General features: G+C 39.4%; 1 pseudogene; it reads right to left on the bottom strand.

The window, feature by feature from the left end:
• Positions 1-45,427: 45,427 nt before the first annotated feature.
• Positions 45,428-45,814, bottom strand: LOC100772534 (annotated as a pseudogene).
• Positions 45,815-72,089: the final 26,275 nt, after the last annotated feature.

Genomic DNA, 72,089 nt, shown 5'->3' with positions numbered 1-72,089 from the left:
TAGGCCAATGAGCCCCTGGGATCTGACAGTGTCTGTCTTTTCAGTGTTGGGAACACAAGTGGGTTTCGCCGTTCTCCCCCTCCTCTTTTAACATGGATCCTGGAGACTTGAACTCAGGTCCTCACGCTTGTAAGACAAGCAATTCCCTGACTCAGCTATCAACCTAGCTCCCACAGTGAATTTCCCCATGGTACAGGACCTTCTTCCTACTCTTGTGTGCATATAAAAGATGGACTGATTTACTGTTGTTTAGCTTTCACTAGGGTTTCTTTTGTTTTTATATTGAAGTGTAAACTTATTCATTAATACATACATGAATCATGAGCATGTAGCTCCATGTTGTTTTCCAAACAAACTCACTTGTAAAACCCTGACTCAGTTCCAGCTATTTCAGGATTTTCCCATTTGCATCCCAGACACAGTTTCTTCAGCCAAAGAAACCATTACATCAATTTCTAATCTGCATGATTAGCTTTAAAACTTTATATAAAATATTTTCTAAAGATCTGTTTATTTTTATTTATGTGTATACATATGGGCCTATATGAGTTTTTGTGCACCAAGTATGTACAGGTGACATAAGAGGCAAGAGGAGAGTGTTAGATCCCCTGGAACTAGAGTAATAAGTAGTTGGGAGCCTCCTGATGTGAGTGCTGGGAACCAAACATGAGCAGTGAACAATCTTAACTCCTGGACCTTCCCCCAGCTACTTAAGTATTTTTTATGAACCACTTAGGAGCAAGTTGTCGGTACGGTATCCTATCACATCCAACACTTCAGTATGTGATTCACGCAAAACAAACAAATGAGGAAAAAAACCCTCTTTAAAACAATGAACACCAAGACCAGAAGATTAATATTGATACATGACTATTATGTAATCCATTTCAATTTCATCAAATGTCTCAAACCTGTCTGCCACAGGCAGTTGTCATGCTCCTGAGTCCCCTTTGGTATCTGGGACATTTCCTCATTCTTTCTATTATTCCCATCTTTTTCTTTTGATTCTAAAATGAACTTAAAAAAAGTCAATAGGCACATGATAGTAAAAAACACACAAAGGAATCCAGTCGTGAGCATTTCCTCCAATTGCACAACTGTACCAGGTACAACTGTATGTCAGAACACTCCTCACTTGGGTTTATAAAATGTCTTCTAATGATTAGACTCAGGTTACAAATTTTTGGCAGAAATATCACAGAATTGATTCTGTATTCTTACTGCATTTTATGAAGAGAGACACAATTTTGATTTGTCCCATTATTTGATGATTTGACTACAGCAATTTCATCAATTTTGCTCCATTTAAAGCTATTCTTTTCTTTGCAAGTAGAAAATATGTTGTTAGGAGATACTTCAAGACTGTTGAACTTCACTCACTAGATTTAGCATCCATCAATGATTCTTGGCTGTATTAATTATGACTATGATAGTTTCTCAAATGGTGATTTTCTAATTCTACCATTCCTTCTACTCTATTGATGATATTTTACTGTAAAAGAAAAGCTGTCTCTCCTGCTAATTTATTCTTCCATTTACTTATATCAGGAAAAACTGATAGATTATTTTTGGCTTCATTCTATTCTGTAGTACTTTCATTTGAATGATTGTGTGTATCAATTTCTTGTTAAAAATTTTGGGGTTAAGATAGATGTCTGCTGGTGTCTGAAAGTATTCTTATCCTCGGACTTGCAAGCAGGTATTCCTGAGGATGGTACTCTCTTTTCTGTGTAAGCACACATTCTTTGGGGGGATCACCAACAACCTCAATAGGTCATATGTGCCTCGATGAGAAGACATGATCCTCTATTCTGGCTTTTCCTCCTTTGGATGAGTTTGGCATCAAAACAGAATATATCCCAGAGTGGAGAGTTTCTGGTGTTAGCATAAAGGCTCATGCACTTTCTAGGACTTACATTGCCCAAACAAGTAGTTTTGTTCTATCAGGACCCCCTACCCAGGTAATACCTCTGACCCAAGAATTTTTGCTTCCCAGAGAATGTCTTGTCTTGTGATTAATTCTTCCATAGACTGAGACAAAGGAAAGAGGGAGAAGAGAACACTCAGTGGCTGGCGAGACTACATGCTCTTTGCAATCAGCACTCACTCTAGTTAGCAACAGCTGAAGGGTCATATTGGTACTGATGTCCTCATCAAGCCACTGTGATGTGTGGTAATAATCTTCTCAGAACAACATGAGGGAGCCAGGAAGGGTCCCAGGTAGAATGTAGTTTCCCAGCCTGTCCTTCTTGCTGCTCTGTGTACCTTCCCTCCATCAGGGCTCTCTCTGTTTTCTGAAACTGCCTTCAGACTTCCCAGCAGGCCTTTCTGAGGATGGCATCTGAAAGCTCCTGTTTTAAGTACTTTCCCTCTTGTGTACAGAGCTCCAACATCTCTTTCACTGTTGTAACTTTTCTAGAACTTGGTTCAAGGGAGGCACCCATAAACTCCTGTTAGTTTCTCATATTCTACAAAACTGGCAAACTCTTAAGGAAGAAACTTAAAAGGGAAGCCACAAGATCCGTTTGAAGGAAAAGATGGAAAGTTGTGAGGGCCACAGGAGAAATACACTGGAGGGACATGTCATACCTCTGAAAGGAGACTTCATATTGTAAAACCCCAATCTTTCCAAGGATGTCAGCTATCAGTAAATTAATATATAAATTTGATATAATTAGAATAAAATGTCCAGCTTATCTTAATAAAAATATGAAGTTAGTTACAAAGAATAAATTTGTGAAAAATAGTAAGAAGAATTTATTTTTAGTAGAACTTAACATATCCAAAACCATTTAAATCAAATGGACGTAGCATCTGGCTAGGTATTAACAACAGACTGCCAGCAAAACACACATATACCAAAAGAAATCAGAGCCATATTCAAGTATTTTTGGAATGGGGAAATTCATTTTGATGAATGAAGTGAAGATTCAGCTAATAACTCATACTGAGAATGTTGTTGTCGATTTGAAATAAAAAAAAACCCATTTTGCAAAGAATACCAAGCTAAAATTTGAGAGGTATTGAGGAAGGCTTTAGGCTATAGCCCAGACCACAGACATCTACATGGCTTTTGGTTGTTACACATATCAACACATACCCCCATGTGCAGTAGGGCAAGGACCCAAACATGGCCCTTGGTGGCAGCACTGGCAGGAAATCACCATGGCCTCAGGCAGTAGCATAGGCCTAATTCTCATCACCTTGTGTCTCCAGTTCTGCTTCTCTTCATAGGGCACAAAGTGCTACACTTCTCTTTCTCTCTCTTCTCTCCATCACACACTTGCTCATTGTTGTGACCCCACCCACCTGTGCAGTGAGGTCAACAAGGGGTTCTTAAGTAAGACTAAGCCATGCCACAATCATACTATGTAATATTGTGCAGCTATTCAAAATAACAGGTTAGATCTACAAGTACCATTCAAGAAAGAAAGACAGCATAAAAGGAAGTCACAGAGCAGTACAGGAGGGATGTTTTGCAATGAAAGAACATGTTTCTCTCTGTGTGCAGACAGCCAGTAGGCAGAAAAGCAGACAAATATTTAAAATGTAGATTTGTGTACCAGTAAAATCACTTGGGGGAAGATTCTATGTTGAAATAAATAGCTAGAGGTGGGGACTGTATTATTATTTAACTGTAAATTTTAAAATTGACTGGGACATGCCAGTTATTATTACATATAGAAGTGATAGATTGGCTAAAATATTTAGAGGAAAAGTTTAGTGGGTGAGCTGAAAAAGGAGGCTCTTGGAGGGCCGTTGGTCCCTAGAATAACTGAGAAGTAACATTCTAGGGATGACTTCCTCCTCCCTCCTTTTCCTTCTACATGTATCTACAGGTTGTATGTGTGTGTGTGTGTGTGTGTGTGTGTGTGTGTGTGTGTGTGTGTGTGTGTGTTTATGTTTGTTTTGCAAGTGTATGGCTTTACATGCGTAGGAGCATCGCATGTTTGTACATACACATTCTTCATCTGTTCTGTCATAAAGTAACTTAAAGGCAAAAACATTTAGTTTGTCGCATAGCTCAAGGTATAGTAACCATGGTGGGGAAGTCAAGGTAGACTTAGGCAGTTGGCTACACTGAATCCACAGTCAAGAGACAGAGTAATGGATGCTTGTTTTCAGCTTGCTTTCTCCACACAGTTCAGAATTCCAGCCCAGGGAAATGATGCTACCCATGGTTGGTGGGTAGGTCTTCCCATCTCAATTAGTCCAGTCAAGACAATCCTGCGTAGGCATGCCCAGACTTCCACCTTACAGGTGATCCTAGATTCTTTCAAGGTTGATAACTTGAGAAGTAGCAATTGCCTTCCTCAATACCTCTCCACTTTATTTTTTGAGACTGGGCTTTTGTTGATCTTGGAACTGACTGATTCTGGCTAGTTTAGTTAGCTAGTGTGCCCCTGGGATGCCCTGTTTCTGTCTTCTAAGTGCTGGGATTGAAGGACACCACCAAGCTTTCCTGGACTTTTACAAGCTTCCAGAAATCAGCAAATGCTTTATCCATGAACTATGTTAGCAGCCATTTGCAATCTTTTTGAGACCATGCACAGGGCTCCAAAGTGCAAGAATACAATTCCATAACCAGCATACCAGGCGGGGTTAGATTCTATGGGCAATGGCATCTGTTTCTCAACCCCTAGGGTACTGGATCATGGGCACTGGATCATTGTAGCAGGGAAATTTTTTTTGTCCCTAAGATCTTGTTAGTCAATCCAAACTACCTTACAAATGGGAGGAAAGGGTCTCTGCTTGAGTCTGAGTTTCATGGAAATATACCAAACTCCCAGAACTCCATTTAGACCTGCAGCTCCTTTGAGCTGCAAAGGAGCCTGGGAAATGCATCATTCTAACAGAGATGGTAGGATGCAGAGGAAGGGGAGCCACCCATAGTGGCTTCATAGTGGTTAATGTTTTTCCATGAATTTATAACTATGTCATATTTTAGTGGAAATAGATATTAATATGCACATTTCCCAACTTCAAAATAGGGAACACACACATGTGTGAGGGCTTAGGATTAGTTAAAATATTTAAAGAGGTTTTTTTTTTTTTTGGAGAGAGGAAGGAATTACAGATAGTTTTCTATAATAAATATAACTTGATCTAAGAAATTATTTTAAAACAGTTTTAAGTTCACAGCAAAACAGAAAGCATAGAGAGTTCTCCTACTGTCATATGTTATTCTTGCTACTGTCATATATAATTTTTTCCCATTGTGAACGTCTGCCACCAGAGTGGTACATTCACTGTACTTCATGAATGCATCATTATGCTAAGGTTCACTCTTGGTCTTGTACATCCCAGGTGTTTGCATGATGACATATATCCACTACTTAGGGTATCAGAGTAGTTTCTTTAACCTAAAAAAACCCGGTATTCTTCTCATTCAGATCCTCACCTTCCATTTGGGCAACCATTGATCTTTTTACAATCTCCATAGTGATATCTTTTTTGAAAATTTCCAGAGTACTGTATGGTTGGAATTATACAGCACACAGCCTTGTCAAATTGGCTTCTGTAGCTTATGATTTGCATTTAAATTATATCTGGTTGCGATGCTTCATCTTTCCTGTCAACTTGACAAGATTTAGAATCACCTAGGAGACTTACCTCTGGGTGTGCCTGTGAGGGTGCTTCAGGAGTTTAGCTGAGGAGGGAAGACCTGTAGCATTTCATTGAGGTTGGTACCAGGTTCTCCAGGGTGGAAATCCCAGAAAGAATGAGAGGGAGGAGAGGAGAAAACCTGATGAGTACCAGCGTTCATTTATTTCTGTTTCCTGACTGAGGATGCAATGTGGCCTGTCGTTTCATGTCCCCACCACCATGCTTTCCCTATGACGATGAACTATTAAACCCTTCCTTCCTTAAATTGATTTTGTCACAGCAATAAGTAACAAACATTCAAAAAGATACAGAGTAAGTCAAGTGTGGTGTCACATGGCTGCAGTCCCAGTGACTTTGGGGGCTGAGGTTAGAGAACCATTTGAGCTCCGGAGTTCAAGACTAGGCAGCAGGGGGAAGGCCTTTTCAGAGATGAAATGGTATGGGCTAATGACAATTTTGGACCAAGTGGCCTAAGAGTCAGAGATGCACAAGAGGTTTTGTGGATGGTGCTGTGAAAACAATTGTTACCTGGATTCAGACTGATGCCTTGAAGAATGAAAATATGAGAATGAGCAAGGAAACCCTGTATAAGCGTTGGCCCTTGCTCGCTGTTTGCTATGTTCAGCCAAATGGTCTAGGGGTGGTACTTCAAGCAGGGCAGTGAAGAAATAGCCAAGATTCTGACTCCCATCATCTGCCCTGTCTCTAATTCCAAAGGGAGGTCTCTATTGACTGGTCAGGATTGAAAATTGATAGTTTCTGGTGTCACCTCCTGCCTTCTCTCCCATCACTGGAGTGTAGGACAGTCAGAATCTTGTGTTCTTTCTGTTCTGTCTCATGGCTTCTCTCTCTCTTTCTCTATCCATCTCTCTTCTCTTTATTTCACGTTCTCTTCCATCACTCTCATATGCTAGCACAGTGGTTCACAACCTTCCTGATGTCGAGACCTTTAATACAGTTCTTGAAGTTGTGATTGCCAACCATAAAATCATTTTCATTGCTGCTTCATAACTGTAATTTTGCTATTGTTATGGATCACAATGTAACTATCTGGTATGCAGGATATGTGGTATTCGAACCCTGTGAAAGGGTCATTCGATCCCCAAAGGGGGGTTTGAACCACTAGTTGAAAAACAGTCACAGTAGGCCCATGTAGCCAAAAATGCTGCATCAGGGGATTTGAAGCAGAGTTTAAAGTCCTTATCATTTTTTATTTTGTCTTAGAGTTTATTAATTAAGCAAAGTAATGTGTTTTGTCATGGCATTTACATATATAAAATACTTTGATAGAATATACTCCTTTAATTATCTACACTTAACACTATTCCATAATACCCCCCCTTCTGCTTTATGCTACCTTTTAAAGATTTGAAATATGAGAGAAAAACGTGTGAAATTGCACTTGTTATTCACTATGAATTTTAGATGTACCTTATCAGTATTTAAATAAACATTGGTAAATTACATATAAGTCCTAAAGCACATTTTACATAGAATAGTTACAGAAATAAAAAAGACGAAATTAAAAGATAAGAATGAATACCAGAGAGTTCCAGTATTATCTTGCTGACTTTGTGGGTGTGCCAGGCATAGCTATAGAAGGTAACCATTTATGGTTTAATGCTCTGATACTGCCGATTTTAAATGTCTGGCACAAGCAGCTCTGGGTTTTCACTGTGTACTGGGTCTTATTAATTGTGTAGCTCTTTCTGCTTGAACTTATCACCTTGTCCTTCTGTAAGTTATGCTTACTCCTTTTGGAAGATCTCCAACTAGATCGGTCAGCTCAACTGCCCTAGTGTGTCCTTCAAAGCCTTTTCTGTGAGTTTGTATCTGAACACAGTTTCTCAGTTCTCCCCACTTCCCTCTTCTATTTTAAACCTCAGAAACACAGGGTGACTTTCTAATCCCAAATGTGAGGTCCACCTCATGACTTTACCATTGCCTTAGTACTTCTTATAGTCTAAAGCAAGTCATTTCACAATTGGAAAATCCCTACAGTCTTGAAAGCCAGTTTATACCTCCATGTTGTCCGAATGCTTCCTAGATTACAAATGCTCTGAGAGCAGAGAGCTCCAAAGCTAATTACATTAATCAGTATTTTTTTTTAACTGTAGAACTCAGTTACATTATATGTGTCCCACAAATGTTTGCTGAATTAGAGACAGAGAACTTTAGAGCTCTTTTGTGCTGTGTTGTTTTGTTGGGAAGAAACTCAACTAAATCAGCACATGACAAAAGCTGGGTCTCCACTGGCTCTCAGATGTAGATGACCAAAAGGAAGGAGGGATAGCAACAGCACTATGATGCCCAGAACCTTGTGGGGATACAACCATCTTTGCTTTGTTCTGTTTCTCTCTTCGTTCTCTCAGTCCTGGTTCTTCTGTGTGCTTGGGGACTGGTAACTCACAGTTTCACAGCTCACATTTTTCTTCTAGGAAATTCAAATGACCTAGCCATCTGGTTCAGATAGGGCTGGCTGCCCATCTGGGCCCAACCACTGAGCCTAGTTTCTCACCTTCCCTGGGCTAGGTGTGTGAAGAAGCAGGGAGAGGATATAGAATTTTACAGATGTAGGCATCTACAGCTAGATTCCCGAACATTTTTTGATTTCTTTTCCCCTTGACTTTTCTCTCATATTCAATTTTTACAATTTACTTTGAATTCCTGCCAAAATTACATCCACTAAAATATTTACCACAACAATGTTTATTTTTGCCTAGTTTGAATAGCACAAAATTACATTTTTGAATTTTGCAATTTTTACTGTCATTATTGATTTCTTTTTAAAAATTTGAACATTTAAAACCTAAAGCACTGTGGATGTAGTTTGGGGTAGAGTACTTGCTTAGCACTAATGAGGCCCTGTGTTCAATCCCTAGCCCTGCAAGGAAACAAGTAAAAACTGCATTTCCAAGTGAGAATGGATCTTGCTTAATGAAGACAGCTTGCAGTGCAAGCCTCAAATCACCCAAAACAAGCAGGATCGCCCGGAAAATACAGAAAAGCAGCCTTTAGTGTACAGCAGAGTGAGCATTAATATTGTCCCTGTTGAATTAGAGAGAAGACGACGAAACTACCCCTTGTCATTTGTAATTGGCAGTAAACAGCAACATCCAAATTAAAAGGTTTAGGATGTTTTGAGAAGCCTATCTAAATATAGGATTTATTATGTTTAAATGTGAATGGGTGTAAAATGTGTTTCTCTTGCTTAAAGAAAGCCACACATTTAACTACACTCTCGCTATTGGAAGCTCCATCCAAAATCTTATGAAAATATTCGCATGGGAATTTTTTTCCTGCCAAAATTTTAAACAGTTCTTAGAAATTTTTTAAAAAAACTTCCTTTACTCAAGTAACTTATTTAATTTAGACTAGCATGGCTGTAATATTTTACATAACCACTTTTTCCTTTTTAAATTTAAATTAGAAACAAGAATCACTTACATGTCAATCCCAGTTCCTTCACACTCCCCTCCTTCCCTGCCCCCCCCCAATCCTCATGCTATCCCTTTTCTGCTCCCTAGGGAGGGTGAGGCCTTCCACGGGATAATCTTCAAAGTCTGTCATATCAATTGGAGCAGGGACTAGACCCTCCCTCCTGTGTCTAGACTGAGAGTATCCCTCTATGTGGAATGGGTTCCCAAATCCATTCATGTACTAGGGATAAATACTGATCCACTATAAGAGGCCCCATAGATTAACCAGACCTCCAAACTCACATCCTCGTTTAGCGGGTCTGGAACAGTCCTATCCTGGTTTCTCAGCTATCAGTCTGGGGTCCATGAGCTCCCCCTTGTTCAGGTCAGCTGTTTCTGTAGGTTTCTCCAGCCTGGTCTTGACCCCTTTGCTCATCACTCCTCCCTCTTTGGAAATGGGTTCCAGGGTTCAGCTCAGTGTTTAGCTGTAGGTGTCTGCTTCCATCAGCTACTGGATGAAGGCTCTAGGATGGTATATAAGGTAGTCCTCAATCTCATTATCAGAGAAGGGCTTTTTTATTATGACTTATATTTTACTTTTGAAGATTCATATTTTTCTTTCTTTTTAAAAATTAGTTCAAATGAGGAACAAGCTTGCTTCACATGTCAATCCCTTCTCCCTCCCCTCCCCCAACCCCACATCCTCCCATCCCATCCCCCCTCTGGAGGGCCCTACCCTCCCTGGGGGCTCCCCAAAGTCCATCACATCATCCTAGGTCTGGCAGAGAAGGGCTTTAAAGTTAGCCTCTCGACTATTGCTTAGATTGTTAGTTGGGGTCAACCTTGTAGATCTTTGGACATTTCCCTAGTGCCAGATTTCTCTTTAAACCTATAAGACTCCCTCTATGATGGCATCTCTTTTCTTGCTCTCCTCTATTCCTCCCCTGACTTGATCTTCCTGCTCTCTTTTGTCCTCTTCTTCCCTACTCTTCTCCCTTTCTTTTTCTTCTAACTCCATCTCCCCTCCCTCCATGCTTCCAATTAGCTTAGGAGATCTTGTCCCTTTCCCCTTTTCTGGGGGATCGTTACATAACCACTTTTAACAACATTCATTTTATTTTATTTCTTTATTACACGCATGGGTGTTCTGTTAGCTTCTATGTCCGTGGCCTGTAGAGACCAGAAGAGGGAGACAGATTCTTTGAAACGGGAGTCATAGAAGCCAGTACCTATTCTATGGGTGCTGGGAATTGAACCTGGATTCTTTTGGAGAGCAGCCAGTGCTCCCAGCCACCAGTCTATCTTTCTAGCCCACATAATCACTTTTTATACTTGGGAAATTTTCAAAAAAGTAAAGCTTTCTCCCAAAGTAATTAAACCAACTTAAAAATGTTTTCAGTTTTTAAACAAGTTATTTCCTAAGAGAAACTTATTTTGAACAGTGAAGTGGTTTTGAAAATTGTTTTTTTCCCCTACCATCAAATACATTTATACTCAATTGGGTGGAGGTGTTAGTCAAAGTTTACAAATTAAAGATTGATTTATTCTTTAACTGATGAGGAAAAAAGTCTTCACAAAACATCAATATCCACATGAGATGAATTGATTAAATTCTTATCTTAATAATTGAGGACACACACACACACACACACACACACACACACACACACACACACACACACACATTTGGCTTACTTAGGAACCTGTAAGAGCCTGAATATTCTCAATAAATAGCTGTAAGGCAAAGCTATTAAAGTTTTCATGGTTCACAACAAACATACTAGAATGAAGATGGTGTTTCAGAATTGATTAAAGAAAGTTGATTGCAGAGACCATGAGCCATTTGAAATTCTTTAATCATGCGGATGTGATGAAAATGATAACTTTGGTGTCGTGGAGAACAACATCATGGCTCTCTTTGCTGAAAATTCTAACAGTGGTATTTTCCCCAAATTGACCAGTGGATCATTAACATTTTAGCCCAAAAATGACAGAAGTGTTTTTAGTTTTCAATAAGAAAATGTGTTAATCATATTTCCATGAGGCAGTCATTAAACACTCACTGTCAGTCATTGGCAGGTAAGCTGCTCATTTAGGTGATGGCTTTGATGTGAAAATAAAATGTAAAATTAAGCAAGTAAGCAAATAGTCTCTGTGTCCAAAACACAAGACTATTAACCCCTGAATTCTACTTCTATTTACACGAGTAAGTCTAGACTCTTGGGATATTATGATACCAAGAGAGATAAGAGCAACTGAATATGGCATCTGATTTATCAAATGCTAACTGAGTCCAGTTCAGTCCAGGTTTGCTAAGTGACCGCCCTCAGGGACTTGCCTGCAGGTGTTGAGAAATGTGGGAAATGTTTGGGTTATCTAAAAATGATTTTGAGTAATTTCAAACCTAAATTATTTAATATATACTTAAATATATTAAAAATTGATGTATGATATGCATTCCTTTTATAATAAAACATAAAACTTTTAAGACTTTTTATGTTTAGGACAAGTTTGCCACATTGTGTAATTCATGCTCTATGGAAGGAGATATGCCCGCTAATTTATTTTCAAGTGTGTGTGTGTGTGTGTGTGTGTGTGTGTGTGTGTGTGTGTACGATCTGAGTTGGGTGTTCCAAAGTCAAAGCTGAAAGCATGTATGAGGCAAGTTGACAGTCTAGGGTAAAGTACCCAATGGGAACTCAGATTCATGGGAAATCATATACCTAAAGTTTCTGGGAAGGAGAAGTGGGGCACAGTAGTTTCAACACCCATACAACTGTAGGTTGATCTCTGGTTCTGAGGTTGAGTTATTATATTTTAAGTTTTGATACACAAACAAATAATTGAGTATGGCTTCATGCAAAGGTAGGACTTTGATTTTCACACAAAAGATGAAGATAATTCCAAAGCTTCTGGGAAGAAGATGGTTTGATAGGTGTGTATGGGGGATTGAGCAGGATAAAGGGGTGGGGCTCATCCCTATCTTAGTCCTTTCTTATAGGAGCCTGGTTATTGAGGATCTAACATGATGGACATCTTAGAAGAAGGATAGACCGGGCTTTCTTGAGGAGGATAAGCCAGATCCTGTGAACTTCAAGAGTATGCTTAACTATGAGCCAGTTCTCATTCCCTCTCTGGATTGTTTTCTCTTTATTGTTAGTAATGTTTTTTTCTACATTTAATAGTATGAAGAAATATGGAGACTTGAGAGAAAAGTTTATATCCACTTTGGGTGCTCAGTCATTAAGAAGAGAAAGGAATCTCCAAGACCACCAGGTAGAGCAGATAGAATGTCAGCCTTAGGGAACCAGGGCTAGGGATAACAAATTCACTTTTCCGTTCTTGTGCAGAGATGTTCTAGGGAACCCCTCACTTGGATGGGTTTGAAGAGATGAGAAGCAATATGTCTGACAGAACCCTGTGTGCTCCATGGAAGAAGCCCTAGGAAGAAGTAGATGAAGAATGAAAGCTTGCTGTTTTAGGGGAAGGTATCAGGGTAATTACTTATTTCTTAATTCTTTTTATTCTCCTCTGCTTAGACAAAACCCAGTAATTTAAAGTCTCTTGAGACAGAGCTGATAAATGGGGCTTAGGATAGTGTCTGGCACATAGTGAAATGAAGATGCCTATTGAATAAATGAATTAATGAATCAATGAAGATTGTACAACCTCAGTTCTTGTAGCTCACAGGTTGGGGAAAACATGTACAAACACATTCCAGTGAGATACATGTCATTATATATAGGCTAACCAATATCGAACCACTACTCCCTAATAACGTTATTTTACCTTTGAAATGAGGGAAGACTTAACAAATTATTCAGAGGTGTTGAGTTTATGAATGTAATAGGAGAATGCATTTTTTCTGGTTGGGGAATATTTGAGAAAATTATGATTAGCTGGACATGACTTCTTAAATGACTCACTGTTGTGTGATGAATTTATGTTGAGAATCTTGGCTTCTGAGATGTAATGTTTAGCTCATTCCACAGGGTTCAATTATGCACGGAGGACGACACAGTTGAAACCCTCAGGTAATCAGCTATAGCGCCAGAACTTTCTGTAGGAAGGACAGAGGAGAGAAAGTCACAGATATTCTGCAAATCCTATCTTAAGTTCTGTGTAAATCTCAAGGGATTCTAGCTGTCAGGAGGACATCTTACTTTTTTGTCTGTGGTTTAGAAACAGGCAGAGATAGATTGGTGGGGTCAGGGAAATTAAAAACAAGCATTCTACTACAAAATAAGTTCAATCACAGCTTTGTGTGCTCAGTAGACACCACAGAATGCAACTAAGACAGATGACAAAACAGAGCCAGGACCATATGGGGTTTGCCTTGGGACTTTTTGCCCTAAAGACAAGAGATGACAGTTGTTTGGGCTGTTTGGAAAAAGCTGGAGATAGGACGACAGCTAAGTGTGTATCTTAGATTGGCTTTTTCCATTTGTAGCTCAACATTTAGGGGGTTGGGGCTCCACAGAAGCCAAATAAGCTGTCCCTTTGAAAGGACTGAGCCATCTAGGAGAGAAAATTCAGATTCTTTTTTTTCCCATTGGATAGGGAGGAGATTGGTTTTCCCTCTTGGGGAAGGATAGTACAAGTCCTCTTCACTGTCTTGATTGAGAGACAGTACCTACTTTGGCTCTCATAGGTGAGGGCAGCTTTGAAAGTTTCAGGAATAACACTGGGGGTGGTGTGTGAACTTCTCTCAGAGACCAGTGTGACAGAATGACTCAAACATTATGTATGATTGGAATGTGTTCCTCAACGTTCATATCGTGACAACTTAACTCCCACTGGAGCAGTGTTGAGAGGTGAGGTCTTCCAGATATTCAGTCATGAGGGTCTTCCCTCCTGAATGGATGAATGCTGTCATCTTGAGAGTGCGTTTGTTTCCTTGTTAGATTCAGGCCTCTTGACCTATGGCTTTCTAACCTCCAGAAACGTGAAGAACTTTTTTAAAAAATAAATTACCCACTTTGTGGTATCTGTCATAGCTGAGCTTAAGTAGGGTTTAGACAGACTGAGGACTCTAAAGCTTTGCTTTGAGTGATGCACAAGCATGTACTAAGGCTTTATCATCAAGTCATCAAGGTAGCATTGATTAAATTGTGTCAGATCGTGAAATATTGGGGGCCCAGAAAGTAGCATCTAGAGCAGAAGAGACACTGGTCCATTTATTTTGCATGCATGGGAAATTCTTCCTCCACAAGTCGGGAACACAAGAGGCAAATCATCACATGTAGCCTCTACATGTAGAGGCCAAGTAATTATGGCTGCACCATATAGTAAACACATTCTTCTCATCATAGAATGTGCGTATTTTTATTCTCAATGGATCCATTTGCTATTTTTCTGAACATTTTTTTTTACAAAGATCTTTGAGACATTTTTGTATTGAGAGACCCTGACAGAATGGACCCAGAGTTTTAGGTTAAAATGAGAATGTCCAGAGAGAATAAATGCAGGTAATAAGCACTATTTATGGGGCTTTGTCATTGTGAGGCTTATTTCTCTCTGGGTATGTCACTGTTAGTTTGAATGACTGCTTATTATTTCATCCATCACATGGATATAGCATAAATCACTAAGCCATCCATTTATGTAGTGAATATAAATCTTATTCAATAAACTCAGGTGAGCAAGAAATGTCACATCTCTATTTGCTTTAAATCAAATTAAATAACTCTCTGGGCTTTTGTCCTACAGGGTTGCTGAAAATTCTAATTTAGTCACCACTGGGGTTTCCCACCCATTGTCCTCCTCATGGAAAAGTTCTGGAGTCTTACACTGATACTCAAATGGCAGGGAGGTCCCTATGTGACCACTGTCTAAGCCTATATGGAACTTTGAAATCTGTATTTGTGTTACTTCTGCCAAATGGGTCACAGGTGTCTTGGTCCAGGTTTCGAGCCTTAAGGTGTATGGGTACATACACTGCAGAGCCATTTCCTCAGGGACCCTGCTTGTACCTCACAGGTTTGGCAGAGAGCAGAACCAGGATTCCCAATACCTCCTAGTTCTGCCAGCTTGGTCTTCTCTTCATTCTTCCTGAATGCCTCTGTGTTTCTGTTTTTTCAGTTTCCGGCACAACTTCTGCCAGAACTCAGAAGTTTGAAGGACAGATATTAAATAGAGGATTATCCCTAAAGCTTTGGTGTCTGCCATTGCACGCTCAAGATGAGGAAACTGAGCCTGTGTGCCTGGAATATGGTGTTCTTCAATATATTGTAGAGGAACAGAACTGTATCTGCTAACTTAGCTGGTCACCATCACATGTTTACATAGGAGTTACAGTTACTCAACAGGCAGTGTTACTACTTACTATGGGGACAGAATTTAGACCAGACACTGAAAACAAGACAGCAAACACGGTAGGGGCTGATCACCACCCTTTTTCATAGTGGACATACTTACGTAGCAGCTGGAACATGGCCACGTTCTGTGGCTTGAGCCCCCCTCCCTCCCCCGTTCTTCCACCACAGAGTAAGAGCATAACATCTTTCTTTTTCCCCTGATCTCTTGCCTCTGTTTTTTATTAGGATTCTTGTTATTACACTAAATTTATCTGAACATTCCCAGAAAGTCTTGTTATCTCTAGATCCCAATTATGCCTGGAAAATCCCTTTTCATATAAGGTGGAATAGACACAGGTTGCAGGTGTTAGCATAGAGACCACTATTTAGTTGATGAATCTGTTTTACAAGAAGATGAGTTGAGACCTTAAAGAAAAAAAAAAACTTCTGAAAACTTGGAGGGTTAGCATGGGGTGTGACTCGTCTATACCCCGTTGATACAGGAGTAGAGAGATTAACCCTCTGTCAGAGTTCATGGAAGTGGGGTGTTAGTAACCCTGCCATTCTCATAACTCAACTTCTTCTCCAGGCACCCTAGCCTCATTCTTGCTTGCTACCCTTTCATAGCTAACTCTATGAAAGAAGCTGGCTCAGGAAATTTAGGATTCTCACTGATGACACCCCTAATATAACCAGATTATGCTACCTGTAGACTCTGCCCCAAGGATTCTCTCCGTTCACCTCATGTGTCATAATTTCCTTCCTATTATTCTATCTATAATGCTTCCTGTCCCACCTTGTCATTGACCATAAACATCTTCACCTCAGTCATAGCTCCTCTATTTTATGTCTTGAAAGTTTGCATTTTGCTCTATAGCAGGAAGAGTTTCAGCCACATTTAAAAGGGCAAGACATTTTGCCTCTGCATTTTATAAATCCTCTGTGGCAGCGTTACCTTTCTATGCCACCATTACAGAGTGACTTTCATCAGCCCAGATCGGAATGGGGTTCCTCCTAGCTAGTCCTGAGCAGGGGATTTCAGGTGAAGGTGCAAGCGTTTGTTCTGTATCTGGTTACCGCTATGCACAGGTGGGTACCACTCCTTAGCAATTGCACTGGCTTCATTTTAGTAAAAATGTCAGAAGCCACAGTTAGTAACTGCTATATCAGACAGCACAGTCCTAGACACTTCTCTGGACTTCACAGGAGCTGAGAGTAGGCCACAGGAGAGGGTCTTCTCAACAGCACCGTATAATAAGGAGAGCAAAGCGAGGGAAGGCCATCATTGGAATAAGAGAAGAACAAATCTGGGAAGGTCTAAAAATTCCACCAAGCTGTCTGGCCCAGTTTCCCTTTTTCTACCAGATGGCAAATGAGTTGTTAACAAATTGTTTAAGGTATTCTGGAGATCTGTGGATTATGTTTTTATTCGTTTGACTGGGCAATATTTCTTGTTACTATTTTAAGTCAGCTTATAGAGTAATGTGTTTCATTATGGCATCTTCATACTATGTTGGAGTCTCACTGACCTCTTCTGACCCCCATTCCCCTCTTGCTGATCCTGTTCACCTCACTAATAGATTCCTTCTACATTTATGCCACATGTATTCCCCACCCACCCTCTTTCTCCTCTCTCATGGTCACCTTTCTTACTCTGTCTCCTTATCCTCTCTCTCTCTCTCTCACACACACACAGAGAGAGAGAGAGAGAGAGAGAGAGAGAGAGAGAGAGAGAGAGAGAGGGAGGGAGAGGGAGGGAAGAGAGGGAGGGAGGGAGGGAGAGAAATTTAAAATTCTGGCTCCACATACAAGGTGTTTGTCTAAGTCTGGATTATTTTAATAACATAATGAATTTCAGTTACATCCATTTCCCTGAAAATGTCATTTCATTTTCCCCTTATGGCTGAATAAAACTCCATTGTGTATTTGTACCACATATTCTTTATCCAATCATCTGTTGATGGGCATCTCGGCCAGCTCCATTTCTTGCTGTCACAGATAGAACAACAACAAGCATGGATGTGGAGGTACCTCTGTGGCATGTTGACTTAGAGTTCTTTGAGTTTATATGCAGGAGTGGTATAGCTGTGCCAAACTAAAAATAGTATTTTATCTCATTTTCCCTCTGTATTGTTCACTCTTTCTCTTGAATAACAGTGAGCTCATCCATACTTGCTGTCTAGCTAAAAAACAACCCAGCAAGCCCAGCATGTGCTTTTTGCTCATGTTGCATGCAGGAAATAGAAGTGTACAGCAGGGCCCTTTCTGTCTAGATTGTGAGGCCCGGGTCCTGAAGGCAGTCAGAAGCACCATGTTGGCTGTGGCATTTGATGTATTGCCAATTCAAAATTATGCCCAGGACAGTTTTATTTTAAGGATCTGAGATAGAGAATTTATGCCTGATCCAAGAGAAAACCCCACATCGGGAGGACGCTTTGTATTCAATGCAAGTCTAAGGTGCAGTATCCATAAGAAGTACATGGTTTCTCTCGCAGATTGCTGAACATGGCCTTCACTCAGAAGGGAGGGGTGTGTGGTGACCAAGACTGGGAGATGTCTTGAGAGTATAGGTAAGGTCAAACTCATGGGAGGGTTCTGAGGTTAACAGGAGGCATCCAGGTTGAAAGCAGCAAAAGGAATTCCTGCAGGAGATGGGAGAGTAGTGGGAGTGTCCCCTCTTTCTATGCTTTTATAGCTGTGGGTGAGGAATTGTTTGCACCTGGTGCAAGCAGAATAGGGAAGCCTGTGAAAAAAACCATTACACAAACTAGGGTCTGTATGTAGGAAGTAACAGGAGAGTGAGAGAAGAGACAGAGAAAGAACACAAGAAAAAGGAAGCCAAAGTGATGAGGACAAATACCACTGCGGATGATGCTTAGTGCCCTTTATGCTCCATCTATTATTAAAGGCACAGAGACACTCAAAGGAGGACAAAAGAAGAAAGGACAGTCCCTGACAAGTCCCCAACAAGACTTGAGCGGATACCAACAATGGATGGCTTTCTCTAACACTTGTAGTGCAGGGGAGATAAGCAGCTGCCTTAAAGAGATTACGGTGGTGAGAGTCCCTATTGCAATGTGTCCTGAGACCTAGTTCTGTAGTCCTACAGCTTGTACAAAATGCCCTTTGCAAGTTATAGATAATAAAGGATATATGTGTCTGTGAGGAAATATGAAGAGTCAGAGCAATGAAAGCTAGGTGCTTTTGTTTCTAAGAAATCTTTTAAATTCTTAACATCTAGTTCCCCACTGAGCAGATGTGTACTATTTCAAAGCATTTTTCTTGGTCTAACCCCATAAGAAAGACATGACTGAGATAGACCTTGTCTCAAGGGAGTTCTCAGACTAGGAGAGGAACCTTACAGAGGTATAGTTATGTTCCCATGATGTAAGTGTGTTATACATGTGTGAGCAGACAATGGAAAGGGCCACTTATTCTTTCTGGAAACTAGGGAGGACAGCAAGAGATGAACTGTCAAGGAAGTCTTCACAGGAGTAGTGGCATTTTAGACTGTAAAAGTGAAGTACAGTTTTTCCCGGCAAAGAACGTTTAGAATTAACTTTTATGCAGAAGTTCTGAAACCAGATACGGCATGGGTTGGATGCTTAATAACAGCTTCTTAGTGTTATGCTTCAATGGCCATAGTGACTGAGGATATTTATCTCACTTGGCATAGCTAATGTTGAGAACCTAGGCTATTTCTGTCCCGTCTATCTGACCTCTGTACAGAATAGAAGAAAGCCCCTGATATTCAGGCCATTGGAGTACTTCCTGAACGTTAGGAGTGTACCCTAATCTTTATGACAATCAAAAGTACCCCCCAAACATTCAGCAGGGACTGTGGGAGGGTGGTGTCACTGCCCAAGAGATAGTGGGCAGTGTATCTTATCTGCTGATAGGGCAACCTGCTCTCTTTCCATGAATATTCACTGAGTTTCAGGGAGGAAGACTTCTTTTCTAAAGTCACAGGGTGAGTTGGATTCAGATGTGAGACATTGACTCAGGTCTCTTCATCTCCCAAACAGAGTGATTTATGGTTTTTCTTCCATCTTTTTCTTAAAATGCACATCTCTCTATCTGTCTGTCCATCTGTCTATTCGTCTGCCTGTCCATCCATCCATCCATTTTTATTTATGTATTGATTGTGTGTGCACATGCATCTGAGTTTCATAGCAAGCATGTAGAGGACTGGGTACACGTGTGGGAGTCACTTGTTTCCTTGCATCATACGGGCTCAGTGATTGAACTCAGGTCATTAAGTTTGACTTCAGGCACCCTTACGCACTGAGTCATCTTGCTAGTCCTCTTTCTTAACTCACTAACATTTTGGGATTTGAGGGAATGGCTTTATTTTAAGTTGCTAGGAAATTTCATATAGCTTTAAAATTGTTCATTATTTCTGCAGAAATAATGAAAGAAAATTTCTAAAGAAAATGGATATTTAAGTTTATATAATCTCATAGGGTACATCTTTTCTTTTTGGCACTGGAGATTGAACTGAGGGCAGGTTGACAAGATCTTATAAGATATTTATTGGCCCTGTTCACATTTCTCACAATTACTTGCAACTTGGATGGTTCACACTGTAAAATATGTGTAATAACACTTCTTTAACATTTTATGCACGTATTCATATTTTACCCAACTCATGGATGCCCATAATAAAAAGATGGGGGTTGGGGAGGAAGCTCAGTGGTAGATTGTCTGTTTGGTATGACAATATTGTATGTTCAAGGTCCTGGCTTTGTTTGGTTCTCTGTGCCACAAACAGAGAACTACAATGGAAAAAGAATCCACAAATCAAAAAAATAAACACCCCCAAGATGAAGATTAATAAAAAAACTGTTTTCTAGAAAAGTGATGATCTCTTGCCTCATTAATACCCCCAGTTCTACTCCACTTTGACCTTTTAAAATGCATATGTCTATGGAGGTAGCCACTGCTTTTCAAAAGCAGCGTTTTAAAACAGCATCTACAGACCTTTATCAGGGCAGATAATGTGATGCTTCTTGACCGATTCTCTGATTGACCACATCTGTCATCTCCTTATATTGCAGCAGTTGCTTTGTAATCTTAGTTGAATTCCAGACGGCAGGCAGAGGCACATCCCAAAATGTCTGTCTTCTCATCTTACATTTATAGGATGGAAGACTAATGTAATACTTTCTGTGATTTCTCTCCTCCCCTTTGCCCTTCTCTCCTCATACAGCTTATATTTTCAGATCACCTGTGGAGTTACACTCTATTCTTAACAGAGTAAAAATTATGTGCTTTGTTGTCTGCAGATGGATTTTAAAACCTGAAGCTTTTGAGTGTTTATGTGATTATGATTTTGTGAATATTGTCCACTGTGGAGCCAAGTGATATAATTATCTCTTTCTTCTCTTTGTTTTGCTGTTCCTTAGAGTTCCCCATCCTTTTTTCCCCTTTTATTTCCTGTCGTTGCAGCAGTAAGAATATGTCCAAATCAAAGGCATTAGTTTCTTCTGCCATCTCCCTACTTATCAATGCCTTATTTTTGGACTAAGCTCTTTCTTCCAACCTGGGCTGATTGTTACTTAGGTTGGCCTAAGAGATGTCATTTTGAGTCTTCTTTTCATTACTCTCTATGCTGTGGTTCCTGTTTCTTTGATCTCTTTTTGGCTCACCTCTTAGTTTTTCTGGAAGTCATCTTAAAGTAATTTTCCATGGAAGGGTAGGGAAGTTCTTACACACCTGACAATGCCTTTGTTCTGCTCTCTCAGATTAATGTCAAAAAGGCCATCAAAATACCCCTCCCCGTGTGTGTGTGTGTGTGTGTGTGTGTGTGTGTGTGTGTGTGTGTGTGTGTGTGTGTGTATGTAGTATGTGCTTCTGTTTAAGTGTAGAGGCCACAGGAGGACATTGGACATCCTGTTCTATCACAATTTGCTTAATCCTTTTGAGACAGTGTCTTTGGCTAAGCCTGGAACTAGGCTGGTGGCCAGCAAGCTCCAGCCATCCTGCCAGCTCCACTGTCAACAGCACTGACATTAAGGCACAAATGAGGTTCCTCCCAGGCGTTGACATGGTTGTTTTGGATTTGTACTCAGGTCTCAATGTTTGTTCAGCAAGTGCTGCTACCTGCTGAGCTATCATTCCAGTCCCCCAAACCCTTTTCTCCCCTTGCTTATGACTGTGAAGAATCTTCTCCATTAAAATTTACATTTATTTTCCAAATTTGATACCATCATGTTTCTCGTAATTTAATAAATTCCTTTTCTGCTGAAGACACTTTTAGGATTTTTTCTATATTCTTTTTTTTATCATTTATTTTTATTTATGTATGTGTAGGTGTGAGCAGGTATCTGCAGAGGCTAAAAGAGAGTGTCAGATTCCCTGGAGCTGGAGCTACAGGTAGTTGTGAGCCCCTAATGTAGGTGCTGGGAACTGAATCTTGGTATCCTGAAAGTACACCAAGTGCTCTTAACTTTGAGTCATCTTTCCAGCCTTTCCATAATCCGAAATTTTTAGAACTTGGGACCAAGTGCAAATATTTTCATTGTTTTAGATACTTGGTAGACAATCTTAGTTTGGAAATTGGTTGTCAAGTTTGGAGCATTCTATTTCTTTTATATTATCTAATTGAAACTTTCTCTTTCTGGAATTTATGTTACTTGGGTATTAGAATTTCTAGGTTCAATTTTTGGAGGGATTTTTTCATAATTTTATATTTTAATTTTTTGTTCATAATATTTAATTTATTAATTACATATTTTTGCTTCCAAGAGCCTAATATTTTGTTATTTCATTGATTTTTTTTTAAAAAAAGATTTATTTATTTATTATATGTAGTGTTTGGCCTGCATTAATGTCTGCAGGCCAGAAGAGGGCACCAAATCTCATTACAGATGGTCTTGAGCCACCATGTGGTTGCTGGGAATTGAACTCAGGACCTTTGGAAGAGCAGGCAGTACTCTTAAACACTGAGCCATCTCTCCAGTCCTATGTCATTGATTTTTAAAATAATAATTTCTTCCCTATTAATGGGAGCATGTATGTGAAGTTATTTCCTGTGAATTTTTAGATTCTCCCCACTCATCTTCCATGGTACTGTTCTATGTAACTCCAGCTTGGTACTCAAAATTCTCTCACCTTATCTTCTTGGGTGCTGGGATTGCGAGTTTGTGCCATTCATCACATCTGACATAGAGTTTTATTTCAAAATTTTCTCCTGTCCCCCGAGTAGCCCGCACCACCTCCAGAGTTAATTTTCTCCAGCCTTATCTCAGTATTTTCCTTCTAAGTTGCATTCATCTCAAGTACACGCACATAATGGACTTTGGTCATCCATCATGTTTAAGACTAAGAAAAAAATCCAATGCTCATATGTTTTTCGGATGACTGTGTAGTGAGGCTGCCTTCAGGTTGAACATTCTTTAATTATGCAATTTAAAGGACTCCCTAAACCTTTGAAAGCCCCCAAATATCACTATCTCCATTTATTTGCTTTATTTTGGTAATTTTCCTTAGAAAAGTACGCTTTGTTTAGGCATTTGTTTTTGGCACGGAAGTAGTAAAGTACTTGTTTTCCAGCCAGTGTCATCAAAGGTTTAGGGGAGGGCTGTGGAGCAGCACTCTTAATGACCTTCAGGGTCTAACACCCGCGTCTTCCGCTCTTGGTTTTGGAGGCTAGATGATGATTTCTAGGCTCTCCTGGGGAGATTTTCTCCCTGCTTGCCTGCAGCCCTCCCATTGTCATCATATATTCTAGACTACAGTTTCCCTCGCCCAGCTTTGGAATGTTTTATCCACTTTTCCGCTTGCAGAAATGTTTAGAAATATTTCACTTGCTAATAGCTACTCTCCCATTCTTTTCATTGCGGTGAGTTTATATCATTTTTATTCTTTTAACATCTTGTTAATGTTGCCTTGGGAGAGAGAACAGATAAACATTTTTGCACACTTTGCAGATTTGAGTTAGAGAATCCTTCATTTCCTCCCACTGGATATTTTAAATTTTTTTTGAATTAATTTTTTTGTAGATGTAATATGTGTACATCCTACAAAATTCATGAGGTCCAAAAGGGTTGACAGTAAAATTTAAGTCTTTTTCTCTTTCTTGTTCTGTAGGTATCCAGTTTCTTATGCATCCTCCCAGACATACTCAATGCAAACATATATTGTTTTGTAATTAAAACATTTGAAGAGAGGCTACAAATACTACACTGTGTTTATACATTGTACATTTCCTTCATAATCACCATTATCTCAGACTTTATACTGTTCTTTTAAGGATTATTTTTATTTCTGTATAATGTTTCATGAATCAATACTTAACAAAAAGCATTCTCCCTACCAAGAGGAGTTGGAATGGGCCTTGGGGCATGGTGGATATGATCATATTTCATTGTACACATGTTTGAGTGTCTTAGTTTTTCTATTGCTGCAATAAAACACCATGACCAAAGCAACTTGGGAAAGAAAGGGTTTATTTTGCTTATACTCTCATATCACTGTTCATCATCAGAAGAAGTCAGGACAGGAAGTCAAACAGGGCAGGAACCTGGAGGCAGGAGCTGATTCAGAGACCATGGAGGAGAGCTACTTACTGGCTTGATCTTCATGGCTTGCTCAGCCTGTTGTCTTATAGAACCCAGGACAACCAGTCCAGGGGCAGTCCCACCCACAATGGTCTGAGCCCTCCTATATCAATCATTAATCAAGAAAATGTCCTACAGGCTTGCCTACAGCCTGGTCTAATGGAGATATTTTCTTAATTGAGGCTCATTCCTCTCTGATGACTGTAGCTTGTGTCAAGTTGACATAAAATTAGCCAGGAAATGAAATTCTAAAAAAAAAAAAAATGAAGAGAAGCATTTCTTTATTGGTGATCTTTTAATTTCCCCTCTAATCATTCACTTTTGTAAAAACACAACTTTCCATTTCTTTACACAGTATTTTACATATGTATGGTTATATCTGTCAGACAAATTCCTAGAAATGAAATCGGTTATTTGCTAGCTTTCTTGGGGAGTGTTACCTTTCTTGTGTCTGGGATAGAATAGCTGACAAGAAAAGAAAACTCATGGTTCAGTAGAAACAGCCCCTCACTTCAAGGAAGGCAAAGGGTGGGTGGCTCCATGAGGTGGGAACTGGGGCTGCTGGCTTCATTGCCTTGGCAGTCAGGAAACGGAATCTAACTAGAGCCTCATGACTCAAGTCCCACAATCATCCTCTCCATCCATGCCCCATCTTCCAAAGGTTCCAGAGTCTTTCAATGCAGTGCCACAAAGGTAGGGGGACCAAGTGTCAAAACAAATATGGGGACATTTCACACCTAAACCACCAGAGGGATTATCAGTCCTCCCTCCAGCATCAGAGACCGTCTCTATCTCTATACCTTTCATAGCACATGGTTAAGATCTAGTCTGAATCCATTCCCACTGTTCCAGCTTAGTTTCATATACAGAATTCTCAAAAGCTCCAAAGGTTGTAAAAAGAGAACCAAGGCAAGAACACACACACACACACACACACACACACACACACACACACACACACACACACACACACACAGAGAGAGAGAGAGAGAGAGAGAGAGAGAGAGAGAGAGAGAGAGAGAGAGAGAGAGTTTAGTGATTGATTACAGGAAACAATTGCCATCTCCAGGGCTCAGTAACAAACAAAGATGCTAAATGATCAATTTAGAAGCTTGATGGAGAGCCTCCTAATACAGGGCCTCAGACCTCTGTGGATTGGGTATGGTTTAGCTGGTACCATGAAGCTTGGAGGGACCCTGGAGGGCTAAGACCAAACTTCCTGAAGGGTCTCTGATTAGGTTAGAGATGGGGAACCTGGAGGACGAATGATCAAGTATGGAAACCTTGCAAACTGGACTCTGGGTCTGCAGTAACCAGACAGTGAGTCTGCAGGTGAAAACTGGACTGGTGTGTTGCTGGCAGGAACAGAAAGAAACAGGAAAAGGGAGTTTATTCTTTCTCTGGGCAGCTTCCACTCTGTAACTCCTGTGGGGCAGAAACAAGGTGTGGTGGGGTGCCATCAGGGGTACCTCTGAGTTTATTTAGACAGATAGGGCTGGAATCAGGACACAGTAAGTAAAATAACAAACAAACAGACAGACAAAACAACAAGAACAAAACAACTATAAGGCATCTCAATGAATTGCTTTTTGATAATGTAATAGATGGAAAGCTACAGACTGTCTTAAAAATTTATTATGAGTACATACTCTATCCCTTTCCCCCCATCAGCAGCCACATCTTGGGTTGGTATGTTCCCATCTCTAATGCATGACTACCCCTCTTTCTATGTGAGATTCAGAAGAGTAACACTCCATAGCTTTATTGAAGTTGAGCTTGCCTTTCGGTTCTTTTGTTGTTTTGGTTGATTCAAAAGACTAAGGGAGAACAGCTGTATTTTCTTTGACATTTAAAAGTCAAATGCTCTCTCACTTCTTTTTCCTCACATTAAAGACACCAAGGGTCCCCTCCATTGACTATAGGAAATCCATCTGGGCATGTGCTTGTGTGTGTGTGTGTGTGTGTGTGTGTGTGTGTGTGTGTGTGTGTGTGTGTGTGTGTGTGTGTGTGTACTTGTGCATGTGGAGGCCAGAAGACACCATGAGTGTTGCTTCTCAGGTGCTGTCCACCTTTTTGAATCAGGGTCTCTTGCCATCTTTGAACTTGCCGATTTGGCTACACTGACTGGCCATTGAGCCCAGGGAGCTGCCTGACTTTGTTCCTAAACACTGGGATTCGGAGCAGGCATCAGGCCTGGGTTCTGGAGGACAGAGCTCAGCCTCTCATATTTGAAAGGCAAGTACTTTACCTACAACTGAGCTGTCACCTTCTCCCCATGAAATCCAGTTTTTATCTCTGAAAATTTCTTGAAATCTCTATGGAATAATATAAGCTTGCATAAATGTTTGTCACCTCAGCTAGTCACCCGCTACCAAGCTAACTCCGCATGCATTTTGCAGACAGCATTTGTCTCTGTTAGCACCCCTTACTGTGTAGTTGCTCTCACGAACCTCAACTGCTTGCAAACTGGAGGTAGATGAAAGCATTTCAAGGAGAAATGGAAAAAGTATCCAGGGGCCATGAAAGGGGACCACTCAAAGTGCTGGTGCTGGTATTGAGAAAGTGACTGTAGTTATTAGCAACCGCTCTGTTCCAATCTTAAGTAGCTTCACCTCTTTGCTTTCAGTAACTTTGAAGGAAGACTTCATCAGATTGTCAGTGGAGAGGTGACTTTTGTTTTGCACATAGTTTGAAAGATATTAAAAGCTAATGAAAGACATTACTATAATAAAGCTTCTTGCATTTACATCTAGTTGTCTATGGGAGCAGTTGTTTTCATGTGCACATTAAAAAGAGAATAAAATTGATGACAACTCCTGTCTTACCATTGTAATGAAGAATGTTCATCCATGTATATGTAAATTAATTTTCTAAAAAAGGCTCATTTATCTTATTAGGAAGCATATTTCCTGCCCAAACATGCTTTTATGTTTAAAATTATTTATCAAAACTACGTACAAATAAAAATTGAAATGATTACTTAATTCAGAAAAGGCTCTTTACAATTTAGATCCATTTGGCTATTGGAGATTAAGTAAAAATGCTTTTTAATTTATTCATTTATTTATTGTTGTCTCAGGTCATTATAATATAGTGATCAATAACATAGTTTGAAGCATTTAAATTTACATTATGATAAAGTTCTGTGGGGGAAATGGACTGGAAATATGAGTCTAAGAAAAAAAAGGAATAATGTAAACTTTGACTGTCTGGAAAATTTGCTAGTGCATTTTCAAATGAATGAAATATATGAAATCTTAATATTCATTGGCATATATGATGTAACACATTTTTTAAGATATCCAAGCTTATTGTGTGCCAAAGACTATATAATTACTTATGCTGTGATGAGACATTTTAATTGACAAATTAAAAATGGATGAGAAAGGCACATACATACATTTTCTCAATTATTTCAGATTTTAGAATACAAACAGAAATAAAGCCAAGAAGGAAACAATGTATAGTTACTGCCTAAGTTTTTGAGTAGGTAAACCACTACTTTCAACTTCAGAATATTTGAGACTAAGATAATTAACCAATGAATGTATAGGGAAGGCAAATGCACCCAGATGAATGCAGTTTTGGAGGCTGGGCACATACTGTTGGGTGTGAGTACCCTGCTACCCTGTCTGTGCTCCCATCTTTCTAATGGCCTTCTCCACATTCTCACAAAAAGACCGCTTTCCTCCACCTCCATGTGAGTCCCTTGGAACTTGCCCTTTCTTTTAAACACAAGACTCCAGCTTTTAGAGGCACAGGGATGGGGGGCAATTTCTCATTCTGCTTACTGATGGGGAATGTACTGTGTATGTTTATCTTATTGATTGTTAAATAAAATACTGTTGGGCCAATGAGACAGCAAGTTAGACAGAACTAGGAATCAAAGAGGATTCTGGGAAATGTAGTAGAGAAGTGGTGATCCAGGCAGGAAGTGACATAGCAAGGAGACTCATATTTAAGCGAAGGAGAAACAGGAAGGGTCCCTTTTCCTTTTCCCCTCCGCTCTTGCTCCAGCGGCAGGATGTGATCCACCAGCAAGGAGGGATGCCAATAAGGCATCCGATAAGTCTTATAAAATATATAGATTTATGATAATTAAGACTGAGCTAACAGATGAGAATCCTAGTCATTGGTCAAGCAGCTTTGAACCTAATACAAGTTTCTGTGTATTCATTTGGGCCCTAACTCGGGCGGGTGGCTGGCGGAAAGTGCACATGTGGCAGTGGGGCTCGGTGGCTTTTGGCGGAAAGATTTATCGTAACAGCTTACGAAGCCTACATTTTGCTGTTTGTGTGTGTTTGCTCATTTCCTAGGATCACAGTGTGATTGCTCGTTTCCTATGGGATACTTACGTCTGTTCAAGGCGTGGAGCTCTTGCCCACATGCTCTCGGAGGGCAGCAGAATGCCGTGAATGGACTTGGAACTCTCACATCGTTTGTACTGTTTTGCCTTAAACAGCATCACATGTGAGGCAACAACAGTCCATCAGGACAACAGTCTGTCTCCTCTCCAGTGATGAAATATTAGGCCCGAACATCTTTTATAGCTGTCTCTTCAGTTTTCCTCTTCTGGTGAGCAAAGGCTTGAATAATAACACACCGACCTTCCAGGAATCAGCAAGGAAGTCTCATACAGAAAAGATAAATTTACCTATTAGAATACAATCTGCAGAGATAAAGATATGTTAAATGGCACATGCAATTTATATCACTTAACAGAATGCAGCCTGCTCAGCTGAAACCTCTTATATTTCAATCCGTTCCAAGTTCAATGGACTAGCTTAAAAGACATCAGAAAATTAAAAGGACCTTCAAGTGATTTTTGCCTTAGCATAAATGGTGGCCTTTCTGAAACCTCAATTGCTTCTGGAAACTCTTTGAAGGGATTATGGGTCTCCTGGAAGGTCCCACTTTCTTATCTTCAGTTACCAAGGTACAGAACACAGGGGTTGCCTCCCAAGAGTGTCTTTTTGGGCTTGTTGCAGAGTTTAAACCCACAAGCATAGACTTCTTGTACTAACCTGCAAGAACAAGAATGAGAAAGAGGTGTAGAGCAAGGACAAGTGAGGCGCCCCTGCTGTCTCAGCTCTGTTGCTTGCTTGCTGTGGGGTTGGGGCGTGTGAGGACATGGGCTTTGCCTAGAACTCACCAACCCCAGCATCAGCTGCTGATTTCTGGAATTATAGACACATGACAAAGAGTAAGACTTCTCTGGACATTTAATTCTTAGGGTTGCAAATAATTCAGACTTGATAGTGATAGACATGGTGGAGCTGGAGAAATGGCTCAGCCTTTACGAGCATATGTTGCTTTTGCATTGACCCTGGATTTGATTCTCAGCAACCATGTGGTCATCCACAACCATCTCTAACTCCAGTTCTAGGAGCTCTGACACCCTCTTCTGACCTCTGTGGGTACCAGTGTGCATGTGGTGCACATGTCTACATGCAGGCAAAACACTAACACAGAAATAAAATGAGTAAATCCAATAAAAATAATAAAGAAAGGGTGGTGGACGTAGCTCAGTGGTAGAGTACTGGCCTGCCGTGTACACGTCCCATGTTTGAAACACACACACATGCACACAAGCACTAATTTAGACTATAGATGAAGACAAAATCAAACAAGATAAAAATCAGCTCTTTATTCCTCTGTCTCTTGTTAAACATAAAAATATAAGTATTTCTTAGCAACTTAAGACGCAACAATTTTGCAGACCTCTCATAAATATTGATATCTTATTAACATTATATTCTGTAACAGAAATGGTAGTTTATTTAGAAATTTGCTTTCTAAACAGTTTTCTTCCCTTCCAACGGTTTTCTGGATTACAATTACACAGAATTTCTGCATCTCTCTTTACTTGAATTTAGATGTTCACATGCAAACTTTTTTTACACTTATTTTCTTTTGACTTGTTTGTCTTTTGGCTCTGGATTTTAAGAAGTGCTTTTAAAATTCAGATACTAATGTAGTGTCAGTTATACACTTTGAAAACCTCTTTTTTATCTGCTTCTCATCTTGCAGGGTTTAATACCTTTGGCCTCATAGCATTTAAGGTTTTGATATAATTAAATATATCAATATCTTTTTTGCCATTTATGTTTTTGTCTTAGGTCTTAGTCTTTTATGACCAATTCAAAAATTATCATATATATTTCTTCTATTTTTATATGAATAATCGAGAAAGCCTTAAGGTTGGGCAGTAACTTTGTTTTGCTTCTAAATCGACAGCTGATTCTGCCAATACTACTTATTGAGCGGGATAATTTTTCCTTCTCTAAAATGTCACTGTACTATTCATTTTATATTAGAATGCCCTTGACTCTCCATCGTGTTCCATTGCAGCTCCAGTAATGGGCTATTCCAGATGACACACTTTATAATGTGATTTGATGCCTGTAAGAGCGGTTTTCCACCTTTTCAATTTTAATCTTATTGTGTTTAATTACTTTTGTTTGTTTCTTTTTTTGCAATTAAAGTTGGTTTGATTATAGTCTCTTAGTGATTTATTACTTTTGTGCAGAATGCTATTGGTTTTTTTTATTTAATGATTGTAATAATTGCTGTCAACTTGACAGAAACCTAGACATACCCAGGAATAGGAAACCCCAGCTGAGCAATTGCCTTTATTAGATTGGCTTGTTTGCATGTCTGTCGAACATTTTCTTGAATAATTGATCAGTGAGGGCCCATCCCATTGTGATGGGCAGGTGGGCCTGAACTATCCCAGAAAGCAAGCTGAGCAAGCATGAGGAGCAAGCCAGGAAGAAGTGTTCTTCTATGGTCTTGGCTTCAGTTCCTGTGTTGGTTTCCCTTGATGACAGAGTTTTAGCTGTAAGCCAAATATACCCTTTCCTCTCCCCAGCTGCTTTTGGTCAGTATTTTATGACAGCAAGTAAAAGCAAACCAAGACACTGACCAGACATAGGTTGCTTTCTTGTGACTTCTAGTTTTCAGTGGACTGTGTTGGGTCTTCTAGATAAGTAATCATATTGTTTCCAAGCATGGTAGTTGTAAATCTTCCTCCCAATATTTATGCTTTTAAAAATAGCATTGTTGCCTACTGCTAAGACTTCTGGCTGATTCGAACGGTGGGTGTGACAGAAGGCATCTGTTTTGTTTCCTGACTTGCAATGCTTGCAATATTTCAGCATTTTAACTATGTTAAATTGAGATATTTTCTCTATTTTAAATTTACTAATGTAAAAATGGATTCAGATTTTGTTACATTCTATTTCTGTACCTACTTGATGTTTTTCGTTTTTCTCAGTTAATGGGATAGAGTATCTTGATTGTGGTCTTCTATGGCATTGCTGCAATCCTGGAGTGGATACTGGCTGGTTACTATAGGCATCTACCTTCATCACATACAGTGATTACTTTGATTTATTCCTATTAATAGGACTTTTATGTAAGTAAGAATGGTGTACAGCTTCTTTATGCTTTTCTGGCCTAGAGCTTGTGCCTGTTATATTAGCAATATAAAGGTAGCTGTTTGGCTTTTTTCTCTGTTCTGTATTTTCAAACAGTTGGTATATGCTGGGAACACAAGGTTCCCCAGTAAGCTGGGACTTGAACTGTGATCCACCCGGGAGGCATATGCCTGAAGAAGAAATGTTTCCAGTTTCTCCTGTGGTTCAGGTTTGTAAGCATTCGTGCCTATTTTTTTTTCAAATTTTGCAAATTCTTCTGTTAGTAAACATTGTTCAGTTCGTTTACGTTTCACCTTGTTGCTATAGAAGTTACACAAAGCATTCTCACTGTAAATTTGTCTTGATAATTTTTGCTATTGCTTAGTATACTTTCCTTCACTGATCAAAAGTGCCATCTATTTTATTAGTTTTTTTCTAGTAACTGGTTTGGTCTTTTAATGTTTGATTCTATTAATATTTATTATTTATATTTTAATAATATTGATTTGTCATTGTTTTATGATTTTTATTTCAAATAACGTTTAGTTCTTTGAATTAAAATTACATTGCATTTTAAATTTCTTGTGTGTGTGTGTGTGTGTGTGTGTGTGTGTGTGTGTGTGTGTATGTGTGTGTGTGGTATAAGTATGTGCTCCTAAGGGCATATGCATGCAAGTGCTGGGTATATGTATTTGGAGGCCAGAGGTTGATATCAGATGTCTTCCTCAAACACTCTCCACCTTAATTTTATGAGACAGGGTCTTACACTGAACTTCCAGCTGGGATGACTGGCCATTTGGGTCCCAGGGATCTCCATATCTCTGCCTCCCTCGTGTTGAGATTACAGTTGAGTGCCACTATGTTCAATTTTTCATGTGTTGCTGGGGATCCAAACTCAGGTCTCATGCTTGCATGGCGAATAGTTTGTAGACTGAGCTATTTCTCTAGCCCTTTATTTTGCAGGCCCTGCTAACAATTAAGCTGCCTCTTTAGCTCCCAACCCTTATTTTAGATTTTAATAATTTTAAACAATGTGTTTATATTCATATGCAACTTTAACTCATTTAAGTTTAAGTAACCATTTTCATTCTCAAGGTTGTTTTAAATCTATTTTTAACTTTTAAATCATGGCATACAGTGTGTTTTGGTGTATTCATGTTTTGGAAGTTTTAGAATGGTTAAATCTAGCTAATTACCATATACACTACTCTGTATGTTTAAGTTTTTGTGTAGTTAGGATGCATAAAGTTTATTCTGTTAACAATATTCAAGTAAAAGGATTTAGAGTCACAGTAATGGCATAGGTATAAGTTCAACAATGGTGACTATAGTTAATAACAATATATTGTATATTTGAAAGCTAGTAGAATTTAAGTTTCCAGTGAGTTAGGGGGGTGTTGTTTGTCAGCTTTTATTCCTAGTTTAATGTATTGTAGCTATTGACTATAACACTTGTAATACCTGCTTTCTGGACCATGTTGAAATTGACTTTGTTGCCAATATGTGGTCAAATATATCTGTTTTCCATGAATAGCCATATATTTACAATATATATATATATATATATATATTACATATGAATGTGCATATGTCCTATGCATGGGATTAACACTATGATTTTGATTCTTCTATATTTTATTTATTTATTTTGGTTTTTCGAGACAGGGTTTCTCTGTGTAGCTTTGGAGCCTATCCTGGCACTCGCTCTGGAGACCAGGCTGGCCTTGAACTCACAGAGATCTGCCTGCCTCTGCCTCCCGAGGGCTGGGATTAAAGGCATGCGCCACCAATGCCCAACTGTTTTATTATTTTTCTAAGAGTATCTTAAAAAGCTCTTTTAGCTTGGGTTACTATTGCTATGAGGAGACTCCATGACCATGGCAACTCCCATAAAGCAAACATTGTTTAATTGTGGCGGCTCGATTATAGTTCAGAGATTCAGTCCATTATGGCGGGGAACATGGTGGCATGCAGACATGCAGGCATGAATGGTGCTGGAGAAATAGCTGGTGTCCTACATTTTGCAGGCAACAGGAAGTCATGCGACTGTCACACTGAGTAAAGCTTGAGAAAAAGACCTCGAAGCCTTCCCTCACAGTGACACACTCCCAAAAGGTGTTGCCCAGATTAAAGGTGTGCCCTCCAGCCTCAAGGTCTGGATTAAAGGCATGTGAAATCCAGCCTCCTGGATCAAGACTGCACTTCCTCCAACAAGGCCACAACTCCTAAGAGTGTCACTCTCTATGAGATTATGGGGGCCAAATACATTCAAATTACCACAAACACATTTAATACTTTTCTTTTTCATCTTTTGAGAGAGATCTCACTAGGTCTCACCAGTTGGCTGATAGTTTAGAGTGATCTGTCTCTCCTGACTTCCCAGTGCTAGGATTAAAGGTATGAACCACCACACCCTGTTTAATCTTCTTGTAGGAAACTTTATCTTAGAACTGGGCCAAATATTTGCTAATGTCTTTTTGTGACTTCTTGTCACTAAGCCAGGTTGCTTGTTCTTTGTCACTCATGCTTATTATTTGAAACATTATTATTCTCATTACAAATACGTATGCTCCCTCATTAATATTGTTTCAATTGTTAATATCAAGTGTTCCCATTTCTTAAAAAGCATTTGGCATTGGGTTCCATTTTTTCCTATTTCAATGTTGTTCTATTTTATTCATCTGACACTTCTTTTTCCTATTTTGTTATTATCTCCTTGATTGTGCCATTTTTAGTGTTTCTCGTAAACACTGTTGATAGTTTCACTTAATTAAGTCAATCAGAACATTGCCAATTTCTAATAGATGTATTTACTTAATCACATTTAATGTGATGACTGATAGATTTGGACCCGTTCCTAGGTTTTCTATTCAGAAATCTGTATAATTTCCTTCTCTTCCCTCATTTTTGATTGACATTTTTGTAAATACCTTTTAATGACATAGAAGTTAAGTATCTTAGTCTATTCATCAGATGACTACCCATATATTAACATATATTTTAACAAATACTTATTCAACAAGGCCTGAAATAATTAAGCAAATTAGCTAGTGTTTTTCACTCTTTATGAATTCTATACACTATAACTATTCTGGTGTTCTGGTCTTGCGTGCTGTATTAGTATTTAATAATACTTAAGATGAAAATATTTAGTTTAAAATAAATTTCAGACAATGCTTTCTTCATCATAATGGAGACAGGCTGCCAAGAGCTCCTTTACCTAAAGAGCAACCGTGGAGCTTGACAAAACTCTCAAAAACATTAGCTGTAGTTCTGAAAATTAAGCAGAAAACCATACTTCAAAGAGGGAAACCAAGCCTGGTACTAGAAACCTAGGCAAGCACTCAGGGATATAGAAGTCATGGATGTTGGAGGAGAACCTACAACCACCACCTCACTAAAACAGTGTAATCCCTAACTACACTTGAGGTGTTTGTTCTTATACCCCTGGTGAATGTAGGCCCCACCCTTCATCAAAGAAGAATCTTTTTGTAACAAGTGGAGCCCACTGTAGGTCACCACAACTGGTCAAAATGCAGTTATGGAGCCCAGTCCCAATGGATACATGTACAAAACACTCCCACACCGAAGGCACAGGGAATATTGTGGAAGAGGAGGCAGAAAGATCGGAAGAGGCAGATGATCAGGGAGTTGGCTGTGAGATTGTGTCTCTTACTAATTTCAGAAGCTACACCAATAAAGTCTCACCAACATGACTGGCCAAACATGAACTAAACAAGGATGACACCAACAGACGTGGCTAGGTGGATGGGGGAAAGCCCACAAGGACTCATCTCTACACAAAGAACTACAGGCAACTGAGGAATGCTTAGAGTAGAAGAACGACCCCTGCTAGATATGTGGATTTTCTGTGGACCGACACAAAGCCAAGGACTTCTCTGCAGAAGCCAGAAGATTCTCATTTGATTAAGAACACTGTCCTTTTAGGTGGCGATCTCAGTGGTAAGCAAACAGGGAGGGCCAGCCTGAAGCTGTTCCTAGGAGGACCAACCTACAGACCAGGAGACCATATGGAATTTGAAGGGGAATTCTGAGAAATGAGACTACCATAAAAGATTGGAAGAATTCTTCATTCATCTTGGGTTAGATGAAGTTTGTGTGCACATACACATGACAATGGTCTAGGCCTTGAATCTTTGGTCTGTAGGATGGACGGTCATATTCAGGAGATGTGAAAGGGCCAGATAGAAAGTAAAAGCCAGTGAAGCTTCAAAACAGTCTGCTGCTTATATGTGTTCTGAAGCCCACACATGTTTCCATCAGCAAGCTTTAGTTCAAGTATTTAAAACTACTACCGGACACTATTTGCCTCAGTTCTAGGAGTCCAGGCTTAGAAATGAGCAAAAAGATGAAAGTGTATGCAACTATAAAAGCACCCACACATTACTGGGTAGACAGACTGCACAGACTTATTGCAGACATGCCACCAAACAAACAAACAGTAGCAGCCCTTAGGGGAAAAGAATCGGAATCTAGTATTGCTTCAATATATTAGTGAAAATGTCAAGTAGTCAACAAAATATTATGCAAAACCCATAAAAATGTGGCTTATATTCAGGGAAAAGTATTTAATAGATCTTAGCTTTTACTAGAAATTGGATTTATGAGCCAAATAGGTCAAAATAGTTACTATAAGGGCTGAGAATGTGGCTCTGTAGTAGTAGAATACTTACCTAACTTTTACAAGGACCTGGGGCTAGTTCAAAGCAAAGAATAATGTTGAGTTCTGCTTGCCCTCTTTGGGATCTCCTGGCTTGGGGACTGTAGGCAGGTCAACTCTCCATAGGCAGATAAAGCCATCCAGAGTCTGCTGACATCATGGTGCTAGTCCTGCCTCCACCCATCAGGAGAGGGAGTGTCTCAGGCCTGTCTGCACTCATCGTGAGACCCATCTGAGTATTGGACCTGCTTGCACCCATCGGAAGAGAACCTGGACCTCTACCTACCAGGAGAAGAAGACCTATAGTCCTGAAAACAGCTTGGTATTGGCACAAAAATAGACAGGTAGACCAATGGAATTGAATTGAAAACCCTGATATTAACCCACACACCTATGAACACCTGATTTTTGACAAAGTAGCTAAAATTATACAATGGAAAAAAGAAAGCATATTCAACAAATGGTGCTGACATAACTGGATGCTGGCAAGTAGAAGACTGCAGATAGATCCATATCTATCGCCATGCACAAAACTTAAGTCCAAATGGCTCAAAGACATCAACATAAATCCAGCCACACTGAACCTCTTAGAAGAGGAAGTGGCAAGTACCCTTGAATGAATTCATACAGGAGACCACTTCCTGAACATAACACCAGTAGCACAGACACTGAGATGGACAATTAATAAATGGGACCTCCTGAAACTGAGAAGCTTCTGTAAGGCAAAGGACACAGTCAGCAAGACAAAATGGCAGCCCACAGATTGGGAAAAGATCTTCACCAACCCCACATCTGACAGAGGACTGATCTCCAAAATATACAAAGAAGCTAGTCTCCAAAACACCAAATAATCCAATTAAAAAGTGGGGTACAGAACTAAATAGCAAATTCTCAATGGAGGAATCTAAAATGGCTGAAAGACACATGAGAAAGTGCTCAGCATCCTTAGCCATCAGGGAAATGCAAATCAAAATGACTCTGAGATACCATCTGACTCCTGTCAGAATGGCCAAAATAAAAAAAACACCAATGACAGTTTATGCTGGAGAGGATGTGGAGAATGGGGAACACTTCTCCACTGCTGGTGGGAGTGCAAACTTGTACAGCCACTGTGGAAATCAGTATGGTGGTTCCTCAGGAAAATGGGAATCAGTCTACCACAAGATCCAGCAATTCCACTCTTAGGCATATATCCAAAAGAAGCACATTCCTACAACAAGGACATCTGTTCAACTATGTTCATAGCAGCATTATTTGTAATAGCCAGAAACTGGAAGCAACCTAGATGCCCCTCAACTGAAGAATGGATAAAGAAAATGTGGTACATTTATACAATGGAGTACTACTCAGCGGGGTGGGGGGAAAGCAATGGAATCTTGAAATTCGAAGGCAAATGGATGGAACTAGAAGAAACCACCCTGAGTGAGGTAACCCAGTCACAAAAAGACAAACATGATATGTACTCACTCATATGTGGATTTTATACATAGAGCAAAGGATTAGCAGCCTACAACCCACACCACCAGAGAAGCTAGGAAACAAGGAGGCACCTAAGAGAGACATACATGGTCCCCCAGAGAAGGGCAAAGGGACAAGATCTCCTGAGCTAATTTGGAGTATGGGGGGAGGGGAGAGGGAGTTAGGAGAAAGAGAAGGGGAGAAGAGGAGGGGTGAGGAGGACATGAGGGAGCAGGAAGTTTGAGTCTGAGGAAGAATAGAGGAGAGCAAGAAAAGAGATACCATAATAGAGGGAGACATGATAGGTTAAAAGAGAAATCTGGCGGTAAGGACATGTCCAGAGATCTACAAGAATGATCCCAACTAACAATCTAAGCAATAGTGGAGAGGCTACCTTAAATGCCCTTCCTGACAATGAGATTGATGACATCCTAGAGCCTTCATCCAGTAGCTGATGGAAGCAGAAGCAGGCACCCACAGCTAAAACTGAACTGAACTCCTGGAATCAGTTCAGAAAGGGAGGAGTGATGAGCAAAGGGGTCAAGACCAGGCTGGAGAAACCCACAGAAACAGCCTGACCTGAACAAGGGGAAGCTCATGGACCCCAGACTGATAGCTGGGAAACCAGCATAGGACTGATCCAGACCCCCTGAATATGGGTGTCAGTTAGGAGAACTGGGCAATCTATTCGGCCTCTGGCTGTGGATCAGTATTTATCCCTAGTACATGAATGGACTTTGGGAGCCTGCTCCCCATAGAGGGATATTCTCTCAGCCTAAACACATGAGGGAGGGCCTAGGCCCTGCTCCAAATGATGTGGCAGATTTTGAAGATCCCCCATGAAAGTCTCACCCTCTCTGGGGAGCATAAAGGAGATAGGATAGGGGGTTGGTGGGGGTCAGGGGAGAAGGAGAGGGAGAGGGAACTGGGATTGGCATGGAAAACAACCTTGTTTCTAATTTAAATAAATAGGAAAAAAATAATGTTGAAAGGAATGACAGTATGAGACCCCTGTGGTCTTGGTAACACCACAGGAAGAGAGAACAGAAATTATTGGAAGAATAATTTCTTTCAGACTTTTAAGAAAAAATGTCTGAAAAATGTCCTTATGAAGGCCAGCAAATTCCAGGTAGAATAGCTACAAGGAAACCACACATAGATCCACTATAGTGAATTTGTTAAAGATCAAGCAAGATGAAAACGCTGAAAGCAGTAAGAGAAAAGTGGAAACAATGTGACCAACAGCTCACTTACAAAAAACCATAGAGGACAGAAAACAGTGGGCTGATGTAGTGAAAGAAAAGAAAGAAAGAAAGAAAAAATACCTCCCAAACTAAACTTTTGTGTGCATGAAAACTATCTCTTAAGTTTGAAGATGAAAGAAAGACGTTCTCATAGACATACACCAAATTCCTGTACTAGTGCATTTGCCTTTTTTTCCTTTGGTTGGTATGTTCTTGAACCCAGGGCATTGTCACAGTGTTGTTATTTTATGTTTTGAAGCTTCACAGGCTAATCTTATACCATTTCCTCTTTCTTGAATTTTATCAGTAATTCCTGGGCATTTTGGTTTCCAGGTCAATTTTAGAATTGTTATGTTTAATTTAAAAAAAAATCATTTGAGGATTTGGTTGGATTTTTGCCATTGTACCAGTTGGTATTTTATTAGCAAAAAACAAAACTTAGAAGTCTCACTAACGAATCCATATAAAATGCAAATGATCTTAACTACAAAGGAATTTTTGATACTGGAATAGCCCAGAGAATGAAGATTAATTGACTGATTAAAGTGAGGAAGGGAAGGGTGGTGTGGTTTGAATCAGAATGGCCCCATAGGCTCACATATTTGCATGTTTGTGTCCCAGTTGGTGGACTGTTTAAGGATTAAGTGGGGTGGCCTTGCTAGAGAAGATGTGTCACTGCGGGGTGGACTTTGAGGTCTCAAAGGCACATGCCAGAGCTTCTCTCTCTCTCTTTCTCTTTCTCTCTCTCTCTCTCTTCTTCCTCTCTCTTTGCATGCTGTCCGTGGATAATATCAGCTACTTCTCTAGCACCATGGCTGCCAGCTGCCATGCTCCCCACCTCGATGATCAGGGACACACCCTCTGAAACCGTAAACTAGTCCCCAATGAAATGATTTCTTTTATAAGTTTCTTCTGTATATAAGTTATGGTGCCTTCACAGCAATAGAGCAGTAATGAAGACAGTTGGCAATGTGACTGTTCTCATAGTCTATGTATCTGTTTTCTGGGTCTCCCAGGGTGACAGAAATCTCATTCACTGGGATCCATATCACTAGGATAGCTGTAGATCCTTGGGAAGAAAATTTTAACATGGCAACTTGGGCCCTGTGTCTCTGCCAATATAGTCATCTGTGATCAGGTGCCAGGATTTGATGGTTTTGGTGTCATCATGGACCCACTTGTTAGAGACAACCTCATTTTATCTTTTTACTGCAATTGAAGACAACACCGTCTGCTAGTTTTTCTTGGAATCTAAGCTTTTTGGGTGACACTGCTTTCTTCTTTGTTATGGACATAGCAGATGGATGTCAAACTTCTGCTCCATTATTTTCAACTGTTTTCTTCCTATGCTTTCAGCTTTTTCTTTTCTGAGTAAATTTTAAGGGCTGATATTAGAGCTCACTGCTTGATTTTGTGGTTGTGTCTAACTTATTGTTCAGCTTGTATATTTTATAATATTACATTCCAGTCACCAAGGTTTACATTTCCAGTATCCTTTTTAATGAGTGACATGTAACACTGTACTGCTCAAGCATATCATAGCCTTTCATTAAATCCCAGCTACTCCTACTGTTATCATCATTCCTTTGTGTATGAGTACTATTGTGTACTGAGCTTTGTGTTCGTCTTTTATGTGTGCCTGACTTTTCATGTGGCTGCTGGGGTCTGAGTTAAAGCTCTCATGCTGTGAGGCAGGCACTTAACTGATGGAGCCTTTACCCTAGCCCCTTACTGTCAATTGGTTTTTGCAAAATAAGGTTTAAAATTTTGGAACATCTTAGTGGTTCTCACCTTTTTGTTATTTTGTTATTGCAAAATCACAAGATGATGGGGGAGACTAGAACCTACCACCTTGAAAATTGTTTTGGTATTATACTTATTATTATTTTTTTTGCTATAAACACAGCAAACTAATTTAATCACCACTAAAACAGTTAAAATTTAAGTATACATAGACTTCTTTATATTTTTTGAAATGTATTTTTTAATTTTTATTTTGTTTTATATGTGTGCTTTACCTGCATGTATGTCTGTTCATTAACTATGTGCCTAGTGCCTGCTGAAGCCAGAAGAGAGCACCAGATCCTTTGGAACTTTAGTTACAGATGGTTATTAACCGCCATATGGTGCTGGCAATTCAACCTGGGTTTTCTGGAAGAGCAGTCAGTGTTTTTAACAGCCGAGTCATCTCTGCAGCCTCTTATATATGGACTTGTTATAAAATATTTTATATATGAATGCATTTATAGCAAAATCACACACACAGATGCTCATACTCACACATGTACATGCATACACGTATGTGCACATACCCAAGCACATATGCAAGCACAAACACTCACAGACGCTTATATATGAAAATACCCGTGTACCCTCATCACATAACATGTTCAAATGCACACATTCACACACAAACATGTATATTCACTCATGTTTGCATATACACACCCATGCATACTCATACATGCACACTCACACAAAGCCACACACCCATACATTCATGCATGCACATAATCACAAAACACACACTCACATGCATACTTACCCATGTACATACACATGGTTGGTTGCTCACAGGCATCCACACTCACACATGAGCACAGGCACATTCACGTGGACACTTGTCTCCTACACATCATGTTGGTACACTCAAAAATGTGAGTACTAACACACTCTTGCAAATATGTAGAGTCACGCACACTGACATATGAAAACACATTCATATACACACACACGCATACTCACTCATATAGTTACACCCCTACCTTCACACCCTCACACTCATACAGAATCATGCAAATGCACTCATGCCATTACATGTATATATTCGCTCTCTCTCACACACAAGAGCACTCATGCATGAACATACTCTCATGTATACTTATACACACGTACACTTAAACACACACACTCGTATTCACACATGTACACAACCACACACCCTCGCCCAAAATGACCACATGCGTACTGACATATATGACAACCCTAGGCATAAACACAAACATGCTCTCCCATATACATGAACACTCTATACTCACACAGGAACACTCACATGTGCAATTATGTATCCACACTCACACTCCTCTACACATCTACACACTCACATTCATACTCGTGAAATACATGCACACACAGACATTTATTTATAGTCACAGACTTGTGCACACATGCATGCACATATAGGCATGCGCCTATATTCACACTTATACAAGTACACACATATATACTCCCACACATGCTCACACTCACAAGCTTGTATAGTATACATACATTCACAGACATGTGTACATGCGTATAAAACATGCACACATCTGCTTTCCAACTCATGAGTGTGTGCACACTCACTCACACACAGACAGCTATAAAAACACACAAGCATCAACCATCACAGACATGTAATTATATACAGACTGTCACAGCACACACATATAAACGTGTGCATCTTCACACACACACACAGTGGTAACATGTGTATCCCCACAAAATCAATACATAAAAATGTAACACGTAAAAAAGAGATAGTAAACACGTTTTGGAAACCACAGATAATATAAGAAACTGAAACAGAGAATCCAAATTTGACTGAGGTTATGTAGGTTAGGAAAGACATCCCTATGGAAATTTGATCTAAATTGAGTCCTGTCAGATTAGAAGGGTATCATTAAAAGTATAGTGGGAAGAGGCAGATGGGATGTTTTGGAAGGAGATCTGGAACCATAAGGATGTTTCCATAGGCTGAATTGGGTTTCTATGCCCCAAATTTACATTTTATGTCTTACCCTCGATTGCCTCAGTGACCCTAACATGGGGCATTTTAAGAAATAATGAAGGGCAATGAAGTCATGTGAGTGAACACTAACGCAATGTCACTACAGAACAGCACAAGCAGAGGGAACACCATGAGGGACACAGAAAATGGCCATCTGGAGGTCAAGGACAGAGCCCGAAAACCCTGTTGACATGGACTCAGACTCCCACCCTCCAGGGCTGGGAAGAAATGAATTTCTAATGATGCTCCCTCGTCTGCATTCCTTTGTACTGGTAGCCCCAGCCAACTGATGGAGTGGTCACATTCATTATTTAACTTTCCCTTCTGCTTCTAGTAGCTTCTTAGCATTTTCTTCATTCCAGACTCCTTTTTCTTGATTTGTTCCCTAAAGCAACCATTTTTCTTTCATGGCCACAGCCATTTTCCTGGTTCATAGTTCTCTTGTCCGAATTTGTGTGTTATTTATTTCCTTTGCCAGGTTTATTTTCTCCTATGAAGTCCGTCACACCCATGTTACTGCTCCCATAGTCATCATTGTGTTTCCAGGCACCGGCCAGCCTGTCTCACAAGAGCCCTTAGACTGCCGCTTTCATGTATTTTCCTTCTACAAGCTTCTCTCCCAGACCAGGATTTTTCTATTAACAGAGATTTTGTAAGGTTCATTCACTGGGAATGACACTGTGGGATCTTAAAGAGCCTATCATGCCCACTTTCAACTCCAGCTATTCCAACTTGTCACTTTTGGTCTTTAAGGTGCCTTTGAATATAGTTATTGTATATATGCGTTATGTCTCCAGCATTTTACTGTTGCTCGTAGTATGCAGTTGTTCCTTTGTGTATGTAGGAAATGTAATGAATTCCAGGACTACCCTACAGATAGTCAAATAGACAAATGTTCAAGTCCTTTACATGAATTGGTGTATTTGCATGGAACCTATGTGCATCCTTAAAAACATCTCTAAATCAGTCATGAAATCTAATCAAATGTGATTGGGATATACAGTGCTGATATACTACATTGTAACAGGATTAATGAGAAAAAAAGCCTGTTGATACTCAAAGACACAAGTATGGTGGTTTGAATGAAAATGGCCCCCATGGGTTCACAGGGACTGGCACTATTTGAAAGGATTAGGATTTGTGGCTTTGTTGGAATATGTGTGGCCTTGTTGGAGGAAGTGTCACTTGAGGGGGCTTTCAGGCTTCTGAAGCTCAGGCCAGCCTAGTGGCTTATTCTCTTTTCCTGCTGCCTGCCAAGATGTAGAATTCTGAGCTCTTTCTCCAGAACCATTGTCTGCCTGTGTGCTGTCATGTTTCCTGACATGATTATAATGGACCCAACCACTGAACTGTAAGCCAGCCCCAATTAAATGCTTTCCTTCATAAGAGTTGCCAAAGTCACCCCCTATGGAAGGCCTCACCCTCACTGGGGAGCAGAAAGGATATGTGATAGGTAGAGTTTTAGTTGGGGGGGGAGTGATAGGGGAGGAGGGGAGGGAAAGGATTGACATGTAAAACAATCTTGTTTCTAATTCAAATAAAAAAATCTGCAAAAAAAAGTTGCCATAGTCATGATGTCTCTTCACAGCACCAGAACACTGACCAAGACAAGTATCAGTAATATGAGGCTTTAGTTGGTTTAATCCATGAATGTGAAACTTTTAGGTCTGGAGGCCAACTGTACTGCTAAATCTCTCTCTCTCTCTCTCTCTCTCTCTCTCTCTCTCTCTCTCATGTTATGCATGTCAGACTGACTTCAAGTAGCTGAAGAAGATTTTCAGTTTTTGATTCTCTTGCTTATACCTTCATGTTCTGGGAGGCCTAGTTTGTGTGGTCTTGTGGATCAAATCTGGGGCTTCATGCTTGATAGGCAAGCATTTTACTGACCGAGACACATCTCCTGTTTGTGTGTACATGCATGTATATTTATTTTATCTCTTTTTCCTTTCCTTTCCTCTCCTCTCTCATTGGCTTTCTTTTTCTCTTTCTATGGAAACAGGGTTTCATTTTGCTTACAGTTCTCAGGCACTTAGATTGCGTGTGTGTACCACTCCATCTAATTTTTATCTGTATTTCTGTCTATCTTTGTTAATGATTACACTTAGCATACAAGGTATTGGATATTCTAATGGTCTTTGGAACAAAATGTGTTTACTAATTTGCCTTTCCATTCACCCCTCTCACTTCCTGCTACCCGGATCCCTTTTTGTATCCTCCCAAGTCTCTTTACTTCTTTCATGTGCCATTTTTATATTTCTATTTTTTTTGGCCCCAAGGTTTTTAATAAAAATCTTTCTTTTTGTACTGACTTTTAAAAATAACCCCTCCACCCCCCAAAAAACAACAGCACTCAGGAGGCAGGTGTATCTATGTTGCATCCTAAGCCAGCCTGGTCTACAGAACTGTCACAGAGAAACTGTCTGAAAAACAAAACAAAATGCTGTCCAAAGAATATAGCATATTCCAGGGAATGGACTGGTTGGCAAAGATGGCTAGAAGGCCAAGGCTGACCAACCAAGTTCAATTCCCAGGACCCAAGCAACACAAATTTTCAGTATCACGTAACTGTTATAACTTCAATCTTAGGCTCACATACACCCAGAACCTAAAATGAGACCTAACACTATAGCTTCTTAAAAGCCACAACAAGCCAGGCAGGCATGTCAGTGCACACTTTTAATTCCAGCCCTTGGGAGGTAGAGGTACATGGGTCTGTGAGTTCCAGGCCAGTCTGGTCTACAAAGCAAGTTCCAGGACAGTCAGGGCCACACAGAAACCCTGTCTTGAAAAACCACAATTCTAACACATTGATTCCCATGAAAAGTACATACCCAGAGCAGCAGTCTTAAACAACTCCCAACAATAGCCCTTAGGTCCTATCCTAAACAGTATCAAATATTCTACCTGTGGGGCAGACAAAAACGAAAACCAAACCCTGAAGGCAGTTCTCCAATTTTATTTGACACTCAGCAGGTTAGTTCTCATCCACATTGACGGTCTGTAGAGTTTTGAATGTGGTAACAGGCACGTAGGTTACCAATGTGTACAGCTTGTTTGGTGAGTCCTCATCCTCGTTATAGTTTCTGGACAAATGTACATGGATACGGTATGGAGCATTCCTTATTCCTTTGGCCCAGATGGCTTTATTGAGCCTGGTATTATCAATGCGCACATCTGGAGTCCCTATCTCCTTCATGGCAAATTTCCAGATTTCTTTGGGTGCCCAAGGAATACGCTTCTTGAAGCCCATGCCATGGATGCACTTGTGAATGTCAATGGTGTATTCTCAGGTCATCACCTCGTTGATGGCAGAACAGCCCTTCTTCTCGACACCCTTCTTTGTGGGAGCCATTCTGCAGGGCCCAAGTTGGAAAGCTGTATTTCTATTCTTAAACATTTATTTTATTTTAAATTTTGTGCATGTATGTTTTGTATGTGCATATGCACACGAGTTCAGTTGGCTGTGGTGGCCAGAAGAGGACATCAGGTTCTCTGCAGCTGGAGTTACAGATGGTTGTCAGACACCTGACATGGGTGTTGGGAACTGAACCCAGGTGCTTGGCAAAAGCAGTGTGTGCTCTTAACCACTGATTTATCTCTGTAGTCCCACATCTATAGTTCTTAATGACAGATACTTAACATGGAGTTGCTAGATTTTACTAGTAATTGCTTACTTGTCATTCGTAAATAATGTAAAAATTTGATATTTCCATCAAAATGTATTCTATTAGAAGCAGTGTTTCTCGGTTGGTAATTTCAAACTTTAAATATTTCCCCAATAGTATGGGCATTAGAGACAAGTCTAATTATTGCGTTATTTGTATGTTCTCCATTTCCAGAGGTCTGAGCATGCCAGCCATTCATATTTATAGTATGAGGAACATCTTCAAGTGCTTCACGTATCTTCCTACCACATTGTTAAACTATTTATAAATAGGGATTATTTTCAAGTCAATTTCTGTCTATTGTATTTGATGTATGCCAAGTAGTTTTACAAGTCTATAAGTTGGTTCTTAATGTTATATCTTTTCAAATATATTTACACTATATATGTGTGTGTGTGTGTGTGTGTGTGTGTGTGTGTGTGTGTGTGTTGTGTACATATGCCATGTTTGCAAGTGCTTATGGAGGCCAGAAGAGAGTGTCAGATTTGTTGGAGGTGGTTGTAGATGGTTGTGAGTCACTTGATGAGAGAGCGCTGGTAACTAAACCATAGTTTCCTAGATTAGCAAGCATGCTTAACTGCTGTGCCACCAATATAGCCACTCTTTATTTTTTACTTATATAGAAAGTTAGAATTCTTAGATTTTTGATTGTTCTTATGTTTTATTAAGAAAACCCCACTTAAATATACATATATATGTATATATGTCTACATATATCTACATAGCTATAGTCTGTAAAATGTCTTCTAATCCCACTATTTTCAAAAGACTTTGAATATCACAAGCATTTGAGATTCTGCTTTATCTATATTGCAAAAGATGCTCCAACATTTTAATGTTCATTTTGTTTATAATAACTGAGAAATCTAGCAAAATCCACATATAAAACTCTAGCTTTTCATGCACCCATACTGAAACCCCAATCCCACTGTTAGGAGTCTCATAAGAAGATCAAGCTACACAACCATAACATATATGCAGAAGGTCTAAGTCAGTCCTATGCAAGCTCCTTGGCTGTCAGTACAGTCTCTGTGAGCCCCTATGTGCCCAAGTTGGTTGATTCTCTCTCTCTCTTTCTCTCTCTCTCTCTCTCTCTCTCTCTCTCTCTCTCTCTCTCTCTCTCTCTCTCTGTGTGTGTGTGTGTGTGTGTGTTGTGTTGTCCTTGACCACTCTGGTACCTGCAACCCTTTCTCTCTCTCTTCTGCAGGATTCCCCAAGTTTGACCTAATGTTTGGCTGTTGGTCTCTGCACTGTTTACATTAGTTGCTGGAAGAAGCCTCTCTGATGACATTTGGGCTAGGCATCAATCTATGAGTATAGCAGAATGTCATTAGGCATCATTACATTAACTTTTGTTTTGCAAGTTGTGTTTGGTTCTATCCTCGGTCTCTGGATTATCTAGCCTCTGGGTCCTTGCACTGCAGGCAATGTCAGAGGTGGACTCCCTCTCACGGCATGGGGCTCAGGCTAAACCAGTGATTAATTGGACACTACCATAATTTCTGTGTTGTGTTTACCCAAGCACATCTTGTAGGCAGGACAAATTGTAGATCAAAGGTTATATAACTGAGTTTGTGTCCCAATACCTCCACTGGAAGTCTTGCATGGTTATAGGAGATGGCCACTTCAGGTTCCATATCACCCATTGCAAGGAGTCTTAGAGTCACCCTTGGAGATTCCTTGGAGTTTCCACTGCACTAGGTTTCTACCATACCCCAAGATGCCCCCCTTCTTCTAGTTGTCTCTTCCAGGATTTTCCCCTTCCAGATCCCTACCCGATCCTTCTTGTTTCCATCCTTACCTGCTCCCAGTCTGCCTGCAAAGTCTATTCTATTTCCTCTTTACAGGGAGACCCAAGTGTCCCCCTTTGAACCCTTGTTACTTAGCTTCTCTGGGTCTGTAGATTGGTTATCCTTTAATTTACAGCTAATATCCACTTATAAGTGAGTACATACCATGTTTGTCTTTCTGGGATGACAGAAATAATCATTCTCAGGATGATATTTTCTCATTCCATGCATTTGCCTGCAAATTTCATTATGCCATTGTTTTTACAGCTGAGTAATACTCCATTGTGTAAATATATCACTTTTTCTTTATTCATTCTTTGGTTGAGGGACATCTAGGTTGTTTCCAGTTTCTGGCTGCTACAAATAAAGCTACTGTGAACACAGTTGAATAAGTGTCCTTGTGGTGTGGTGGAGCATCCTTTGCTATACTCACTTTAATATGAAACTGTCCTCAACAATCAAGACATGGAATAAGCCTGGGTGTAAATGTAATCTAAAAGTAGGAGCAGAATGATTAGGTACTGGACATGGGTCTGGGAAAGGAGTAAAGGGGAGGGTGGGGAAAGGTAGAAGAGGGAGTTACATGACTAATGATCAGTGTGCACATATGGAAATGTTATACCGAAACTCATGAAGTTTTGCAATTAGCATGTGTTGATAATTTCGTAAGAAATTTGTTTGGTTCTACCACCTATTTTTTTACTTACTTAAAAATTTACCTTTGCTGGGCGTTGGTGGCACATGCCTTTAATCCCAGCACTCAGGAGGCAGAGGCAGGCAGATCTCTGTGAGTTCGAGGCCAGCCTGGTCTCCAGAGCGAGCACCAGGATAGGCTCCAAAGCTACACAGAGAAACCCTGTCTCGAAAAACCAAAAATAAATATTTACCTTTATGATGTGAATTCACATATAAGTGGATCTTCTGGAATTTTTCTTTCTGGCATCTGTTGGTGCACTACCATGTCAATAACATACTTAAATTAGGAAGTTTTGATATTTGTCAGGGCTATTTTCCAATTATTATTTTCCCCCTTTTACACTTTCTTGGTTGCTCTCATGCATTTGAATTCTAGATGAATTTCAGACTTAGCTTGTAACATTTCATAAAATAGTCATGTTGAAAATTGGATTGTAATTTTATTATTTTTGTACCAGTTGTTATATTAGCAACAAATGCACAAATCCATGTAAAATATAAATGACTCTGAAAACACAGGAATGAAATAAAAAGGACTCTGAAGTTTCTCACAGAATTGAGAGGGCCATTTGTTGATCAGTGGCACAATGTTGTGGCTGTTATTCAGTCCTTAGCAGCCAAATCTCTGTGTTTTCTCACCTTGTCCTTGTCACTAAAGTGACTCAGAACCTTCAGTTTCTGCCATTCACACACTCCAGGTTAAGTTCCAGTTAGCTCTAAGCCACTAAATTAATCTGCTTTCTATCACCGTAACAAAATGCCAGAGACAGTTAATGCATAAAGAGAAAAGATGATTTCTGATTACTGTTTTGGATCTTCCTGTCTGTAACCCTGTGACTCCCATTGCTTTGATAGTCTGGTGAGGGGGTTGCATCTCGGTTAGGAGCGTGTGGCAGAGCTAAATTTCCCCTCTCATGAGACAGGAAACAGGAAAGAGAAAGTGGCTAGGGTACCACAGTCCCATTCAGCACCATATTCTCAGAGATGCAAAGACTTCGCCTCTCCTAAAAGTCTATGTACTTCTTAACAGCTCTACTCCCAGGAGCAAGTCTTCAACACATGGACACTTGAGGGCACTTAGCATCCAAGTTATAACATCATCTCAGATCACAGATCTCATAGGATAGGCATCTCTACTGCATGTATGGGTTGGAAATAATGCAAAGTTGGATCTATTTATTGCCTTCTTCAATATCCCTGAACTTAGGCACTATGGGTTGTATCCATTATTTCTTTCTCTAGCTTGTTATTATGGTTAACATTTCTGCCACCTGTGGATGAGATGTAAATGTCACTAAACTCATCACGTGGTGTGTAAATGGCCAATGGGAACAGGAGGGCGAAGAATGAAAAACGGAATTCTTCTTCAGGGTGCTGAAGAGAAGGGGATGGTAGTTATATCTGTGTAGTAAGTAAAGGGAAGGAGAGGGAAGCCACAGTCCTCATTTATGGTTTTGGTCACAGACTTTCTTGAACTTTGGCTTTTATCTGACTTTGGTAATTTACATTCTCCTTGTCTTAGACCTTGATACGATTGTGATTTTCCTCCCCTAGTGGACTTCTCTTCATTCCTGATGTATCTAAGCAACCAGCATTACTGAATATTAAGGATTTAGGTTGTCTTATATTAACAGTTAAAAGAAGGATGTTTCCAGGTAGCCCATGTTTTGCTATCTTTATGACAAACATGGTTTCACTCTAATATGTTCTTCCGTGTTTAGGGGGTAATGTGTTCCAGCATGGAGTACAGTTTCAGTAGGGAAGTTTAGAGACAGAAAGGGGGCATGATTAGACCATCTCCTTTGGTCTTGAAAAATCATTGACATGTATAGTTACCACTTCTGAGCAGTAGCCCTGTTTCCTAGGACAGTACCAGTTAGTCACCTGAGTCCTTTTTTTTTTTCTTCTCAATACCATGGAGATCACACAGTGGCCTAGTGACTGTTCTTTGTCCCAAATCAGTGAAATCTTTGCTGTTTTTTTTTTTCTGATGTTTGTATTTGTGGCATATATACTAAAATTTCCATAACATGTTGATTACTTGTTTCTCTTTTACCTAGATTGCCTTATTTACTGAAGTTTGAACTAATGTTCTATGCCTTTTAAAAAGCTGACTCCATGCCAGTTTAGTATTAGTTAAGGTAATTGTAAATAAGTTGAGATGCCTATGTTAAAGTAACCGATCTCTGATTTTCAGATGGGAGTGAACATTCATTTGGTCCCTAGTAAGAGGTGGCCTCCATCCCTCCTTCTTTCCCTCCCTCCCTCTCTCCCTTTCTTTTTTCTTTTCTTAGAAAGGGTCTTATGTATCCTAGCTTGGCCTTGAACTCACTATATAGCCAAACCATATAGACAATTCTGAACTTCTGATCCTTCTGCCTCTACCTTTCAAGTTCTGGAATTAGAGGTGTTTATCATCACATCCAGCTATGTGATGTGATCAAACCTAGGGCCTTCCTCAATGCTAGGGAGGCACTCTACCAATGAAGCCACATCCACAGCTTCTGGTAAGTGTTTATAGACACTTTGTAAGACAGATGCCCGACATGTATTTCAGAGCAGAGCCCAAGACTGAAACTTGTGATGGTGTGTATCCGCCTTTTCCATCTAGTGGCTCACAGCTGCATTCAAATAAGTTTGTGTGTTTAAAAATAGTAACAGCATTTAGTTAAGCAGCTAATAAATTATTTAATGCATTCTAGTTTTTCATTTGGAAATGGGACAGTTTTGTCTCCTTTGAGTGTATATTCAATGAACACTCTGGCTAATGGCAATCAGATGAATTTGCTCAGAAAGCCTGGTTTATGGCTTGATCATTGTGTAGTTTTAAATAATTTTATTCATAGTGCTTGCTATTTAATTTGCACCCATGGTGGACTATTGATAAATACAAGAACCATAATGAAGCCTGCTGTTGAAGTATAAGTTAATGGCAATAATTTAGCAACTTCACCTCAAGATATCTTACTAAATTTTTAAGTGGTATTCAGTTAATTAAACCCCTTATGTGGCATATTAAACATTATTCAAATTAAGAGAGAATCATTGTCAGGATGATATTGAACAATGCGATATTTACAGAGTTCTATATTTGGGTTCCAAAGAATTGTGCTATAATATTAGCTTTTATAATACACTTAGATATTCATATTTACCTTAAAGTGAATAGCATATAATTTGCTAAATATAAAAGTCTTTTTACATTGTGAATTATTAAATATATTATAAAATGAATTTAAATACAGTATTTAAAAATTTAGGGATTAAATTTTTAACTTACAACAATTTATTTATTATATTTCATACAAAATTAAAAACACTGATGAAGGGCTGAAAGGTGGTGTGTGTGTGTGTGTTTGGGTTTATGTGCATACATATATGTATGTGTCTTTACTAGAAAAAGAAAAAAGAAAAAAAAAGCAGCTTGAAAATGACTTCCCATAGGTATCAGATTACCCATTTTGTTTTGTTGCTAAATGTGTGCCTTTGACAGAGGCACTGTTATGCAGGACTCTGTTGTCGTATTGGCAAATATGTGATACACAGAGAAAGAAGTATTGATCCCTGATATGTTTGTTCTGGAGGAAAAATTTCTCCTTCATTCATGACAGATAATGATGTCAATTTCTACTGGAGAATGATTAAGTTCAGCATTAACTTAACTGATTTAGGAATGGCAAATAGAAGTCCATGCCATGAGCCTATGCATATTCTCTACCTGGTCCTCCAATTTATTAGTCAGTGTTGAGTGAGTAAGAGAGTATTTGGCAATAGCAAAATCGATCCCTGATTACCTGAAATGGGGGAATTTCTATGGGAACTTAAGTCTGGTATTCTTTCTGAATGGCCACTCTGGAATCGTAGGTATATTTCCATTTTTGTTGAACTTATCATATAGTCCTTATTAAACTCAAAGAACACTTGCTACTTCCTATTCCCAGGCCCTATCAATGTAACATCACCAATGCAGCCCTGGATTGGGGTCCTGATGGAGATGAATGGGTAAGGCTACTGTAAGTTCAGAGGTGTCGAACAGTATTACCATTGCAAAAAATATTGTACCTCTCAAGGTGGGGATGAGTGACAAATTGCTTCCATGTTTTTTGCATAATAATAAACTTTCTGTTTATTAAATAGAAAGTAGAAGATGGCTAGCTTGGAGGAGGGGAGGTGGGCACGAGGTCCCACCCTAGCAGAAGGGCTGTTGGTGGGATGGGGAAGGAGAGGGGTGAGAGGGAGAGGTGTAGGGATGGCCTGGGGAGAGTTTGGGGATGGAATGAATATGATAATACATAATTTCATACATAATACACTGTATGAAAATCTTAATAAAAACATTATTAAGAAATAAATTAGTAGGTAAGGTTATAGCTCATACAAGGCCTTGAAGTTAATACTTCATATTATAAGAAAAAAGGGCAGTGGAAGAAATTAACTGATGTTAACACACTTGCAGCTTTCAAATCTTTGATGGTTATGATAATGCATTCAGCCTTACCAAGAATGCAACTTGGCCTTCACTTGACTACTATAGAAGACAAAATAATACTTACTGACTTTGCTTGGCACTTACTATCACAGAAGGCAGTCTTCCTGAGTCATTGCCCCATTGTAGGAAATTTCCCTTGGCCTCAAGAGCTAGGGCCTGAGATACTCTCATACACATAATAGTCAAATGTACCAGATGAGGAAGTTGTATATTCACTTGTCTGAGATTTTCTTTACCTTTGTGTTTGGGACTATACTATTGCCTGACTGGTTTCTGACACCTTCATAGGGTGAGACAAAGAAAGAATCAGCTCCTTATGGAAGCACTATATCAAAGAACCTTGGAAACTGTAACATTTAGGCCCAACTTACTTCAAGTGATCCCATTCTGTCATCTGGTCAATCTACAATCAGGATTCTTGCCACTCCATTTTGATTTTAGATGTTGCCTAAAAGGGCTGTACATAGAAAAAAAAACCATATCCCCCACTAGGGAGATTGGTTTTTTCAATATTCAGTTCTTTTCTTGCTAATCTACCCATGAATGCATCAGAGAATCTTATTTTATATTATGTAAGTACCATATAATATGTAATTATTATAATGTATAATCATAGTACATATATTATATATTATTTTATATTGTATATCCAATATTCCTACTTCCTGTAGTCTTTGAAAGTTTTCTGCTGTGTTTGACTTGGTTTCTTTGTACTTTTGTGATGTTCAGGCCAATCCAGAGCATTTCCCAAACTCTCATAATATATTTTAACAATTATGTGTTATCTGCAAAATCTTATTCTTTACATGCATTGTTGCTGATGAATGCATCCATTGATATCAGGAGATGTCTGCAATCCCTCCCAGTTGGCATATCTCTTTAATCTGATTTTCCTCATCCCTTTTTTGGTTACCAATTCTGGATATTGTAGTATAACAACAAAAGGCTGGGTACAATGGGGCTTGTTTTATGACTTCAGAGATACAGCAGGAAGCAGCAAGACATATGGAATGGGAATTGTTTTATTGTGTGGTAGGGACTCATCATCCTCCACTGCTTGGCCTTCTAGACTGCTCACATCTTATAGTTCAATAACCTACTTTTCATCAATACAGTGATTTTCACATGAGAAATAAGGGAAAGTTAGGAATGTAACAGGTATTCTGATCCGTCAGCTGACAAAAAACAGCTTTTTCAAAGTGATTTCCAGTGGTCTCAGCTTAGTGAGTACTGGCAGTGAGAGTCATTTACCATCATCATGAAGTAGTCATATTTCTATTTCATAGTTGAAGTAGACCCAGGGGTGTCTCATTTGTCTTTCTCCCACTTTGAATTACCCGATACAGTTGGAAGTGAACCTCAGCCTACACTTCTGAATTCCTCCACCATCTAAAAGCTCTACCGTCACAGTCTGAGCTCTATTCTTTGGACCCCTGGGATCAGGTTTCTTGTTTGTCCAGAGCCTTGTCAGCCTTGACAAAGGTTACATTTGCTCTTTTCCCTTGGCCTGGTTTATAGTGTTGGCATTTTTAAAGGATGGACTCAGAGTTTTCTTCAAACTTTATTCTTTTCCTTTCTATTAATTCAATTAATCTTGGCACATTATTCTACTGGTTTACTTTTTATTTGATATTTTCTAATTATCTTAACTTCTACAATTTAACATTGAATTCATATACACCCCATCATACTTGAAACACATTTGAGGTTAAACTACATCATTTTATCCTCTTTGTTTTTCACATACTTCATAGACTAGTGGATCTAAGTACGTGTGGAGTGAGAGAACTGAACCGTGTTCTGGCATGTGTGTCTCTCTCTCTTCCACGTTTATTGATCAGTGCTGTTCTAGAGGCATATCTGAGTAGCACTGTCTTAAAAATCTAATAGCTTCACTGGGCCCACTTAGACCATTTGATGAATATTTTAGAAAATATATAGTCTTTGTTTGGCATAAAATACTGTAAATCTCATAACATATGTTCTTGTCATAATATCAAATCCTCTGTCTTCTTACTCTTTTGTCTATTTGATCTATGAGTTTGTGTAGAAAGACTGTCAGTTATATACTGTGGCAGAACTGATCCTTTCTCTTCATATTCTTTTTAAAAACTTAAATATAATTATATCATTTTATCTCTCACCTTCCCTCTCTTCAGCTTCTCCCAGCCTTGCTTCCTCTTGACCTCATGGCTTTTTAAAATTTGATGTTCTAGCCAGGTGGTGGTGGTGCACTCCCTTAATCCCAGTACTCAGGAGGCAGAGGCAGGTGAATCTCAGTGAGTTTGAGGCCAGCTTGATCTACAAAGTGAGTTCCAGGACAGCCAGGGATTATATATAGAGAACCCCTGTCTCGAAATACCCCCAAAATTGTCCTAACAAAAATACACACAACTCTACACACACACACACACTCACACACACACACACACACACACACACACACACACACACACACACACCCCTCCTTCTTAGTCCATTTAGTGCTACTATTATGTATATGATTTCAGGGCTGATCTCTTGGTATTAGATAACCAATTAACCAATTATAGGACTTATTCCTGGTAAAGAATAATGGTTTCTCTCTGCAGTCATCAGTTGCCCGTTGTTCTTTGTCTAGGGATGGGGTCCAGTGTAATTTCCCCTTCCATGTTAGCATGTCTCCTGGTATTGTCCTTGTTTGGGTCTTGTTTAGGCAGCCATATTGTTGCGGTATCATGGATGAAACTTCCCTGCCATTTCTAGGAGATACAAACTCACAGCAGCTTTCTGGTTTGTCTGGCTCTTACAATCTTTCTGCTCCCTCTTTTGTGATGCACTGAGCCTTGAATGCAGGAGTTTTGATGTAGATGTATCCATTGGAGCTGGGCACCCCGTAAGCTCTTGCTTTCTGCTTTTTGACTGATTGTGGTTGTTTTGTAATGGTCTCCTTATGTTTTAAAGAGAGGTTGCTTTCATGAAGGGTGACAGTTACACTTATCTGTGGCTATAAGGATAAGTATTTAGAGTATGATTAGGAATTACACTGTTTTAGTAAGGTGGTGGTAATAGGTTCTCTTGTAAGACCCATGGCCTATCAGTAGTAGGTAATTGGCTAAGAATCTAGTACCAGGAATGATTCCCACCCTCCACCCCCTTTGAGTATGCCTTAAAGTCCAGTTAGAGAGCTCTTGTTATCACCAAAGTTAGAGTGGCACTACTGTACCATTAAGAGTATCTTGTTAAGCAGGTCAACTGGTCATTGTTTTAGTTCATAGGCATAAAAACTGGGTAGCACTTTCCGATACTACAAAATCTAGTCCTCAGGGAAGCTTTCAGATAAGATCCACCCGGGTTCTCCTTCATCTGAAGTGCATAGTGTCTTTAGCAATAAGAGTTTATGGTCAACCTCTAGGAGGCAAACAAGGGCAACAGCAAGAACTTAACACTGTTTTAAGAGTCTCTTGAATCCCTTGATCAAAAACTCTAAGGGGAATTTCTAATGCTTTGTATTGTTTTTTTTGTTAGTCTATGGCTCCTCAGGGGAACATTGCCTACCCAAAGTGCATGACTTCATCTAAACCACACAAGTATATGTATACACATAGACTTTTATGTATTTTAGGTAATTTAGGTAAATAAATAATAATGATTTCTTACTCCCTTTTCAAATATCTTGTTACTTTTGATGAGGCCAAGAACCAGAGATTGGATAGGTCATGGACTTTAAGTAAAAAAGCTATTTTTCCTGCTATGTGAATGTAGAAATAAAATGACTTAAAGCATCATACTATCGCCGGGCGTTGGTGGCACATGTCTTAAACCCAGCACTTGGGAGGCAGAGGCAGGCGGATCTCTGTGAGTTTGAGGCCAGCCTGGTCTCCAGATCAAGTGCCAGGATAGGCTCCAAAGCTACACAGAGAAACCCTGTCTCGAACCTCCCCCCCAAAATATCATACTACCACTTGCATAGGTCAATGCATCTCTCAACTGTCATCAGAGAAGGAAGGTTCTTCTTACAGAGGACTGTAATGAAAAAATATGCATTTAAGGTTATTATTGAAAGGTGTGTATTGATCTCAATCATTTTCTTTTTGATGTTTGTGTTCATAGTCACACTTTGCGTTTCAGTAATTACAGCATCATTTGTTATCTTCCTGTAGTCTCTTGGTTATGTTTACTCCTCTCACTACCAACTATTGCTTTATGTATTTTGTTTAGCCTGTTTGAAGCATAAATGGTTTTTCTTTCTTCTTAACAATAGAAAATAGTTTTGCTTTTGTTGGGTATAATAACCTAGTTTGGCTATTTTGGTTTTTTAGAATTTGGAGTGTATTGGTCCTGGCATTTTTGGCTTTCTAATGTTTCCATTGACAAATCAGCTGTTATTCTGATTGGTTTTCATAAATATTTGACATGTGTTTTTCTTTTGAAGCTTTTAATACCCTTTCTTTGTTCTTTATGTTTAGTGTTTTAACTATTACATGTGGGGGTTTCTTTTCTATTTGGTGTTCTGTGTGCTTCTTGTATCTGTGTAAGTATATCTTTTCTTAGTTTGGGGAACTTTTCTTCTATGATATTGTTGAATATCTGGTTTATGCCATTGCACTGGTGTTCTTCACCTGCATCTATGTCCATAACGCAAAGGTCTGATCATTTGATGGTGTCCCACATTTTTTGCATGTTCCTTTCCTGTATTTAAAAAATGTTCATATTCATTTCTTGTTTGGTCTGGTTTCTCTATTTTATCTTTGACTCCTGATATATTCTATTTGATCCATTCTCTCTGTAAGCCTTTCCCTTGAATTTTTTAGTTGAGTTATTGAAGTTTTAAATTCTGTGTTGGATTGAATGAGATGTGTCCTATAGTCGTGAGCATTTGAATGCCTGTCCATATTGGTGATGCTTTTGGGGAAGGCTGTGTGTGTGTGTGTGTGTGTGTGTGTGTGTGTGTGTGTGTGTGTGTGTGTGTGTGTGTCTTTGTTGTAGGAGGTTTGTCACTGGAGGAAGCATTGGAGTTTAGAATCATGCCATTTCTAGTATCCCTTCTCTACCTTGTGCTTATGATTCAAGACATGAGCTCTCAGCTGTTCCTGCTGCCATGCCTGCCAGCTGCCATGCTTCCCTGCTGTGATGGTGATAGATTCTTATATCCCTGCAACAATAAGCCCAATAAACCCTTCATCCCTTATAGGTAAGGTTGTCTTGATAATAGTGTTTTATCACAGCAACAGAAAAGTAACTAATACAAATTCCATTTGAATTTTCTTCCCAAACCACACAAAGACTCAACCAAGAAAGAGAATTACAGACCAATCTCCCTCATGATATCTATTCAATATAGTACTTACCATTCTAGATAGAACAATAAGACAACAAAAGGAGATCAAGGGGATACAAATCAGAAAGGAAGAAGTCAAACTTCCACCATTTTCAGATGCCATGATAATATACATAAGTCACTTGTGAAATTCTACCAGGAAACATTATTCCTACCCCTTTATTGAATTCACTTTCCAAATCCTGGATTGTCTTTATTATTTCATTCAGCCTTATGGTTATATTTTCTTGGGCATCACTCACCCATATGTTATCTTTAAGTTTATTCTTGTAAGTTCCATTGGGCCATTTCTTTGTGTCTTCTTTAAACACCTTGAATTCTCTCATGAAGTTTATTACTGTTCTTTAAAATTTTGTGTCTTGGGTTTCATCTAGGTAATTCTCATTGGAGAATATCTCTTTAGGGCTGGTGGATTTGCTAAATTCTTAACTATGTAATTCATATATCTCTGTTAGTAGATTTTTTAGAAACAGAAGTTTTTTTTTTTCATTACTTAGGTGAGATGTAAGCTAGGAACAAGAATTGAAGTTCAAACAGTGGGGAAAAGTGAAAGCCACTTTGCTTGATTTGTTAATGATACCTGCCTACAAATAGTCATGAACTAATAATAACCTTGTGCCTTATGGTTATGCTGGATGTGAAATGATGAGAATATATGACAGGATGGGGTTGTATAAGAAAACTGCAGCTAACTTATAATTGACACTCTAAAGTAGAGAAAAAGGGAAAGTATGTACATAAGGCTTGAATGATTATGCTTAGAAGATAAAAGAAATGATGCAGAATAAACACTATTTTCTGTCCTTTCATTCTGGCCACAATTTCTAAGTATCATTTCATAATAACATTTGCATGCAAGTACGCTGCCATGAATGAGCCATATAGAATCAAATTGCTTGTAGTTTTTGGACACTAGGGATTTTGTTCATAAACAAATTGTAAAAGGAAGGGCCAAGCTGACTTCTTCAGTCATATAACTGGGATGATGAGCAACTATAGACTGTGACTTGACAGCACAAAGAATTTCATCTTCCTCTTCATGTATTCACTTCAATATGTTGTATTTCCAGTTAATTAAATTTAAAGTCAAATATCCAATGGTTAGAATGGTGGAGACAGGATTATAAAGTCATTTTACATATTCTGAAAAGACTGACAGGCCATCAGTCATAAAGAAAAACAGTCCATGATGCTAATTACCATAGAAATTAGCTAAAAATATGTCCTAGGGGCTGGTTTTCCTAAGCACAGATGCACAGATAAGATTGGTAGCTCCAATAAAGGATAAAGAATTGGAGATGAAGAGTGGTCCAGCACTCTCTAGTCCTCTTTAATGTGTATACAGAAATAGTCACCTGTAGGATGAGAAGATTTATTAGGTTGCAACATCCTGATGTAAAAATCAATGTGTTAATTGTTCATTTATCTCTCTAATAAGTATTTATTGAAAATTTAAACATTCTCTGCACTAGAGTGAGGTCCAGGTAAAGAGAAGTTGATCAAATGTATGTAGACAGTCAGTTCAATGATATTATATGTATAATGAAGAGCCAGATTAGAAAATATGCTTTTTTCTTACATTTGATACATGCTATGGTTAGGTAAGACTGAAGTCCCATGAGAACAATAAATAGCCGCTAGCATTCATTTCAATGCACGATGTACACATACACACCAAGAAGTGAAAGTTACCTGGAGATGACTATCTTGTATACCTTTCCAGGAGCACTTTCCCTGAGTGGGGAGAAACACAAATCTCTGTTGTATCCTTATAGGACACCATTGACAGGCCAAAGTATAATCCCACTGAAGAACAACTAGGGAAATGATTGATTGTGTGTGTGTGTGTGTGTGTGTGTGTGTGTGTGTGTGTGTGTGTGTGTGTGTGTTTGGCTTACTTAGAAAGTGTGGGGTAGATGCTACTTACAGAGCATGGGTGATTCCAAAGTAGTTGTACTATTGAAAGTGTCACCCCAGCATGGTTGATAAATTCTCATAGCTACACTAACTTTTGTTAACCTTCCACACTATACTATAGAGACCATGAGGCTATGTTCAATTAGGGCAGAATCATATGTAACTGTTCGGGAGGTACAAGAGGGACTGGATGAGACATCAGTGAAGGTCTAATGACCTTCCCTACACCCTATTTAATGAAGGGATGTCAACAGCCAACAGGCTTGATTTTGAAGGTTCCTAGTAAGTAGTCACAGCTGCTCAGATGAAGATGATGGTGTCACACTCAGTGGATGACTCTGCAGGGCATACATATAAATGTAAGTGAGCATGTTAACATTCTGAGTTACTCTGAGCTTTGTTAGAGTCTTAGGCATGGGTCAGAGCCATTCCTAGTGAGCCCACCACTGTAATTTGCAGCTTATGTGGTGGAGACATAGAGTCTTGTCTGTGGAGACTATGCTAAGATTTTTAAAAAAACATAACTGTTAAAATTTATTCTTTGAGGATTTTATACATGAACATAATGTATTTTAATCATATTTGCTTGTCATTCCCTCTCCAATTCCTCTCTGATTTCTCCCATATTTTTCCCTCTGGAATTCATGTTATGTTCTGTTTTTAAATAAGTCATTGAGTCTAATTAGTGCTGTTTATGTATGCATGGATCATCCATGGGACTATGAATATGATCCTACCAGAATCACACCTCTAACAAAAGCTAACTCTCCCTTTCCCAACAGCCATCAATTGCCAATAGCTCCTCCACTGGCATGGGACCTCATGCACCCTCTCCTCATCTATGCTGAAATGCTGGGTATGGATTGATTTTGTTCATTCTTTACTCCATCACTCCGATTTAGATTCTTGGTGGTTCCTACCTGGCATGTTTTGTTCATTCTGTTTTTCTCACTTCATTGTCTTTCTCTCCACATCCTTCTCCAGAGTGCAAATGAACACTAATTCCCCTATTCTTTCCTTGGTTCTAAATCTTCCACCAAAGCAGTAGCAAAAATGACTGCTTTATCCCAGTGGCAGAAACCTATTTTTGTTCTTTATTTGCTATGGATTAATCACTTATATATATAGTTCCCACAAACCATTCTGTAGTGTTTACTCAGTACAAAATGAAGCCATTTAAATTGGTTGTCTCTAAGTTATTTTTCTATTTAATGTTTCTGGGGTTTTGTTTTTAATACTTTATGACTTTTGACAAAAACTGACTAGGAACTGGAAATAACCTCCCCTCCTTACAAATCCTTCATGTTTGCATCAATCCTGCTTTACTCCTCTCTTTCTTCAGCTTCTGCTTTCAGATCTGTCACTGCCTCCTACTACTTTTCCTTTTCACCTCCACCAGCTTTGAGATAGAGGAACAGAAGGCAAGGTTTCTAAATGTCCTGAACTGTCACCTGGCCAGTCAGAGAGGAGAATGAGGGACTCATCCATCAGGCAGCAGGAGTCCCTGCTCTTTGGGCACCACCACAGGGCCATATTGCCCACATAACTAGCTTCTGTCCTCTTGAACCTGTACTCCTCACTGCTAGGAAACACTTGGATGTCAGACCCATAGAGGACCTCGAAGCACATGGAGTCCAACCTTTCCATTTCACAAGGGTCATTATTTTGGAAAGAGTCTCAACTGGTGAGCTATATACAAGAATTATTAACTTAAGAAGTTAGTTCTGTGGTCCTATTCTCATAAGGCAACAGGCTTGCTCAATGACATCTTAGGCCAATTCCACAGCATTTTAATTGCTTCTTATAAGTAAAATAGTCCACTGGGGTTAATAAACACAAGTCTGTTATTTTTGAATTTGAATTTTAAATTTTACACAAAACTGTGTGCACAATTCAGTGTCCTATACACCACTACATTGCCATCTGGATAGAATAAGTTAATAGTTCCCATGTCTTGATGAGTTGGGAGGTGGTAGCCTATACTTTCTTTCTTCTAACATCAGCCTCTTGTTTGGGAGGAGAGAAGAGAGAATGGAAAATAAGGCAACTATCCATAGTGAACAGCTGACAGTTCTTTGTGTTGTCCTAACTGCTGTTTTGTATATGAACTCCACATTGTAAGTTAAGGTGAACAAATAGAGGGATTTCCTTTGCATTAGGTGTCACTGTTAGTCTAACATGATTGAATCATGTTCTCATTTACTTATTATCAAATGATGTTCTCTGGATGTTCCAATGTGGGGTCTTCATCTATATCGCCATCATGTTCATCTTCACATCTATAAAAATAATCTACCCATCTGAGACTCTATCATTTTACCCATCCCTCACTGAAGGAAGCCCACTCCACAGCCTCTCATTATTATAGTCCCCATCAACCAAACTGTCTCTCCTGGGGAAAGTATATCTGAGTCTTAAGCTTTTGTCATGTTAAATTGTGTATACATAGTTTATAGGACAACCAAATTAATGGCACACAAAATGGTGCTGCATAGGTTAATTCCTCGAACCCTTTGGGGGCCTACCACTCCTTTCCCACTATTCCCTTAAACTCTAGCAGCATTGAATGTCCTGGTAATATAGAGCTTTATAATTAGGGCAAAATTTAGATGTGTGATCTTAGCTTATTGAAGATGGTGAGGAGGGTTCAGCTTTTATAGCAATCGTGTTGAAACAGTATCTTGAAAGCTTTTCTTCCCCATGTTTAAGATCCTAGATATCCAGACTTAGGTCTCAAAGCTTCAAATATTGACTCTGCCAATCACTATGTGACCTTGACTTCTGTTTTTCATGAGAACCAGGGTGCAAGCAGAGTTCAGTTCATAGGATTCCTGTGTATAAGTGGTGGAAACACAGTTTCTGACTCAGTGTGCTGCTGTGCACAAAGCAGCTGTTTAGTAAGTAAAAACAAAAACCTAAACGAAACAAAAAAGCAAAAACTCAACTCTACATCATTTTTCTGATTCAATGGATTTGTACCTGAAATTCAAGGTAGTTTTTTTTTTTTTTTTTTTTTTTTTGTGAGACAAAGAATGATAAAATGTGGAAGGTAGCTCACACAGGTTTTCATAGCATAATGTGTTGTATTTTGTAGGAAAAGTCCCTGAAAGCAAACCTTCTGGGACAGTGGACTATGTTAAATACAGAGTGCCTGCACAATGCCTACCCACTTCAGGGTTTTCCAGGGTTTTCGTCCTGGTCAAGTTTTGCCATGAATCTGACTTGGGAATGTTATACACATTTTTTTTCTCCCAGTTGCTTTTTTTTTTTTTTGCAGATATTTTTTATTTGAATTAGAAATAGGATTGTTTTACATGACAATCCCAGTTCCCTCTCACACCCCTTCTCTGCTACGAACACCCCCAACTAAAACCCTGCCTATCACATATCCTTTCTGCTCCCCCTCACTCAGAATGGTTTCTTCTAGTTCCATCCATTTTCCTGAAAACTTCAAGATTCCATTGTTTTCTTCTGCTGAGTAGTAGTCCATTGTGTAAATGTTCCACATTTTCTCTATCCATTCTTCAGTTGAGGGGCATCTAGGCTGCTTCCAGTTTCTGGCTATTACAAATAGTGCTGCTGTGAACATCGTTGAACAGATGTCCTTGTTGTATGAGTGTGCTTCTTTTGGGTATATGCCTAAGAGTGGAATTGCTGGATCTTGTGGTAGACTCATTCCCATTTTCTTGAGGAGTTGCCATACTGATTTCCAAAGTGGCTGTACAAGTTTGCACTCCCACCAGTAGTGGAGAAGTGTTCTCCTTTCTCCACATCCTCTCCAGCATAAACTGTCATTGGTGTTTTTGATTTTAGCCATTCTGACAGGAGTAAGATGGTATCTCAGAGTTGTTTTGATTTGTATTTCCCTGATGGCTAAGGATGTTGAACACTTTCTTATGTGTCTGTCAGCCATTTTAGATTCCTCTTCTGAGAATTCTCTATGTAGTTCTGTACCCCACATTCTAGTTGGATTGTTTGGTGTATTGGAGACTGGCTTCTTGAGTTCTTTGTATATTTTGGAAATCAGCCCTCTGTCAGATGTGGGGTTGGTGAAGATCTTTTCCCAGTCTGTGGGCTGCCGTTTGTCTTGCCATTTTGCCTTGCTGACAGTGTCCTTTGCCCAAGGTATTTTATGTTGTTTGTGGCAATTGTAAATGGTGATGTTTCTCTGATTTCTTTCCCCACCAATGTTTCATTGGTATATAGTAGGGCTACAGATTTTTTGAGTTAATCTTGTATCCTGCCACTTTGCTGAAGGTGTTTATCAGCTGTAGGAGTTCCTTGGTAGAGTTTTTTGGGTCACTTATGTAGACTATCATATCATCTGCAAATAGTGAAAGTTTGACTTCTTCCTTTCTAATTTGTATGCCCTTGATCTCCTTTTGTTGTCTTATTGCTCTAGCTGGAACTTCAAGGACAATATTGAAGGTGTGGAGAGAGTGGACAGACTTGTCTTGTCCCTGATTTTAGAGGAATTGCATTGATTTTCTCTCCATTTAATTTGATGTTGGCTGTTGGCTTGCTGTATATTGCTTTTATTATGTTAAGGTATGTACCTGTTATCCCTGATTTCTCCAAGACCTTTATCATGAAGGGGTTTTGGATTTTGTCAAAGGCTTTTTTGGCATCTAGTGAGATGATCATGTGTTTTTTTTTCCCCCTCAGTCTGTTTATATGGTGGATTACATTGATGGATTTACATATGTTGAACCATCCTTGCATCCCTGGGATGAAGCCTACTTCATCATGCTGGATGATTTCTCTGATGTGTTTGATTTGCCAGTATTTTATTTTAATTTTTTTAAAATTTAGTTAAAAATTTTTTCAGATTTTTTTTGAATTAGAAACAGGATTGTTTTACATGATAATCCCAGTTCCCTTCTCTCTCCCATCCTCCCTACCACTCCCACACCAGCCCCCCCAACTAAAACCCTACCTGTCACATATCCTTTGTGCACCCCCTGGATGGTGAGGCCTTCCATAGTGGGTCATCAGAGTCTATCATATCCTTTGGGATAGGGCCTAGGCCCACCCCCTTGTATCTTGGCTCAGGGAGTATACTTCTATGTGGAATGGGTTCCCAGAGTCCACACCTATGCTAAGGATAAGTCCTGAACTACTACAGGAGATCCCGTAGATTTCCGAGGTTTCCTCACTGAAACCCAGCTTCCTGGGGTCTGGATCAGTCCCATGCTGGTATCCCAGCTATCAGTCTGGGGAGCAAGAGTTCCCCGTTGTTCAGGTCAGCTGTTTCTGTGGGTTTCACCAGCCTTGTCTGGACCCCTTTGCTCTTCATTCATTCTTCTCTGCATCTGGATTCCTGTTCAGTTCAGTGATTAATTGTGGGTGTCGGCTTCTACTTCCACCAGCTGCTGGATGAGGGCTATCAGGTGGCATATAAGTCAGTCATCAATCTCATTATCTGGGGAGGGCATTTAAGGTAGCTTCTCCTCTGTTGCTTAGATTGTTAGCTGGTGTCATCCTAGTAGATCTCTAGACATATCCCTAGAGCCTAATTTCTCTGTAAACCTAAAATGTTTCCCTCTATTATGGTATCTCCATTCTTGTTATCTTCTATTCTTCCCCCGACTCAACCTTTCTGCTCCCTCATGTCCTTTGCATCCCTCCTCTTCTCCCCTTCACATTCTCCTCGATCCCTCGCCACCTCTTCCCATGCTCCCAATTTTCTCATGGGATCTTGACCCATTCCCCTTCCCTAGAGGACCGTGTATGTCTCTCTTAGGGTCCTCATTATTTACTAGCTTCTCTGGTTGAAGCCTGGTTATCCTTTACTCTATGTCTAAAATCCACATATGAGTGAGTACATACCATGTTTGTCTTTTTGTGATTGGGTTACCTCACTCAGAATGGTTTCTTCTAGTTCCATCCATTTTCCTGAAAACTTCAAGATTCCATTGTTTTTCTCCGCTGAGTAATACTCCATTTGTGTAAATGTACCACATTTTCTCTATCCATTCTTCAGTTGAGGGGCATCTAGGCTGCTTCCAGTTTCTGGGTATTACAAATAATGCTTCTATGAACATCATTGAACAGATGTCCTTGTGGTATGAGTTTGCTTCTTTTGGGTATATGCCTAAGAGTGGAATTGCTGGATCTTGTGGTAGACTGATTCCATTTTCTTGAGAAGTCACCATACTGATTTCCAAAGTGATTTGCCAGTATTTTATTGAGTATTTTTGCATCAATGTTCATTAGGGATATTGGTCTGTAGTTCTCTTTCTTAGTTGTGTCTTTGTGTGGCATGGGCATCAATGTTATTGAAGCCTCATAAAAGAGTTTGGTAATGACCCTTCTGCTTCTATTGTGTGGAATACTTTGAGGAGAATTGGTATTAGTTGTTCCTTGAATTTCTGGTAGAATTCTGCACTGAACCATCTGGCCATGGGGTTTTTTTGGTTTGGAGACTTCTGATGACTGCTTCTATCTCATTAGGGGCTTTAGGTCAATTTAAATTGCTTATCTGTTCTTGATTTAATTTTGGTAAGTGAAATCTGTCCAGAAAATTGTCCATTTCCTTTAGATTTTCGAATTTTGAGGAATATAGGTTTTTGAAGTATGACCTGATGATTCTCTGGATTTCCTCTGTGTCTGTTGTTATGTTCCCCTTTTAATTCCTGATTTTATTGATTTGCATGTTCACTCTGCTGTTTGCTAAGTTTGGATAAAGGTTTGTTTATCTTGTTGATTTTCTCGAGGAACCAACTCTTCATTATATTGATTCTTTGTATTGTTCTCCTAGTCTCCATTTTATTGATTTCAGCCCTCAATTTGATTATTTCCTGGCCTGTGCTCCTCTGGGATGTATTGGTTTCTTTGTGTTCTAAAGCTTTCAGTTGTGCTGTTAATTCTCTAGTGTGATTATTCTCCTGTTTCTTCATGTGGGCCCTTAGCGCTATGAACTTTCCTCTTAGCATTGCTTTCAAAGTGTCCCATTGGTTTGGGTATGTTGTGTCTACATTCTCATTGAATTCTAGGAAATCTTTAATTTCTTTTTTATTTCTTCCTCCAACCAGGAATTGTGCAAATGGGTGTTACTTAATTTCCATGAGTTTGTAGGTTTTCTGTAGTTTGTGTTGTTGTTGAATTCTAACTTTAAAGCATGGTGGTCTGATAAGATACAGGGGTTTATTTGAATTTTTTGTACCTGTTGAGGTTTGCTATTGCCAAGTATGTGCTCGATTTTAGAGAAGGTTCCATGTGGCACTGAGAAGAAGGCGTATAGTTTTGTATTTGGATGGAATGTTCTATGGATATCTGTTAAGCCTATTGCACTATAACTTCTATTAGTTCCTTTGTTTCTTTGTTAAGTTTCTGTCTGGTGTTCCTGTCTAGTGGTGAGAGTGTGATGTTGAAGTCTCCCACTATAAGTGTGTTCGGTTTTATGTGTGATTTGAGTTTTAATAAAGATTCTTTTACAAATGTATTTGGGGCATAAATGTTCAGAATTGAGACTTCATCCTGATGGATTTCTCTTGTGATGAGTAGGAAGTGACCTCCTTCATCTCTTTTGATTGATTTTAGTTTCAAGTTCAATTTGTTGGATATTAGGGTTGCTTCCCCCGCTTGTTTCTTGGGTCCATTTGATTGGCAAATCTTTTCCCAACCTTTAATTCTTCAGTACTATCTGTCTTTGAAGTTGAGGTGTTTTTCTTGTATGCAGCAGAAGGATGGATTCTGTCTTCTTATCCTTTCTGTTAATCTGTGTCTTTTTTATAAGTGAGTTACGACCATTAATGTTGAGGGCTCTTTATGAACACTGATTATTCATTCTTGTTTGTTTTGTATTTGGTGGTGGTGGTGAAATTATGTGTAGGTTTCCATCCCTTTTATCTTTTGGCTGTTGGTAAAGTGGGATTATCTATTGCCTATAGTTTTTCTGGTTGTAGTTAACTTACTTGGGTTGCAGTTTTCCTTCCAGACCTTTCTGTAGGGCTGGGTTGGTGGATATGTATTGTTTGAATCTGGTTTTGTCATGGAATATCTTGTTTTCTCCATCTATATTGATGGAAAGCTTTGCTGGGTATTGTAGTCTGGATTGGCATCCATGGTCTCTTAGTGTAGGTAGAATATCTATCCAGGACCTTCTGGCTTTCAGAGTTTCCATGGAAAAGTCGTGTGTCATTCTAATAGGTTTGCCTTTATATGTCACTTGACCTTTTTCCTTTGCTGCTCTTAATAGTTTCTCTTTATTCTGTATGTTTGATGTTTTGATTATTATATGGCGAAGAGACCTTTGTTTTGGTTCAGTCTATTTGCTGTTCTGTGGGCTTTTTTACTTTCATTGGCATATCTTTCTTTAGGTTGGGAAAATTTTTTTCTATGATTTTGTTGAATATGTTTTCTGTGCCTTTGAGTTGGATTTCTTCACCTTCTTCTATACCTATTATTCTTAGGTTTGGTCTTTTCACGGTATCTCATATTTCCTGGATATTTTGTGTTAGGGATTTAAGATTTTCTTTGGTTGATAAGTCTATTTCTCCTAGTGCATCGTCAACTCCTGAGATTCTCTCTTCCATCTCTTGTATTCTGTTGGTTATGCTTGTGTCTGTAGTTGCTGATCATTTATCCAGCTTTTCTATTTCTAGCATTCCCTCAGATTGTGCTTTCTTTATTGTTTCTATTTCTGTTTTTAGGTCTTGAACTGTTTCCTTGAGAGATTGTTGATATCTTGTATTTTTTGGTTTATTTTTCTTCCATTTCTTTAAGGGATTTTCTCATGTCCAGTTTGAGGTTCTCTATCATTTTCATGAAGATGTTTTTTTTCTGGTTCATCTGCATTGTAATGTTCAGGTCTTGCTGGTGTATGGTTTCTCGTCTTTGGTGGTGTCATATTGGGTTTTCTGTTGTTGATGTGTCCTTACATTGTCCTCTTCTCATTCTTTCTTCTGGTGGGTGAAGCAGGAGTCTCTTCCTCTCCTGGTGGGTATGCGACCAAGGTTCCCTTCTGGTAGATGCAGACAGTTCCAATACTCTGATGTCTGTGCTCTTCTCGTGGATGGAGGAGGGACTGTTACCGAGGCCTTGGCAGTTTCTGAGTGTGTTGTATCCTGCCTGCCAAGTTCGTATCCAGTGAGCAGACCCCTGGTGTCAGATATCCCCATGCAGGGTGGCAGAACCAGAACCAGAAACAGCTTGTGGCTTACCTGGGCAGGAGGATGGAGGCGGGACTGTTACCCGGGCCTTGGCAGTGTCTAGGTGTGTTGGATTCTGCTGCCAAGTTTGGATCCGGTGAGCAGACCCCTGGCATCAGATGTCCCTGGCATCAGATGGTAGAACCGGAACCAGAAACCCCTCTTGCTTTTTGTGTATGGAACTGATCATGTCCTTTATCCATTGTTAATTTATTTACCAGAAATTCACTTACAGTTTCAATTTTTTTGGAAACTCAAATGTTATTGTTCTGGTGGTGGATTTTATACAATTTAAGTTTTGTTTTCTTGAGGAATCTTTGTAGTTTTTTTTCTTTTTTATTAACTCTTTGGGGGCCTGCCACTCAGCTCCCAAATAAATACATGGAGTCTTATTCTTACTTTTGAATGCCTGCCTTCAGCTTGGCTTGTTTCTAGTCAGCTTTTCTTCTGAGATTTTTACATGTCTTTATTCTATATGTCTTTTTTCTCTTCTTAGTCTGTGGCTGGGTGGCTGGCCCCTGGCATCCTTCTGTCCTTCTCTTTTTTTTTGCTCTTCCCTCATCTTCTCAGAGCCTACTTTTCTTCTATATATTCTCTCTGCCTGGCAGCTCTGCCTATTTCTCTCTCCTGCCAGCTATTGGCCATTCGGTTCTTTATTAGACCAATCATGTATTTTAGGCAGACAAAGTAACACAGCTTTACAGAGTCAAACAAATACAACAGATAATAATGCAACACACTTTTGCAGCATTAAACAAATATCCCATAGTGTAAGTGAATGTAGCAATCTTAAACTAATATTCACAACAAATGTTAGTATTAACTAATTAATACTAAATTATTAATTATCTTGTTTTAGTATTTTTTGCAAGGTACAAAGATTCAAAAATTAAAGCCGGGTGATGGTGGCTCATGCCTTTAATCCCAGCACTCGGGAGGCAGAGGCAGGTGGATCTCTGTGAGTTCGAGACCAGCCTGGACTACAAGAGCTAGTTCCAGGACAGCCTCCAAAGCCACAGAGAAACCCTGTCTCAAAAAACAAAACAAAAAAGAGAAAAGATTAAAAAATTAAACTTAACAGTGTATTATGGCAGAAACAGCTGTATTTTCTCAAAAATATCAATCAAACTGAGTGAAAACCACTTACCTTATTTGTGGAAGGACTCATGTCAAGTGCCTAAACTTCCACTCTCTCTCTGCTTACTCGACAATTGATCATAAGTTAACAAACACCATCTCAATCTCCCCCAAATGGGAACTCACTTGACCCTGCATCCTCCAACCCCTCCTGCCCACTGGAAACTTTTCTGATGTTAAGTGCAAGAGTTCCCTCTCTTCCTCCCTTCCCTTTGTTTTTAAACCACTTCAGCTCTACTTCCATACACATCACTCCACAGAGATAACCATGCTTAATTCCCAGAGACTTACACATTTCCAGACACAGTGTCATTTTTCTTCTCATCTGACTTCATCCATCAGCAAGATTCAGAAATGAACCATTTCTCTAGAAGTGCGCTCTCCCCAGCTCTGGTGAGGACCCTCTTATCTTTTGAGTTGTTCTCTCTGTGTCCTTTCTGGACCTGTCTCTTCCTCCACCCTTGAGATGCTGGCATTTCTTAGGGCTCCATCCTGGGATTTGCTTTGTTCTTTACTCTCTCTCTTATTTTTATATTCTAGCCAACTTCATCTTATTCAGTTACTTCAGATATATGCCAGCAATTTTAATTTATGTTTTTAGTAAAACAATTATTTTCTAAACTATCTATTTAGTACTACTAGCATGTAAAATAGATACTACAGCACAAATTTTTAAATTGGAATGATTTCCCTTAATTCTCCTCCCTAAAACTGGTACTTTCCCAATCTGTAGTCCTTCCCCAGCCCCCACTAATAAACAGTGTCACCATTAACGCAGACATTAGAGCTAGAAAATTGTGAGCGATGCTTACACTTTCTTCATCTCTCTTTCTGGCCATCAATTCTCTTAATGTTATCTCAGATGCTTTCTGTGAACCCATCCACCTTCCTCTAACATCTCTCTGGAACAAGTTATCACATTTTATTCCAATGAAATCATAATTTAACAAACTCGTAAGATCCACTAAAAGTCTACAACCCACACGACAGCAGGAATACCTTTGTGCATTGTGTATCTACTTTGAGACCTATCCATATACGTATGTGCACTTGTTTGTACACATATGATATTTGTTTTAGTCCAGGAAATATATATTTATACATTCACACATATGCCTGTCTATATGTGTGCAACTTCCCCTGCTTTAAACAGTTACACAGCTTTTCAAGACCCTTCAAAGAAAACATGCTCCTTGCCATGTTCTTTAGGCAGTCACAGTCTATTCTCATTCTTGGTTCCATCTCATTTCATGCTTTCGCCTCTCTGCTGACAAAGCGTCTGTCTTACCATTCTCTAAATTCCCAGATCTCCATGGTCTTCCTTGTCATAGGAACTTTGAATTTCCTACTGTTTGAAATTCCTCATCTCAGCTTTTGGTGTGGTGTATCGTATCTCATCCTTTAGGGTCATTCTCATCGAAAGGTTTCCCCTTTTAAAATATATTACCCTGTGCTCTGCCCAGGAACATC

The sequence above is a fragment of the Cricetulus griseus genome, chromosome 5 (assembly GCF_003668045.3).
Source record: "Cricetulus griseus strain 17A/GY chromosome 5, alternate assembly CriGri-PICRH-1.0, whole genome shotgun sequence".
Taxonomy (NCBI): Eukaryota; Metazoa; Chordata; class Mammalia; order Rodentia; family Cricetidae; genus Cricetulus; species Cricetulus griseus.
The sequence above is the reverse complement of the archived record's forward strand: the minus strand, read 5'-3'. Positions and strand labels throughout refer to the sequence as shown.